This window comes from Mercenaria mercenaria, chromosome 19 (genome assembly GCF_021730395.1).
Source record: "Mercenaria mercenaria strain notata chromosome 19, MADL_Memer_1, whole genome shotgun sequence".
NCBI lineage: Eukaryota > Metazoa > Mollusca > Bivalvia > Venerida > Veneridae > Mercenaria > Mercenaria mercenaria.
The window spans coordinates 27494183-27566271 of record NC_069379.1 but is presented as its reverse complement, the minus strand read 5'-3'; the positions used below and the strand labels follow the sequence as shown (position 1 = coordinate 27566271).

General features: G+C 34.3%; 3 protein-coding genes across 3 annotated transcripts in view; all 3 read right to left on the bottom strand.

Moving 5' to 3' along the window:
• LOC123541932 (sushi, von Willebrand factor type A, EGF and pentraxin domain-containing protein 1-like) overlaps positions 1–10648 on the bottom strand; it is a 13717-nt gene extending 3069 nt beyond the window's left edge. Inside the window, exons 1-3 of the mRNA XM_053531252.1 lie at positions 10219–10648; positions 972–1059; positions 102–269 (exon numbers count right to left, since the gene is read on the bottom strand). Coding sequence (XP_053387227.1) covers positions 102–269; positions 972–1059; positions 10219–10551 — 589 coding nt within the window. The 5' untranslated portion in view covers positions 10552–10648. The remainder of the gene's footprint in view (positions 1–101; positions 270–971; positions 1060–10218) is intronic.
• A 30142-nt stretch (positions 10649–40790) lies between these two features.
• Positions 40791–60367, bottom strand: LOC123542431 (thrombospondin-2-like). Its single transcript, XM_053531070.1, has 11 exons — positions 60343–60367; positions 59773–59820; positions 59361–59440; positions 57955–58020; positions 57219–57348; positions 56740–56862; positions 56392–56562; positions 54880–55050; positions 53039–54502; positions 44365–44461; positions 40791–40906 (listed from the first exon to the last, which is right to left on the bottom strand). The coding sequence occupies exons 1-9, from the start codon at positions 60353–60355 to the stop codon at positions 54333–54335; spliced, it is 972 nt and encodes a 323-aa protein (XP_053387045.1). The 5' UTR covers positions 60356–60367; the 3' UTR covers positions 40791–40906; positions 44365–44461; positions 53039–54332.
• A 7344-nt stretch (positions 60368–67711) lies between these two features.
• The window catches only part of LOC123542432 (techylectin-5B-like), a 16113-nt gene continuing 11735 nt past the window's right edge, over positions 67712–72089 (bottom strand). Inside the window, exons 12-13 of the mRNA XM_053531069.1 lie at positions 71241–71402; positions 67712–70047 (exon numbers count right to left, since the gene is read on the bottom strand). Coding sequence (XP_053387044.1) covers positions 69785–70047; positions 71241–71402 — 425 coding nt within the window. The 3' untranslated portion in view covers positions 67712–69784. The remainder of the gene's footprint in view (positions 70048–71240; positions 71403–72089) is intronic.

Below are 72089 nucleotides of genomic sequence, written 5' to 3'. Positions count from 1 at the left end.
TGATGTTTTCTGCACAATTGTTATACTAACAGTATGACTTTGTTTCACTTCCCTTATATCAAATATATGATAAAAACAGTATGACATTCGTAAGTTTTTACCTTTCTTTTCGCAAATGGTATTCTCCCACTTTCCGTTTAGCTGGCATTTGACAGATTTCTGATCTGTATGGAAGCCTTTATGACAGTATACGGATGCACTGTCGTTGTATTTGTCAGAAGGGTTAAGCTTTGTCCACCCATTTTGCACAATAGGGTGTCCTCCGCAAGCTGTAAAAAGACATACATTTTAACATAGATAGTCTCTACACATCATAAGGAGGACGTGTGTTTTTCATTTAAAACTTTGAAAATAACTATCTTCAAATGCAGTTTTAATCGGAACATGTTAAACAGTTTAAGGAGATCTTTAAGGTGAATGGAACCCCAACGCAACCATGCAAATTAGCATATTCGGTTTGATGAAGAAGTAATCACTCACGACTTTTGTGTATTTCTTTCTATGGGTCATATTGTGACATTTTGAGTGCGAAATATGTGGGTTTGTTTGTTTCCTTTGGTATATCAATCTCAGAAATTGAATATAAATGAAGCAATCACTGTTTTTTTAAATATGAAATTCCTCCACATGTCTAAAAATGAAATTGCTTACATTTAAAAATGGTACATACTCGATACTCACATACTCCATAAAATGACGTTTTTAGTACTTTGCTTACGGCCAGGCCAAACCAGATGCCATCAGGTACCGTAAGTACAAAAATGTGTTGGTGACTATGTGTTGATTACTTGTAAAGTAAATACTGTATTATCACTGGACAACAAGATAAGAGTATATTTTCTGTAACAGTCAAAACATATACTTACAACATTTAAAAGTTCAGCTTCTGTAAAGTATGTCTAATGTCCCTTTTCGAAATTAAGATCAATATAATGCTTCTTTAACGCTACGTTTCTAAGATAATGACTTACTGATGTCTATGCATAGATGATTGTTCTTATCATGAACGCATCTTTGGTTTTCAAAGCATGGTCGATTTCCACACTTGCCTGCCATATTCTGAAATTTGACATTTAAAATTAGTGTAATCCGAATTTATTTATTAAGCGATTTATTTAATTAGTATATTAACATATATTGTTAGATTTATAATGTTCAAACTTAATGATTTAATGAAGTATAATGTTTTGCTGGGGTAGACTGAAATGGATTGAACCGTAGCAATTTATTGCATGATCCATGTAATTAAATGTCATATGTTTGTTTGTCTCTACCCCTTTAAGTTATATGAAATACATGACCATATTAAATGGCAAGAGAAGCCTAACAATAAGTTGATTTTATATGAAAGCCATCCATAAACATTTCATAACGCTGAAAAAAGAAATAAAATCGGACCACTATTGAAAAAGATATGGCAGTTTGAAAGTTTAAAAAATGGCTGATCATGGAGGTAGAACATTTTAGTGTGTTAAGGTATAAGTCATCATTACAACAGGGATATTCATGGTGTGGTGACTTCATCCAAGAAAGTCCACTACGTCAAATGGTAACCCATACCCAATTTTTAACAAGGCGTGTAAATACCAAAAACTGGCGAGCTATAATCAAAAATGGAGTCCATGATAGCCGCCATAAAATGAAAAGGCTGTTTTCATAGAAATTAAGGTTTTCTTCATTCTCTTTTCATGAAAGAAACTGCTGACATGCATTGTTTCGTAGAATTATTGCGAAACGTCTTTCATGAATTAAGGATTAACTTGCTACATTTAAAGGTAAAGAAATATGTCACTATGTCCAATTCCTGCTAAAAATACAAATTTTATCCATTAATTATCACCAGACCTAATTTGTAGTTTTGAAAATTAGAAGTTAAAAATCCTTTTGAAAGAACTAAAAATATGACAAAAAAACATTTTCTTATACAAAGAATGACAAGCATTGATGTTTTACAGTAAACCTATTGTTAAAGTTACTCATATAAAAGTTACATTCTGCGCATTACAAGCAAATAAACAGAAAAGTATTCGAAGAAACAGATACATGTTAATACATTTGTGTCACATTCTTCTTAAAGTTATGCAGGTATAAAAAACAACATTTATGTCAGTTTGTAGTTCTGGTCTATGTTTTGTATTCCCCCAAGGAATATAAACCAAATATGTAGCTATTCTGATGTTCTGACCTCATAATGGATAAAAATTTTACCAAAGCAAGACGTTGCGCCGTTTTTGTCAAGCCTCCAATATTACCAAAGCAAGATGTGACACTGTTTTTGTCAAGCCTCATATATAACGAAGAAAAGATGTGACACCGTTTTTGTGAAGACTGTAATATTACCAAAGCAAGACTTGATATTGTTTTCGTCAAGACTCAAATATTACAAAGGCAAAAAGTGAATCTATTTTCTTAAGCATCCAATATCACTAAGGCAAGACGTTGCACCGTTTTTGTCATGCCTTCAATATTACCTAGGCAACATGTGACACCGTGTTTTCAAGCCTCCTATATTACCGAGGCAAGGCGTGGCACTGTTTTAATTAAGGTTCCAATATTAACAAATTAAGACGGGGCACCGTTTTTCTCAAGCCTAGGAAAATGTGATACTGGTTTGTCAAACCTCAGATAGTACCAAGGCAAGATTTGACACCATTTTTGTCAAATCTCCAATATTACAAGTACGAAAATCAATTAAGAAACATCCGCAGACGTATTCATATGGCGGTGCACATGAAACCTTCAATGATATACTGGCGTGTAATTCCATGAAAAGCGGCGTATGGTCCCCAGTTAAAATACTAGTAATGGGTTTGCTCTAAACGAGAAAACAATGGGCAGAACTAAACAAACTGGAATTTAGAAAGGGGATCTGAGGTTATTGAGCCTGCATATCACAGGAACTGCCAAAAGAAAAAATTAAAAAGCAGGCACCATATCCAAAGGGTGATGATACAATACCCAAAGCTATGAAAGCGGGAGTATTGTAACCACCCAGGCCAAAATGTTCAAGCTGATAAACTAAACAGTACCAATGACATGACATCAAAATCGTGCTTAACGATCTGAGAAGATCGAAATATAACAGCCCTGTATGTACGGGGGAGACTTTTTACGGCCGCCACCCGACACAAACAACGCTGCTGTGAAAATAAAAAAGAAAAAGTAGAAACTCAACAGGTCGGTCAACACGACAAAAACGAAAATGTTGCAGGCTCGGTTGATTGAGCCTGTTCATGGACGGTAGTGGAAATGCATGCTACCGTCCATGCCCACTAGCCCCGGGTTGAGCAAAACTAAACATTTACACATGGTACAAGTACGAAAATCAATTAACAAACATTCGCAGATGTATTCATACGGCGGTGCACTTGGAACCTTCAATGATACACTGACGTGTAATTCCATAAAAAGCGGCTTATGGTCCTCAGTTAAAATAATGGGTTTGCCCTAAACGAGAAAGCAAGGCATGACGTGATATGGTTCTTCTCAAGCCTCTAATATTACCAAGGAAAGATATGACACTGTTTAAGTCAAGCCTCCAATATTACCAAGGCAAGACGTGGTACTATTTTTGTAAAGCCTCCAATATCACAAAGGCAAGAGATGGCACGATTTTTGTCAAGCCTCCAATATGACTAAGGCAAGAAGTGATTCTGTGAATGTCAAATCTCCAATATTACCAAGGCAAGATGTGACACATTTTTCTTCAAGCCTGAAATATTAACAAGACAAGACGTAACACTGTTTTTTTTTTTGTTTTTTTTTCAAACCTCCAATATAAACAAGGGAAGATTTGGAACAATTTTTGTCAAGCCTCCAGTATATCAAAGGTTGAACGTGACACTGTTTTTGTCTGGCCTCATATCATCAAGGCTAGACGTTACACTGTTTTCGTCAAGCTTCCAAAATCACCAAGGCAGGACATGCCACCGTTTTCGTCAAGCATCCAATATTACCAAGGCAATACGTGACATCGCTTTTGTCAAGCCTCCAATATTACCATGGCAAGGCGTTTTTTCAATCATCCAATATTACCAAGGCAAGACTTGGCACCGTCTTTGTCAAGACTCCAATATTACCAAGGCAAGACGTGACATCGTTTTTGTCAAGCCTCCAATATTATCAAGGCAAGATGTGACATGGTTTTTCTCAGGCCTCTAACATTACAAAGACAATAAGTGACATCGTTTTTGTCAAGCGTTCAATATTACAAAGGCAAAATGCGTTACTGCTTTTGTTTAGCCTACACTGTTACCAGGACAATGTTTGGCACCGTTTATGTCTAGCCTCCAATATTACCAAGACAAGACTAGACTCTTTTGTCAAGCCTCCTTATCACCAAGTGACACTGTTCCAATATTACCAAAGCAAGTTGTAGCACTGTTTCTGTCAAGCCTTAAATATTAGAAAGGCAAGACGTGGCACCGTTTTTGTCAAACCTCCAATATTAACAAGACAAGATGTTAAATGGTTCTTCTCCTGACTGTAATATTACCATGGCAAGCTGTGAAAATGTTTTTGTCCAGCCTCCAATATTAACAATGCAAGACGTGACACTGTTTTTGTCAAGCCTCCAATATTTCCAAGGCGAGACGTTGCACCGTTTTTGTCAAGTCTCCGACATTACCAAGGCAACACGTTACACTGTTTTTATCAAGCCTGCAATATTAACAAGGCAAGACGTAAAACCGTTCTTGTCAAGCCTCCGTTATAACCAAGGCAAGACGTGGCACTGTTTTTGTCAATAGTCCGAAATTACCAAGGCAGGCATTGGTACTGTTTATGCCTAGCCTCCATATCAATGCAAGGCGTGAAACCGTTTTGAATGTTTTAAAGGCTAATTAAAGTCAGCTAAAATGCTCAAAAGACGAAAGCTCTTCATTTAGCGCAGTTACTGACACATATTCTTGCAATGTTTTTCTGTATACTTGATGTGTACAAACAAGGAGATTTTCGTAAACTCAAACTTTTCTGATATGCTCTTCCGGTTCCAGCGTAAACAAAAATGAACTCTTTCCGTAACAACTTTTATTTTTTCTAAATATGCTTCTTTATTGATATTTACATATTTCAATCAACATTAACTTCTGCACGTTTGATAAACCGGAAGTGATAGCGTAACGTCAGTTATCCAGAAAACGTAGAATAAGGCCTGGATCCGGTGTGCGGAAATTGAAGTCATGTTATTTATTTTATTACAATGACAGCATTACTCTCATTCTAAAATTAAGATATGGTATAAAAACATGTGATAACAAATTCAAAATAATGAATTAAAACCAGCTTGAAATGTGTGGATCACTTTAATCATGGACAGATATCTCAAAAACAAGCACACAGACCTATACATTTTATCACATCATGTTATAGGCCATATGTTTATTTACGACTGAGAGAAGCTTCATTAAAACCTACATCGTAGAAAAAATTCTATTCGCGAAAATGTTATGAAAATTGTGATCTTCCCATAGACTCCCATTATGAAAACTTGCGTAAGTCTTGCCAAAAATCAAGCACACGCCCTATCTTTTTTAAGCTGAACTTTCTACGTACATTATGAAATTTTGAATATTCAGAGTTTAATCAAAATCTACATTGTAGAAAAAATTGATCCGATGAGAACTACCTTAATGCCTGAAAATAAGAGACAGACATCATTTAATTTAGGAATGATACGTGGAAAGCCCAGCGCTTTTAGATAGCACGTATGACGTAAGTTCAATGTATGAAACAGTATTGAAAACAAATGGGAAAAATACCATGCAAATTGAATTTCGTCTACAGCTGACCTGCGGCCGCCATTTTGAAGGTCTTGATTAATAAGGCGCTTGGCCAAAGTGATTATTGTAAAGCGCTTATTGAGTAAGACTGGAAATGTTGACTTTTTGGAAAATTTACAACAGTATTTACGACAAACTAAACGTATGTATATGTATATTTTTGGGCAATTTTATCAAACCCGTCTCCGTTCTAATGTCATATGGTAAAATTTACTTGAAAAAAAGGACGAGCTACAAAACAAACTTGCTACATGACGTCATCGGCGTGAATGAAAACATTTCTGCGGTCCACTATTTATATGACATCTTGTTTCATATGCCATGTTGTTGTATTATATGTTGCATTGTTTGTTTTGTTTATATCAGATGCCCATAAGGGCATTGACTTCAAAATAAACCTGAAAACTTGAAAAAAATATACCTAACGGATATTGAATTATTTTGATTTATTCAAATTGAAATGTCCTTTCTTATTTACCTACCTACTTAACTTCATGCTTTTCACTGACAAACAGTATGGAAAATGCAGATCATACCAATGTCTAAGCAGTATCAAAATGCAAAAAGATTTATTCTTGAATTGCTATTCTAAGTATAAGACAATGGCAGTTGTATGGGGCACTGTTTACTATTTTTAGACCTTTTATATCAACAATAAAGATTTAAATGTCTACAGATTTTGTTGATAGCAAGAAAGGAGTCTTACACTTTATTCTACTGATTTTCCGATAGCAAGAAATTACTTAATCTGTTCTGGAGTCGCTCATAGGAATATGAAATTAGGTGCTACCTATGACACGGAAAGCTAATTAAGTTAAGCTTAATAAAGATGCAATTAATGAAAAACCCTGTTGTGGATTTAGTGGATAAAACAGTAAAATTTAATATGTCTGGATTATGTGCAGCAACAATGATAGCAGACTCGGTTTGATTTACTCGTTCATGGAAATGCTTCCAGTGTTTTCCGAGAATAATTTACTTCAAGCTTTCATCGAAATTGAGTTTAAATTCAAAAATACTTGAGTCGAAAACGGATGCTCTTTTCAGTAAAACAATAATAAACAAACACTTATATACTTTACTTTTATATAACATTATGCCTGTGGGACATACCAGATTGAATTATTCTTACTGTTTGCACTTTAGTTCTAATTTTACTTTAAGTAGTCCAGTTAATGCATTTTCACCAACTGCCGCTTTATGCAAAATAGAATATTTCGAATATGCTATTGTATTTGTATCATTTTCATCAATTGAAAAAATACCCCTAGTATTCGGCATCTGAATTTTGTACAGAAAAACCCAACATTCTATCATACAACTGCTGTTCTTGTCACTTTTCGCGGGTGTTTTAACAGACGAGAAAACGCAAATTAACATGGAGATTCTCGCGCTCAAGCTGCTGTTAAAACACCCTTATTATATATACACATTCTGTGGCAAAGCGTTAATGTATAACGGCCCAAAACCAGATAATGCAAAAGGAATTATATGACATCAACCTGAAACAAACAGCTCGGACATACCCGTGCATTTCATAGAAATTTATTGACGCTGAGGGACATACTGATTTAATACGTTTTATGCTAGAAAATCATTAACGCAGATTTATTTCATGATATAACATCTTTAGAATTCCTCGGGATACGTTGGTACCCTCGTCCTACCGGGTTTGGGTACCAACCAGTCCCTCGTGGATTCTGCAGATATCATAACACGAAAAAAACATGCGTTATCCTTACATCTGTTCTTGCAATTTTTTCTCATAGACCATTTGAGATATAGCTAAGTTTTAACTAAATAAGATACATTTTTTATTCATTTCTACGGGAAGATTATTCTTATTCACTTAATATGGACCTTTTATCAATATAATAATAATTATCAATTGTTCAAGCAGTAACTGCATTCTTTTCACTGATAAAGAGTTGGAAAAATGCAGATCATACAAATGTCCAAATAGTATCAGAATGCCAAAAGTTTTATTCTTGAATTGCTATTCTAAGTATAAGAAAATGGCAGTTTTATGGGGCGTTGTTAACTACTTTAGACCTTTTTTTATCAACAATAAAGTTTTCAATGTCTACAGATCTTCTTGATACCAAAAAGGAGTCTTCTACTTTATTCTACTGATTTTCCCATAGCAAGAAATTACTTAATCTGTTCTGGAGTCGCTCAATGACTTCATGTAACTAGTTGGTGATAAAACGATGTGCAGAGCACAAGAATCAGGTCTATATGTCAAAGGTCAAGGTTACAAACTGAGCTTTAAATATTCAAATCTGTCCGTTATTTTTCGTGTACTGAGCATAATTCAATAACCATTCAAAGTATTGTTTTTGAACTCAGCATATATGTAAGTAGCAATGTGACGAAGTGCAGAGCGCATTGACAGGGTCATCAAAGGCCAAGATCACAAATTTCGGTGAGTTCTATTACTTAGTTTTGAGAGCAATACTAACAAAGATATAGTATCATTGTCCCGCGTCGGGTGCAAAACTTCAAATGGAGAAAGAATTGATCTGTCATACTAAGAGTCTATTTCAGATATCTTTTTTTCCTACTTGCATCAACGATATCCTTTCCAGTGGTCATGACTTAAAATTAATTAGTTGAAATATGTTCTACTTACCCAACTCCTATTCAAAGCCCATGTATTACTTACAATCTAAACAATCTTTTTATACATAGTATATATTTCTTGGTATCAAAAATCATGTCTATATACGTGAAAGGCTTTCAGATTAAAAAAGATGATATAAAAGAAATTTCAAGATATTTTTTTTTAAATTAGGAAGCGTTTGTATTTCTTGATATCAAAAAATAAATAAATAAATAAAATGAATCAATTTCTACTATCAAGAAATTGATATTTTTTCATATGAGGGTGTAATTTTTGATGGTAATTATTATTATATTGTTAGAAGGTCCATATTTAGTGAATAACAGATGCAAGGATAACGAATGTTTTTTTTTCTCTTGTTATATTAACCCCCGAGGGATTGGTTGGAACCCATGCCCGGTAGGGCGAGGGTACCAAAGTATCCCGAGGAATTCTGAAGATGTTATATCATGAAATGAATATGCGTTAATGCATTTCTATGAAATGCACGGGAATGTCCTAGTTGTTAACTTACGTTTTCTCTTCTGTTAAAACACCCGCGAAAAGTGACCAGAACAGCAGTTTTATGATAGAATGTTTTGCCTGTATAAAATTCAGATGCCGAATTCTAAAGGATTTTTTTAATTAATGAAAGTGATACAAATATAATTGCATATTCGAAATATTCTATTTTGCATGAAGTAGCAGTTGGTGAAAATGCATTTATATGATAAGCGGACTTCTCAAAGTTAAATTAGAAAATAAAAATAAAGTGCAATCAGTCAGAAAAATTTAATCCGGTATGTCCTACAGACATAATGTTATATTAAAGTAAATTATTTAAGTGTTTGTTTATTGTTTTACCGAAAAGACCATCCATTTTCGGCTTAAGTATTTTTAAGTTTAAACTCAATTTCGATGAAAGCTTGAAGTGAATTTCTCTCGTGGTAGCCTCCTGAAAACACTGGTAGCATGTGGGTTTTTGCACATTTGATTACCTTCCATGAACGAGTAAATCAAGCCGAGTCTGCTTAATATTCAATCTTACTGTTTTATCCGCTAAAACCATAAAAGGGCTTAACTTAACTTACTGTCCGCGTCATAGGTAGCACCTTATTTCATATAATTTAAAAATAAATTGCCCCAGGAATGCTACAGAATATTAGTCTAACGTATATATATGAAGCATTCACAGGTTATCGAAGTAAAAATATTTTTAACAATACCTTGTCGGTATAGGACTAGGGTTTGATCTGTTCTAAATAATCCCGTCTTAAAACTGATGACTTTTTCTTAAAATGAATTTCTGTCGAACAATAACTGTTAAATCGTGGAACTACTTTCTTACATACGCAGTGAAATATTACAGATATGTATAGCCACAGCAATTGCATTATCGTATTAAGATAATTTCACAAGTGCCAAGCAAATAAATCATTCTCACTAGATTTCCATTGTCACATTTTAGGTTTAAAATAAGTAAATATCTAAATAAAAAACATAGAAAACCTTCCTTCGGAAGAGCAGAACGAAATCGATGCGAAGTAAAAGATAAAAAGTTCCATATAATTTCTATAGTTACGACCTTATTCTTCTGAGCAGTCGAAATGTGTACTGGACACTGATTTGTATCCTAGTAAAGGTTTTTTACCTCAGTATGGCTATCCTACAAAAAATCATTGAGCTTGTCTAGTTTTAACCGCTTAATATTTCAGCTAATCAAAGAAAAGAGAAGATAATAGCGTTTTAAATTCATCATCAAGTAAGAAAGCAAGTTGGGACTAAAAAGATACATTTTTCGAAAGTAGTGTATAAAAAATAAAATATTATCCATACCTTTGGCCACTCTCCTATATCTGAGAATATGGCACCTGCTTTGTCTTTAAAGACCGCTCCTGGAGAATCCCCGGTCACGTTATTCAGTTTGCAAGAACGCTCCTTTCTATGAAAGTCGAATGATTTACAAAGTTTGTAATAGAAGCAATGTCTCGCGCAGTCGTGAAGGTCATTCACCTCCGGTTCTAGAATTGCATGTCCAATTAATCTTTTATTCAGATTTTTCTTACTTATCTGAAAAGTCTTACATGAGTTTTTGGTGCAAGTATCGCCACAATCACTAAGTACTACACACAACATTATAACAAACAGTTTTGGAAATATTCCTGACATAATTTACAATCTGACGTCTATTTAATTATTATTAATTTACAGTCAGTATTTAGTCGGCGTCTCTACTATTCCTATATGACACAAACCCCTTTCTGCTATGCACTCTTATGCTGACTGGAAGAGATTTTGATTTATAAAACACTCTTTACCTGTTCAATATTTTGAATGCATCGCTGCACATTCAACAGTTAGTTATCCACATAAAATTTACATATTAAATAATACTGTCTGATATGAAATCAATATTTAAAATGCATTTTTGTAATATTTAGACGTTTCCTCTCAGATACAATATTGTTTGTCCTAGTATTTAGTGTTATGTTGAATTTCAGAAAAAAGCCATATGCGTTGCACATGACCAAAATAAAATAAGCTAAGATACTTGATCATAGAAACCCTTTTGAGCTCTTCTATACATATCAGCTGAGCTAAGATCAGATTTAGAGGATATCACTTTGCTTCATTGCAAGATCGAAATATATTTCACCTGGTGAACACCATATACAATATTTTCAAGAGCAGTACAGCACATGAATACAGCAACTTGTAAGCTGTATTCAAAGTCTACCATATACAAGAGTATGTTTCTAAGGTCTATACTAATGGAAAAATCAAATCAAAGCACTGAGAGGACTGGTGTGGGCAGCGGTTGGCAGGTTCTGGTAATGGGAATAAACAGTTAGCTGTAAGGGATATTATTTCATGTGCTAATTAATATCTATGTGAAGTTTGGTGATTCTAGTTAAATTACTGTTGATTAATGAGCATTTTCAACTTTCTTTTTTACTAAAAAAAGCTGTCAGGCTAATTGGTAATTTCGTGAGGATTGGTTATTCTTGCTCAAACTCTTTTTGAACTATAAGCATTTTGATTTTTTTACCAAGTTAATTGGGAAACGCTCTGCTTTTACTGAGATATGGGGGTAACAGTAAATTTGATCAAAGGTCATGCACTAATTGATAAGTATGTGATGTTTGGAGGTTCTATTATACCAAGAGCTCGTAGAACACGAAATGCCCCACTTGATGCATTCAGTAATCATCTGCTTGTCACAATCAACCACTTTTTTAATTTTCATGTGTTGAGGCACAAGCGTTCGCGAATTATTTTAGGCAACCTTATAGATATTTAGGATCACTGTGACATTAATCGTTGACATACTAATCTCAAAATCAATAAGAATCATTTGCTGGTCATAACCAACCTGCCGATCAACTTTCTTGATCCTAGGCCCAAGGGTTCTAGAGTTATCATCCGGAAACCGATTGGTCTACAGACCGACTTCATCAAACAATATACTCACCCTTCTTCGAAGGGGTGGGACATAATTATTTTCAAATTATATGCAAAGGCCAGGATTGTGCTAATTAAGCAAATTGATTTAGTAATAAAAGATCAGGATCGGCAAATCCATGAATCACACTTGCGATTCATGTTTAAATTGCCAATCCTATTCTGTCATTCATTTCGCTAGTCCGGCTACCGACTAGATAATCTTTTTTTTTAATATGTTATATAGTCTGACTTCATCAGTTTTGGCTCTTATTTCCTGTGTTTTGAGAAGACAAGGCACATAATTATACAAAATTTGAATAGCCTCAGGAGTTATCTCCTGTGAGCAAAACACAAGGTCTGAACACACTCTATCATTCAGCATGAACTCCAAAAATAGCAGATTCAAACGATTTCTTAAAATAACATTATACTTCCTTTGCTTTTGTTAACAAAATTATATATTATGGGCTGCACACATTTTTAGATCAGCTTCTTGGTCATTCTGTTCACTAGACAGAACAACTGAGACATCATCTAAGGATCGTTCTCCCTGACTATATGCGGACAATATTTTTCAATGCAAAAGTATAGGGTGTTCTGACAAATTATTATGAAGATCAAGTAGAAAATGTGGTCTCTAGAGCGTTAACAAGGTTCTTCTATGACCTACATATAGTGCCTCAAATAATCCAGCTTCAAACTTGATCTAGATTTCATAAAAAAAAATTCCGACAAAGTTGAATCAAGATGAGGCCTAAAATGTAGTTGATAGTGTCAAGAAGGTTTTGCCATTATCTGACAAAGTGATATTTTTTTTACCTCAAATGATCCAGTTAAGTTACAATAGCTAATATTAAGCATTTTGTGTTTAGGTGAGTTAAAACAAAATTCCATTTGACATTTTCGGGTGCCAAATCATAAAAAGTGCAGCATCAAGTTATACATGTACTTCAATTTATTATACATGTACTTGAACATACTGACAAAAATAAATCTCTGTATCTCTATTTTCATAGAAAATCTCACTGAAATTGAGAGAGCTAATTAGTCGCTAAGATTATATGGGCTGGTCCATGATCAAACCTGTATTAGTGATAAAAATCAGAATTGAGATAACACAATAGTCATGAAGAAAATTCTTTTATGTTTAATAAGTTTAAAATCCGAAAATTATTTCACTATTTCAAAGGCTATAATGCTTTTAATTAAGTCACCGAAGGCACTTTGAGACATGACATTAAGAACGTCTTGAAAGCAGTATGACGTCGTCGTGCAGGACGTCAAGACATTAATGCAACAAATTATGCGTATCACTTACTAAATATTATTTGTTTGAATATTTAGGATCAGTTTGAAATGATTTTACTGGAAAATAAATTTACCGTACATTTTTGGTTTTGGAATTCCCGTTTCCACGACAACATAAAAAACATTTGTGTGTAAACTACGATGGAATTTGATTTGTCTTAGTTAACTGTGTTACAATATACTTGTTTTTAGTCTCTGCATGAACATAAGAAAAACAGTAATCTTCCAGTATTTTAGACTATTTATTATGCAATAATTATAATATGTCACTAATACAGGTTTTCTCATTTTGATGCTGGATGATGAAATTTTGCACATCTAAGGAAGCTGGGGCTGTCGATGGAGTGTTTGATCACTCCAATGTTGACGAATCATTTACTAACAACAGCAATATGGTGAAAAGTATCAAAATTAAACAGAAATTATAAAGGAGACATAATTTATGAAGTATTGGTGCAAGATTTATGGCCCTTGTGTCATATGATGTGCATGGTGATGTGGAACAACAATCTTAAGATAGAATCAAATCCATTTGGTAATAATAGAGATAGAGTGAAAGTGCATCAAAACTTTAACATAAATTTTCACTATAAAGGGACATAATTCATAAATCATTGTTACCAGAATTATGGTCCTTGTGCCAAATGATGCGAGTGATGATGTGGAAATATTATTTTAAGTTTGTCACTGATAAAAGGTGTTGATGGAAGTATATCTGGCTCCAGGGTGACTGTTAATGCGTTACCAGGCTCTGTAACGAGGAATTGCACAACTGTTACCTGACAGATATTTCCATCTGTACCTTTAACTAAAGATACAACGATACTCTTTTTCTTATAAACTGTATTGTTAATAAATAAATACAAAATGAAATAGAATACTTTTCTTTCAAGCACTTTTTCGTTTTAGTAGCATATAAGTTCAGACTTCCATTCATTTACAGCACAAGAGTTATTTTACACTCTAGGGTGTTAGTTAATTTTTTTTCCAGCACCAACAACATTTTGGGAAAATCTTGTCTCGCGTGCAAGAAAGACATTTATTCATATTCCTTTTGTAGGGTGTTTTCATACTTGCATATCATTTCAAAATTTCATTATGCTCAACTGCTATTCGAAGCCATATCAAAGGCTAGGTTAAATTTGAATTTGTTTACCCGTATTTAAAGACCAAATGTCTCGTTTTCGTGCCATAGCTTCCGGAAGGCATGCTGTTAAATTTTTATTGTTTTTAATCTGCACATTTGTGTACGCAGCACAACACATTTGTATATACGCATTGTACAATGCACTAGAGAAGGATTTTGTACAGAATTGGAAGAACGGGAAAGATGAGAAAGCACTACTTTCATTTTTACTTTTAAATTGTATTTCAAATGGCAAATTAAAAAGATGTCTTCATTTCCTTTTTATCATCTTAGCAGAGCTGACATCTTCCTACCTGATAAATGACTACAGTGACATATAGTTGCAACTATGTAACCAACTTGGTCAATGTCTGTGAAAATTATAATTTTGGTATTCTATGTTACCAGTTGTCAAAATATAACTTCATTTTCAGATGAGTAAAAAAATGTAATAATTATAGAAAATATAGGCCAATTCAGACTACCGGTTCTTTTACTGTAGTGACAGTCTAGAAAACTGGCATAGTTTGTTTTGGAATTTTTGTCTTTACCATTAGGCATTAAAAATGTCTCAATCAGTGTTTTTATTTACGGGAATATGGACCAATTATCGCTTCTTAATACAACAAAGGTGGTAAAAAGTCACATTATGATTCTTTTTCAAAGGGACCAGTTGACTTTATACCAGTGCTAGGGCTGGTCAGCCTGATGTCAATTTAATATGACTGGGTGGGATATCATATCACGTGTCTATGGACTTAAAATGGACGTGGTTGTAAAAATCTAACAAGGTCATTATCAGGATTTTAACCTGGGGTCTGAAACATTTGATAACATATACTACATGTCACAAAGAAAAGAAAGAGCAGTATTAATCATTATTAATCGACATGAGTTTACAATGTCAATTATAAAATTTATTTGTTTTATTTATCAATATTTTGTGACTTGAAAGACAAAAATACAAAATAACATTTAAGAAACTACATATTTAGTATTGTTTTGGTTAAAATGACTTTTTTAATTTCTTATGCAGTGTCCCTACTTTTACAGTTTTTTAGTTTGTAACTAATGTGGCCTGTCAATTATGTTTTTTAATTTCTTATGGAAAACCTCTTGAAATTGAAATAAACATACAGGTGATAATACCCGGAGGCAATAGATATCGACACCGCAATGCCGGTCACCCGTTACCAATATCATATAGCTGTTGTCTCCCCTGATATCGATTTTCTGCCATATCGGTCATGAGGTCAATTCTTCCTCATGTTTCTTCATGCAAAGCATGTATAAATACCATCATGGAAATACAGATGAATACAGTTATTTTGTGGCGTGTCTTTAAAGACCTAGATAAAACTGTATCATGACAGACACACTATTGACAATGTATCTGAACTTGAAAAAAACGACCTTTCGTTTCTATTTTTTTATGACATTTAGTTTTACTGTGAATCATATTAATAACATAAACAAATGCAGACTATATTGAGTTTCCATTTATGTATCCAAATAGACAGATTTAATGCACATGTATTTATGAAGCCAATTTGTGTTTCTGTTTGCCAGTCTTTTATTAAATTAAGTTATTGTTTAAGGAATCTGTAGCTTTAGTGTTGGTGTCTTACAAAACTATTTACATGATATTTTATCGAAAACCGTTTCGCTAAGTATAGAAAAAAACTACAGAAAAAAACCGATGAAATCCTGAGTTTCACGAGTTTTCTCGAGGTTCTCGAGATTTTCAATGTTATCAGTTATAATTATGTTCCTGTTATATATCCTAATATATTTTGAAACTACCTACTTCTTTATTCAATTTCAGTACAAGTCTGCATTTCTATTTTGTATTTATTTTGTTTCATGTTGTCGAGCATATTCACATTGCTTCAAACCATGGTACTTAATAACGGTGTTTGATTTAAGCCTGAATTTATGGATTGCATTAAAATTTCAAAGGTTTGTGCTGGTTAGTGTTAAATTATTCATTAGATAAACATGCTCTTGATGATTTTAATTGATTTACTGAATACAATGCGACGATTCCGATTGAAAATTTAAAACAATATTAACTAAATATTGACAGATTAAGTAAGATAACTTCTGTAGTTCATAGTTATCACCTTCTGCTAAAGTAAGACATCGTTTTGTTTGTTTCAATTTAGATTAACATGATGCGCAGTAAATTGTATATTATTCTCAACAGAGTCAACATGTTTGATTAATTTTTCTGTCTGTCTTGTATTTTGTGTGGCGTATGTTGTCTTATTTGTTGTTAGCATTTCTTTCCTTTCTCCTCACTCCCCTATCGCCCCCATCCTTTCTCCTCACTCCCCTATAGCCCACATCCTTTCTCCTTGCAATTGCGCTCCTTTGCTTTGGCATCCGTTCCCTTTTATTATGAGTAAGTTCTTGTGCCCACCTTAATTTTGGCTGCCGGAATCATAAGGCGGAGCCCGATTGTTGTTGTTGCTTTTATTTTTTGCTTATACATGTATGTATGTATGCACAAGATGTGTGTTGTCTTTTGTACATAAGTGTCTGTGCTACTGTGGTTTACGTTGTAGTGTATCTTTGGTTAAGGAACTTAGCATTCCTTTTGAATATTTATCCTTGTTCTACTTTCCCCTTCAGCCCCTCCCCTATTCCATTTCTACCCCGTTCCCCTTCCTCTCTCTCCATCTATATTCTGCATAATATTAAAGTGTACTGGTTGGATTTTTAAAGCAACCCGTCTGTAATATATAGTTCTGTTACAGTTATTTTTACTACTTGGCAAATGCGTGACTCTCACGCTGTCTTTATGGTGCTCTGTGCTTCCGAGAAACCTACTCTTACCTATTATTTCGAGAATATATGAACATTTTGTGTCGATTTGCAGTCAAACCCAACTCAATCACTTACCTATTATCTTTCGTTGTCCTTCAAATTTATTGCAAGATAATGATAAAAACTGAGTTGTATATCGTCATGTTGTTAAACGAGAATACATGTAATATTGTTGTACAACTGTTGCTGAAATTCGGTAACATGCTCAATATTGAGTGCATCGCATGTTTGGACGAAAACTATTTAATATTTTATAAATTTCCAAGTAAAATAATAGTAGTCTCGGTTTGATTGACCTTTTCATTGCAAATAATAGAAAATACAACACCCATAACTTCCCTAGCAATAAATCAAGAAGAACTATTTTATGTAAAACCATACAACAGGTAAACAAAATTTTAAACTGCCCGACATAATGTTTGGCGGCTGAAGATGATACTACTTTGTTAGGTGTCAATGCTTTAAATGTTTTCAATAATTTGACATACATGTATGATTACATTTGTTTCCGTATATCATATTATGATAATGGAACGGCTTCGACATAGAATGTTTTATGAAACTTATGAAATTATTTTCTTTTTGACTATGATATTCATAGTTTCTATTATATATTATAGTTCTGAAATATATTCCTTCTTGCGTTATTCGTATTCCTTATTCTTATTTTATTATAAGATCTAGAATACAAATTTTGTTACCATGCCAGGTCTTGTCATTATTCAGTGATCGCGGTCACTGGCACCAGAACAAAAAGAAAATGCCTCTGTACATGTTATACCCTACCTCTGGGTATTCTATTACAACCATGGTCATGAACGGGAAAGTGTACTAACCTATTTCAATCGTACATTTCTCACCTAAAACGCGTGGTTCGGTGAAATGGTACCGAGCATATTGAACAAGTAGTAATTTATCTTACATCGTGCACCAGTCACTTTTTCTCAATATATCATATTGCAGAGATACTCCACATATTTTAGGCTTTCGTACACGTTACAGAAACAAACTTGCGTGAACTTCCCGAATAAACATCCGGTTTAAAGGTCACAGCAGTGTGCACATGTTAGGCGACATGTAAACAAACAAAACCAGAATGCAAAATATTCACAATTTTACAATAAAACTCGAGGTGATAATGAAATTCATTTGATTTATGATTTTGAATTTAAAGTCATACATTTGCATACATCTGTACTGTTTACTTAATTCATATTACACGTTTATGCTGCATATACACATATTAGCGTTTACGTGTAGTTAAACAACGACTGAAATACATTTTTCTCATCAGCCAATCAGAATGGTTTAGTAATCTAGACCGGAACTTCACTAGGGAAGTTCAACGAAGTATTTAGGGTAACGTTGATTCAACAAAACTATAAACTACGCGTTGTTTGTCTCAAATAAGAAATATTAGAAAAATATGACCGGTACACAATTAAAGATAAATTACCTCTTGTTCAGTATCAATAGTACACATTTACCGAACTCCGCGTTTTGGGTATGAAATGCGCAATTGAAATGGGTTAGTATATTTTCCCGTTCAAGACCATGTTTTTATAGAATACCTAGGGGTAGGGTATGACATATACATAGGCATTTTCTTTCTGTTCTTTTTTTTTTTTGGTTTGGTTTAACGTCGCACCGACACATTTTAGGTCATATTGCGACTTTCCAGCTTGGATGCCGGAGGAAGACCCCAGGTGCCCCTCCGTGCATTATTTCATCACGAGCGGTCACCTGGTTAGAACCATCGACCTTCCGTAAGCCAGCTGGATGGCTTCCTCACATGAAGAATTCAGCGCCCCGAGTGAGGCTCGAACCCACATCGATGAGGGGCAAGTGATTTGAAGTCAGCGACCTTAACCACTCGGCTACGGAGTGGTTTGTGCCAGTGGCCACCGTAAGATGGTTTGTTTAGAATAGAAACTCGACCTATACGCTATAGAACGATAAATATATATTCTCAGTACATCTAGAAACGCAAACGTTTTTACCCTCAATTTTTTACATGTTCCTTGAACATGTACATTATGTAAGTTTGAATTTTGTGTAGTAGTATTGTAAAATCGTGTCGAAACCTGGACATCATCGAAAACCAAAACCAAACAAAAAAAGAATCGTGCAAGTGCAGTGTTCTTGTCAATTATCGATTAAAAAGAATATTGACTGCAGACCAAGTGTTGCGTTTCTAGATGTACTCAGTATATATACACGGCATATAATTCTACTGGCAAGTAATTTTAATCGTAATCTAATATATACGTTTTTCCTATCTGTTTATGCACAGAATGTTTCAGATGTTGATAGAATAGAAATACTGCTAATGCGTCAAATCAAATGAAAAGTAAAGGAGCGTGTGTGCGTGTGTGCAAGCGTGCAAGAGTGTGTGTGCGTGCGCGCGTGCGCGCGCGTGCGTGTGTGCGCGTGCGTGCATGCGTGCGTGCGAGGGTGCGTGCGTGCGTGTGCGTGAGAGAGAAATAGAGAGCGAGAAATAGGGAGAGAGAGAGGAAGCGGTCGCACAATGAATGTTGCAAGCCAAACATTTACTCAGATGCTTAAATAAATCGAATTTTATGTATATAACGATATTTTGACTGTAAATATTTACAATATAATCTGTTCACAATAAATTATGATACAAATAAACATTATTTTCTTTACAGGTTGCCCTAGTCTTTGGTAGAAATGTGTCAACCACTAGCCTTCATCAAAAGTTTCAGCGCAGGGCCGAGTTGATTATAAGCCCGAACAGGAGGGTGACAACGCCTTTACAGGGTGCACGGATCGTTACATATCATCTTCGTGATAGTTTCAAGAGCGCGACATACACTTAAAGGGCGACCATGGGAACGCATGTTATACGCTAAGTCGCCAAGCAGCCGCCGGCACCAGCGTATGACACAGGCTGTATGGTGAAATGTCCTGTTCACGGGCGAGAGTCGGTTAAATCCGTTCCACAACGTCGAGGTGAAAGATTGAACGAGGCATGTGTGTTTATACGAGATCGGTAGGACGGTGGTTCCGTGATGGTATGGGTTGGAAAGTCGTTACACACCAAGACAACTTGAGAGATATTCGCAGCTAAGTCCCAGCAGGACATCTTGGTCCCTGTCGCAATTCCGCACCTACGAGCATGTGGACGTGGAATGCAATTATTGCAAGACGGAAAACAGGTCAATAACACCATAGTATGACACAGATATTGCTGCAACAACAGCATATGCAGCAGCTGCCCTTCTCGCATAAGTCACCAGATCTCAATGTTGTGAGCACCAGTGGTACGAACGGAACAGTCGAGTACAGAGTTAACCCGCAGCCCCTTGCAATCGCCGTTAACTCGAACAGGTCCTTGTGCATGAACGGAGAAATATTCCCCATTGTTGTTTAAGAAGAACATGTTGTCGTTGAGGCAAGAGGTGTGTGCGTGTTGCGAGAGCCATGGGAGGACACACGATTCATGTATTACGCGGACGAACAAACTGTGTAATTCAATTACTTTTCACATTGTAAACATTTTGCTTTATGCCATTTTGTAAATTCGGATTTTTCAGTGATATTTTTATTTGTAAAGTTTATATCTAAATGTTTATCAGTAGGGATTGAATAACGTGGAAGTAAGTCTAATGTTACAAATTATTCATATTCAAAATGTAAACGAAATCCATTCACTAATAATCGAAGTACATAGCACTATATAGGTGTCTGGACAGAAATGGTCCTAAGTATACTTTTTAGTCAACGAAGAATCAACTATATAGTATTTAAGCATTTGTATTTTACAGTATGTTAAACAATAGGGACGTTTTTGTCACCATTACATGAACACTGTATGTAACTTTTGTAGACATGAAAGCATTAACATTATAATCATTCATAATGATATATCTAACAATGAGCAATCTTGTCACATAAACATGTAATATATAGGAAAAACATGTTAACATATGAGTTATCTTGTAACAAAAAGGTTACACTACGTGAAGGCTTTGTAAACAGAAAATTTTCAAGAAAAGTTAAGATGACATTTGAAGAGCTTTTCACAGAAAAGTATATATAACGCTTTGCGAACAGGAAATTTCCAACAAAACTTAAAATAAAATTTGAAGAGCTTTCAAATTCCACAGAAAGGTATACATAAGGCTTTGTAAACAGGAAAGCTTCAACAAAACCGTATTTAAACATTGATCGATCTTGTCACTATACCATTTACAGAATAAAGTCTTTGAAGGCGAAAAAGACATAACATTAACTATATTAAAAGCTAAAATCGGCATTTGAAGGATTCTGACACTATTTTCAAACAATTCATATTTAGTCTAAATAAAGGCTTTATGAACGAAGAAGCATAACATAAACAAGCAATGTCAGTATTCGAATGATTATGTCACTTTACCATGCACTCCGTACATAAATAATTAATGTTATCTTGTCACTTTACTACAGATATATACTCTGTATGACAAGAAATCCTCACACACAAAAAAACACTAAAGGTTAGTATTTGAATAATCGTATCACTATACAATGCACTACTCACATAATTAATGTAAGTACTGGAACGATAATGAGACTATACAATACATGCTGTATTACAAAGAAATAGAAAAAGTGGAAACTCCACTGGTCGCTTAACAAGCCACACACGAACAATTATGTTAGTGTTTGAATAATCGTATCACTATACCATGCACTCCTAACATAATTATTGTAAGTACTAGAACAATAATGCGACTATGCTATACACTCTGTACTGCGAAGAAACCATACATGGACAATTAATGTTAGTATTTAAGTGATCATGTTAATATATTATGCAATATGTTAGCATGTGAAATGTCATGTGACTTTGCTATTTGCCTCACAGATAAGTTTCTCTTCCTCTGTTTATACAATAGATAATAAAATACTATCTGCAGTTTTCTGGACAGGCGAATATCACATATACAATATGTCAGCATTTAGACTATGCCGTATAAGTCATGTAAAGGTTTTGTAGAAACCAAAGCTTTAGCTATACAGTATGACGTTTCGGTCGTTTTTTAATTATCATACAAAAGGGAAATTACGGCTCTTACAAATGTTTTGCTTTAGTTGTGCAATATGTTAAACAAACCATAAACAAGCGTCATCTATCAACCTCGTCTGCACATGAATTATGCAATGTTTAACGAAATACGACAATAGAATGAACGAAGGATAATGTATTGAATAACTGCATCATTTACATTTGAAAGGCTTTCTGATGAAATGGCTCTTGCAAAGTGATCAGGTTAAGTTTAATAAAGCATGTTTCACTGTTTTTTCATCGTATTGCGTCAATTGTATTAACACAAAGCTTTCTCCCATGCAGTCGTGCTCTGTATGGAACTATTGGAAATTGTAAACAAACTTAAAACGTATCAAAATGTCAAGGACTAGAGGTTGGCTACGTAGAAACAGAAGTTACAATAACAAATGTGTGGATGTTATCTGGAAAATACTCCAACCATCTATTTCTTCCGACCGACTAAGAATTTACTAAAAAACGATTTCAGGAAACCAGAAGAAAAATGTTATATGGGCTTAGTTTTGAAACTTTTTCAAGATTCAGTCTTCTAGTTACACCCATAAAATGTTAACACCGAGTTTTTTTTTCATACTTGGAAAAGCTCATTTCCTTGCCCTTACTCGTCAATTTCTGTTTTTATTTAACCCCTGTCTAAGGTCTGACTAGAAGTTAGGAATTTTGTTTTGAATTCCATCACGCTGAATCATTTGTGTTAAATAATGAATAATTGTGAATAATGTTTTTTATACATATGTTGGGTTGCACTACTCAAGGGGAGTAATTACAACCCCTGACGCTAGATGTCTATAGCTAAATAGTCACTTTTGTCTCAAAATCCATTATGACGTCCGATTTTGCTGCATGACATCCGGGTTATTTCTAATATGCAGATAAAGTCACAAGGCAATAATTAAAAAATATTTGTTTTCAGTGCTCTGACCGACCCACAAAATTTGCCGAGACTCGATTTTTTAAGCTTATCAATTCCTGCGCATCTGAACGCGAACCGTGGTATATAAATCAGACAATAAGACACGCAGTTTGCTGGTTAGGCATTGAAGGCTCAAAATGAATAAGTACTTGTACAAATTCACAGTCCGGCCATTTACCATGATATACATACACTTGATAAGAAATGTGGATTGTGCATTTGCTTTCAATTAGGCAAAGACGTTTTGGGACTTGAGTAGAAACCTACATTTTTTATTTCTTTCAAGAATAGTTATTATTATAAATGAAATATTTTCATGACTTTCTGCGTAATATATCCAACTCTTTTCTATTTATATTAGAACATACATATACATCTTTATAAAATCGTTTGACAATAAAACATATTAATACAAGAGCGCCACAATGCAGAGCAATATACGCCTGAAGGTATGACTTTGACCCCTAAAGTGTTATCTTGACATTGAAGCCAGCCATTCGAAACATGCCCTTGCCCTCTGCACGTCGGCTCGATGCGGTGAACATTTGTGTCAATAAAATTCATAAAAAGATCCTTTGGAAGAAAGAATGCAACCAAAAAGAATAATAGCAGACTCGGTTAGTTTGAGTCTGTTCATGAGAGGTATTGAAATGTACAACACCTCTCATGCCCCCTAGCACCGGCGTAAGCGGAACTCTGTTACACATATGTTGACCAGAAAATATAACAACACTGAATCCAAGTACGAAGAGACTTTTTAGAGCCGTCACACGGCACTTAAAGATTGCTGTTGTGATAGTTAATAAAATCTGTAAAAAGATCCTTTGGAAGAAAGAATGCAACCAAAAAGAATAATAGCAGACTCGGTTAGTTTGAGTCTGTTCATGAGATGTATTGAAATGTACAACACCTCTCATGCCCCCTAGCACCGGCGTAAGCGGAACTCTATTACACATATGTTGACCAGAAAATACGAAGTACGAAGAGACATTTTAGAGCCGCCACACGGCACTTAAAGATTGCTGTTGTGATAGTTAATAAAATCTGTAATAAGAACCTTTGGAAGCAAAGAATGCAACCAAATAGAATAATCTGTTCACGAGAGTAATGAAATGTACAACACCTCTTAAGCCCCCTAACACAGACTTAAGTGGAACTCTATCACACATATGTTGAATGGACTCCATGATCCCAAAGGACCAGAAAATATAACAACACTAAATCCAAGTGCGGAAGAGCCGCCACACGGCACTTTAAGCTTTCTGTTGTGATAGTTAATAAAATCCTTTAGAAGCAAGTTTCTTTAAAATCCTTCGAGCAGTTACAGAGCGGATATGAAACAAAGTCATATGACCTTTGACCAATAAGTGTGACATTGACCTTGAAACCAGGCATCCAAAACATGCCCCCTGCACGTTGCCTTGATGTGGTGAATATTTGTGTCAAGTTTCTTCGAAATCCTTAAAGGAGTTCAAGAGTTACAGAGCGGACACGAAACACGAAAGTCATATGACTTTAAACACCTAGGTGCTACCTTGACCTTGAAGCAAAGCAACCAAAACATGCAGTCTGCACGTCGTATGATGTGGTGAACATTGTTGTCAAGTCTCTTTGAAATCCTTCAAAGGGTTCAAGAGTTACAGAGCGGACACGAAATTGCTAATGGACGGACGGACGGACAGACGGACGGACAGAGGGACACCGGCGTCATAACATGATACCTCCCTTCGGGCGTATAATGAAATTACTCTTTCATGCTTATTGTCACTGCTGTTAAATGTGCAACCATTGAATAGTGACATTGGGTTTAAGTCATGGAGCCACCTTAGCTTTGCTTAATTGGCAGGTCAATAACCTTTTTGGCATTAATTTCCTTCACTTCTTCAAATGACTGAATAGTTTGAAGAGCATTTTCTAATTCTTGGTAACCTGCAATAAGTTATTCATCAAAATCATCATTCATTTCAGTGTCTAACATTTCAGTTGTGGCAGTTGCTGTTGCACTTCTGTGAATAATTGACGACATTTGCGTTCCGTCTTCTGGCCTGTTTCGTCGGGCCCTTAAGGGTGTTTCCCTTGTTGATCTGTCTTCTGCAAAGGCATTGAGTACATGCGTTTTAGGTTCTTAAGGATTGCACTTTTATATTATATCTACAAGGGCATCTTTGTGTTTTACATTACATACCTTCTGTTGCCTTTACGTATGTTAGGGTTTCACCTGGCGGGGATTACTTTTATTTACACTGTCTTGTGACTTTGGAACATGGCGGGGGTAAGAGTGAGGTTAGGTGCACCATAAACCGGTTTAAACTCCCCAGTGGTGGTTTTGCCACTGACCGTTCCAAGGCGGTGCCCCACTGTGTTCCTGTATTTGTTTGTTTTGTCCTTTTGTGTTCATTTGTGTGTGTGGTGTGCGAGAGTTGTTCGTGTGTGTCTTTGGGGAGGCTGCGTTTTTTGAACGTGGCTTTCCCTGTTGGATATTCTTCCTTATTATTTAGCCCTCAGTATTTCACTCGAATGCCGGAAAGTTTTGTCAGTTGCAAGACGCCTTTAACCGTTTATGGTTGTAGTTCTTGTATATACCTAAGAAAGTGGGTATATTAAAATCGCACTGTCCGTTTAGTTCTTGTTTCGTTTTCGTATTCCTGTCATACAAGAGATAGCTGGAAATGTACATGCCAAGATCAATGGGAGCGATGTTTTCGATTGCTCCTGTCTCATTTTCACTTATAGCAGCACCCATTTGCTAACGACTCAAAGTCCGCACGTCCGCCATGTTGAAAGCGCACTGCACGTGATTACGTTTTGTGTGGCCATTCGTTTCAAGCGCACGTGTTCACTGGGCGGATTATGAGTATGAGTTTTCGGCCTGCGCTGATAATTGATAATCAGCGCTTGAAAGGAATAACCTGCTGAAAACACATTCAATTTTGTTACTATATATAGTAACATATGTATAATTTTAAAAGAAGGCTTCTTAGTTCCCCTCACCCGCCCATCACGTCACTTCCATTCCCTTAGTTAAAAGATATTCACAGCTACTGCAGATTAATTAAAGTATTCTTTCTTCTTCCCTAGAACAGTATGTAACTGGAATCATCTCCCTCCTGCTGTTGTCCCCCTCCAAACCCCTGAGCAGTTCAATGCTAGATAGATAGATAGATAGACAGATAGACGGATGGTTGGATGGATGGATGGATGGATAGGCAGACAGACAGACAAACAGACAGATTTTATATGCATTATTTATATATTTATTTCATTTATTCATTCATTCATTCATTTATTTATTTCTTTTTATCACCATATCTATTCTACTTTCATTTACACTGCAGAATCATTTTCCGGAATGTGTGTAAAATTCACATTTACATAATAATCACTTTATTCAAAATACACAACTTTTACAAAATTAATTTACACAAGCTATATCCGACCACCATCCTTTCACTTTAATTAGTCTCGACTACCTTTTAATGGTGCGAAAGAAAAACTTATGTTTAAATTAATTCAGGTAGCAGCTGGTAGTTTCCAGTCTTAGATGCAAATTGGCCGGAGTCAAAATCTTAAAATAAAAGTAAGTGTTAAAACTGAAGGCCCTGTCTTCCTTCAAAATGATATTCAATGCGGATTTTGTGCTTTGGTGCTATGGAATGGACATTTTAAAAAACTTCTGACAAGCATTTAGCATATTGTCAGCATATGGTAAAGTCACTGATGTGAAGGTCAAATATCCTTTTTCTAGTTAAAATTAATTGTGTCCATTGCGGTACGGTATTAATGTCTCAATTAAATCATAATATGTAGGAAATACTTCACCTATAGCCTTAATGAAACATACTTGACTCTGTTAGTATCTTGTTAGCTGAAACCAACATACTAAACAAACAACTTCTTCTCTTCATATTATCCCTTTCAAAAACTCGGTGTCGGGGTACTTGAAATAAACAATTTTTAGCTGGCTTTGTTTTAAGTCGCTTCTTTCATTATTGTTTTAGTGGTCAAAATAGTTGGTGGAAAGTTGTCTGATAACAGAAAATTGTTCATTATATTGATACTTATATTAAACATTTATTTTGGCTATTGTTTGCAAGTTTCTTCCTTGGATTCAAAGTTATCGAGATTAATTTGACAATGTCATATCAGTAAATATATGATACGTATATCTAAATATTTTCTGATTTCAGATTTCACCAAGCAGCGAATTCGACATTTTGCAAATACAGTAGGACAAGTCAGAGCAAATTTGCGAAAATAAATATCGCAAGAATTTAATTTAAAGTGTTTTAAAGTTATTCTTGTTGCAGTTGTATTTGCAGTGGATTGAGACTTGCAGATCTGTGAAACTAAGCAACCTGTTTGTTTATTGTTTGTTGTTAACAATTCATTTCAGCTTGTGTCAGGTTTATTAATTCGTGATTTATTCCTTTTTTGTTCTGTAGCTTGAAATATTATGCAACGTTAACGTCAAACGTACTGAGTAGTGTCATTTAAATGTTTTTATAAAATATTCATGGAACTGTTTTTCCTGAAAACAATTTCTAATATTTATTACAAAATATCAATTCAATACCTTTATGAACACCATTAGGTATGACTGTATAATCTTGCTGAAAATTAGAATACGCATTAACAACATTGAACAAGACTATTGATTATCCTGTCCGAAACAAAATAATGAAAATAAAACATTTTGTTAACAAATGCAGATTAGTTCTTAGAAAATGAGTGTTTTCTTTTTCTTGCAAAATAACAAAAAAAGCTACAAAGTCCAACAATGCTTTTCATCAAACGCCGTCCCTGGATGGAAGCAGTTATAGGAATATGGGCAAAGAAATTTCGCATGGTGTGACGTTGTATGTTTATCGGAAACGTGAAATATGTAATATATTTTCAAGGAAAACACTGTTATAGAATATTGTATAAGAAAAGAGTTTTGGGAAATACAACAAATGAAAATGAGGAAAAGTAGCATTGATCAACACAGTGCTGCTAATATTTAATACTTTCTCTCCCAAAAATCACGAATTCAGTAGAACCTCCAGAAAGCGGATATGGTGCTAATGTGTGATACCTTATTCCCTAAAGTCACAAGTTAAGTGAAATCTCCAGAAAGCGGATATGGTGCTAATGTATAATTATACCTTATTCCCTAAAGCCACAAGTTAATTAAAATCTCCAGAAGCGGATATTGTGCTAATGTATAATACCTTATTCCCTAAAGTCCTAAGTTAAGTAAAATGTCCAGAAAGTGAATATGGTGCTATTATATAATACCTGATTCCTTAAAGTCATAAGTTAAGTAACATCTCCAGAAAGCGGATATCCTGCTAATGGATATTTAATAACTTCTTCCCTAAAGTCATAAGTTAAGTAAAATTTCCAGAAAGAGGATATGGTGCTAATGTATAATACCTTATTGTTGAATGTTCGTAGGATGATGTGTATTGTGTTCATTTTTGATTGTGTGCAACGTGTTGTGTATTGTGTTTATATTTGAATGTTCGCAACGTTTTGTCTAATGTGATTACTTCAATACATCAGATCGAAATGGCTTGCAATATTCATCTGTCAAAAGTATCATTATTCCTTATTAGTGAAATTCAGTGCGCCTACATTTGTCATAGTAACTAGTATCTATTCTTGAAATTAACTGTGCATTCATTTGCAATTCCATCTTTAATTCGCACGAAGAGCAATGCACTGCTCATTCATCCGCCACTCATACTATTAGTTTGTTTATTGATTTCAACTGAATGTAATTCATCTCTCATTAATCAGCCGAGTTATCTTTAATATAATAACACAATGCCCGTCCGTCACACAGTCTAACTGCAATTCTTATAAGTTAAAACACTACTCCTATTTCAAATATAATGCTCATACATTTGTCATTCATACTTGATCCTTCCGTTTAAGATTAACTGCTCATATATCAGTCATACCGTCTTCATTGATTAGTCAAAACATGTAAAAAGCACTGTCTATTCATCAGTCATTCTATTTTCAATTATGAAATGCACTCTTCATCTATATGCCTTTAACTTAAATTCACTGCTGAAACATCAGTCAAAGTATCTTTAATCATAGTATTGAAACAAATCTACTCTACAAATTACAGTTTAATTTGTAATTATTGTAAGTATTACAGTAAGACTGGAGTAGTTGTCTGTCTTACTATTACAGTGAATCAATATACTACATTCCTCCAAAACTCCACACATGTTCATTAATACCCTTTGTATATAAACTTTTTTTTTAAGATTTATTTTTCAAAATCAACCAAAAAGTACAATAATGATAATATATTGTTGGTTTTTTCCCTGCTTATATGTGTGCGTTTGTGTGCTTGTGCGTCTGTGTGTCTTGTGCAGTGCAGTGTTGTTGTGTCTTACTTGTACGTTTGTCTGTGTTGGTTGGTTGTGTGTGGGTGTGTTGTTTGTCTTTGGCGCATGAGTGTCTGCGCTACTGTTGTTTGCGTTGTCTCCTCCACCCCTTTTCTAAACCTTACCCCTTTCTCCCCCTCTATCTATATTTTGCATCAAATTAAAATGTACTTGTTGAATTTTTGAAGCAAACCGTCTGTATTATTTTTCCGTTACAGTTTCTTTTTGTTGTGGGCCTACCTTTTATATGCGTGGCTCTGAGGCTGTGTTTGTGGTGCTCTGTGCTTCCGAGAAATCTACCCTTACCTATTGTTTTTTTTTAATGTAATAAGTTATATCTATATATCAACTCTTTTGAATGGAATTATGTATTTTGTTTTATCCTTTTTACTTTATTTTAAATATATTTATCAGCGTTATTGTAACAAATCTAATAGATTTCCTGTATTACTCATCAACCACCTTACATTTATTACTATATTAACGATGCGTGTCTCGCTGTTTAACAACAAGTTTAATCAATGACGGGGTTCACGTAACTTACGTTTAATATTGTTTATATACAAATAAAAATTCAGTTACGGTCAAATTAATATCGGGCCGCCTAAGGCAGAATCCGCAATGTCTTTGAATTATTCTGGTTCTTAAACGCAGCCAGAGAAAACAATTGGATGCCCATTACCGCCGCTTAACGTCTCCATCTCACAAATGTGGCTGGAACCCTGCCAAAAAGCACACCGAGTCGCAATAACAAAGGATGGATCAGATCTCTGACCCGGATAAACTGCATGTGCGCTAACTGCCGTGGTTACTCACATGGAGAAGGAACAAAATATGTTTTATTACTGATATGTACATACCATTTCCCATCATAATTAACTTTATTCCATTTAAATATTTGATGACTCATTGTTTACTTTAAAGCCAGTCCTTGTTTGGAGACAACATGTATGTCAATAAGTAATATACTCTACGGTTTTCCAATAGGTTCCATATATAGGGTGTAAACATTATTTTAAAATCTTATTTTTTCTGGGTTTACCAGACTCCACTTTTTTGCTTGGTGATACAGGAAAGTTTTACGTCAAATAAGTCAGATCTTATTTAAAATCTTTTCTGCCTTTCTTTATAACAAAATATTACCATTTTGAACTTTTAACATTTGATAGATTTAAAAACTGGTTTAAAAGAGAAGACTTATATTCTTTGGATATACTAAATTCAGTGAAGTTTTTTTAATTAATATTGATTTGATTTATATCAAGGGCAAGATTTTGGACAATATTACTATTGGACTTTATGGCTAGTAAACACTTTCAAGCTATTTGAATTGTTACTTTTCATAATAAACCTTGTTATTGTTAAAACTTGCTGTTTTTTTTTCTGTTACCTTTAGTACTTTAAGTAGCATGCAATTGTTAACTTGATACATAACATTACACTGTACTTGTGAAGAGGGTCGCAGTACACTAAACATATATATTTTAATGATCGTAGCGACGAATTACTAGCAAACAAATGTGATTTATTTTTCCCGAACTTTCCGTAGATGGACATGAAAGAGAACAACATTAAAATTATAAAATTGTGCATGCATATTCCACTAACATAAGAAGATGATGTGTAAACCTATTAAATAACGAACGACAACCCAGACAATGCGTATTCCAAAATTCGTGTACGAGTTGCCTCCATTTAATAACAAATTTGGCCAAATTATCCCTGTAATTTGAAAATGTTCCATTTTTAAGGTTTAGAGAATAATTGTCCAGTATATGTCAAAATGACACGTGTATATTAGAAACCTTATTATCGACAACAACATCTTGATAAGTTCTTTAATAAAAGACGCGGTTTTGAGAAAAAAGTCACACAATGTGAATTAAGTTGAATAATTGTTGAAGGATTTGTGTGTTCACCGCATAATATTATCGATTATCTCTTTTTACACTAATAGATTATGGCTGATAGGACCTGATAGGACCAGAGTAAGTCTGTTTAGACTGGCAATCACTCATAACCCCTCCCCACTTCTGTGTAATTTCTTTAGTGTATTATATGGGGGGATTTAACTTTCTCACTTCTGAAAATAAAACATACGCACGTTCGTCAGTGCATATTTCCAGTTACGAGCTTTATGCATTAATTTATAATAAATGTATCTTACACCCCTTGGTGTATGACGAGTTTTTTCCAGCATTTTAGAAGTAAAACGGATATTCAAACATTGCAAAGTAAAAGTTAAGGAAATAAACAAGACTTAGTACTAGTATATCTTTAAAATATATTTAATTATTCATATTTTGTCCGTGAAATAAAGTGTTTATTTTTAACTTTGGACCTCCCTTGAAAAACAAAAGTATCACAATTACATTAACCTGCCCCTGGGTTGATGCTTGATTGTTAAATACAAAATGACGTCACGGCATTACGTGTCAGTGATCAGGCAAAATCAAAAGGCTAAGCTTTTATCTTGAAATAACTTAAACTGAAGAATTTTACTGCCATCTTTTTCACGAGTCTTGAGTACTAGTATATGACCAGTAGTTTGCAGTAATAGTGTGCAATGCAGAGTATGAGAAAATGGTTTTATTTCATTTGAATTGCCCGTGGGTTTTATTGCAAATCAACACAGAATATGGTTGTTGATATCTGATTTGATTAAGAAAATAGGCGTGTATAAGGTTAATATTCACGACCAATTTCAAATACATTGGACAGGTTTAGGATCTAAATGAATGTATCAATACATCTGCAAGAAGGAAAATGAGAACCTTTTACATGCATGCTGTTTATACGTTGGGTTATGGATCACGGCAGTTGTAACCATTGATTTTTGATTATGAAAAATTCTACTGAACAGTTTTACCTGACTGTATTGAGACACGCCGTAAATTTGGTGTTTTAGCCTGTTACAGCTAAACACATCGCTTTCCTTTTACCATCGCGAAACACATCGCTTTCCTTTTACCATCGCGTTACAGCGTATGCGTTTTATGATAAATATTCGGTACGCAATTCATACGCCTTTAAGGTAAGTGACTTCAAATAAATTTTTTTGAAACAGATATACAATGTACATGTGTACAGTCGAGGTTTTCCAAGTAATAGAAAGAGCATTGAAACTCGAGGGTAAACGATTTATACGAGGGGGCGTAGCCCCCGAGTATAAATCGTTTACCCGAGAGTTTTAATGTTCTTTCTGTTTTGTATCATAGTCATCCATATATGGTAGTTGTAGGCGTTCCACATTGCCATATACAGCAGTTCATTGAGTACTTAAAATCCTTGCTATACAAATGTGTAAAGCCCAGGTAAAATAAACCAATCCTTGAGCAGAAAATCAATAAAATACACTTCGCTGTCTAATGTTCCAGACACGCTGGCATACTTTCCTAGCCGACAGTGCGGTAAATATCGTGCGGGTATTTAATACCTGCACACTTTTAGTTACCGCACCCAGCTCTCAGTGTATACGATTTACCTGCACCAAATTTGATAAGAAAAAGCACCGAGCTATGATACAATTAATCACAGTGTCGAAGAACCATGGTTAAATGTCTCATAATAATTATGATCATTTACGTGACTCTGAGTCCGTTGAAGTAAATTCCGACGGTCCTTAATCCTTAAAGCAGTTTAGACATACGTAACTGCTAATGAACAAAACTATTATTTTGATTACAAGAAATACACTTTCTAATTAACTTTAACTTCTTGAAAATATTTAAAATTGGCCTATGACATTAAAAATGACAAGGTGGCTCGCATGCCATCTTTTCAACCACCGGAAGTGGATGGGGCCCGGCTTGCGCATGCATTTTCGCAGCCAAGCTATAAAGTTATTGTGAACAGATGCATATTTGATTGTAAATAGATACATAATTATTGGAACGAATACTAGTATATGATTATTCAGAAATGGTCCATAATTTTATTTTTAGATATTTTTGCAAAGCATGATATTAATAATTTGAACGGATACATAATCATTCTGAGAGGAAAAAATTCACCAGCTGACAACTCTTTATCATGATAAATAACGGTTTTGAGAGACACTGCAATATGCTTTCGGGCGTTATCAGGCTGAAAATGAAACATGTACTGTGACTTGTAAGAATACTTTTCTTTGCTTATCTTACAATGTTGTTTGCCTGTTCAGTTTCACCAAGAAACCACATAAATGGATTGTACATAAAAATACGTGATACTATTACAAACTCGTTTCTATCCCCCGTTAAGTTACATTGGAATAGGAAACGTCAATATTTTTTCATATACTGACGCCTGAATTTCATATCGGGTGCGTGACGTAATTTAATGTGGGTCGTTGCATAAATTCTTCTATTTAGCTCAGTATTGTCAGTCTTATTCAGGCTATTTAACATATTCATGTATTTACATTAAATTTATATGTGTAGATACGTATGTAATAAACAGGTTATTTTCTTTGCATCGGGAAATATGCACTCATTCTTAAGCGGAAGAATACTGCGCTCCTGAAGTCGCGCAATATTTCCGTTGCAGAATTCGTGCATATATATTTCCCGATACAAAGCTAATAACCTATAATGATCAGAAGTAATAAACATAGGACAACGGTCACAGGGTCATTTGTCTGTATATATCATATATAAATTAATATATAGCATGTTTCTTTCATACTTATTATTCATCCTAATAAATGTAATTTCTGATGATATAAACTAACATGTAATTTAACAACGGCGACGGCCTCCATTTGAATATGTTTTGTCACCGCCAATAAACGTCACGCATGCGCACAGCCAGAATAAATTTGAAGATAAAACTGGTGTTTAAATACTATTTATTTCTCCAGTTTATGTTGACTTGATTAGGTAGCAGTCGGTAGTGTTTCGTCCTAGATGCGAATTGGCCGGGGGTCAAATCTTAAAATAAAGGTAAGGCAAAAAAAACAATTAGATGTGTTTCCAGTCTCCCGACCGACCTGATCTATTTCCCCCCCGACTTCAAACTTTTTTTTATTGGTTTTGAGAAAAAAAATCAAAATTTGTTTCTATGGTCGCACACACCGAGAGGCGCTACATCAGTCGTGGAGAAAGGTACGGTACGGTTATTATACACGTATCATGTATGTTGCGTTACTGTAACAGTAATTATACAGAGATCAAAATGGCAGCGCCTCTTTACGGTCATGTTTTGGCAGAAGAATTTCGTTGTGAATCTTGATGTAAAATATTTTTGTCTTCAATAATACACCAGAGGATTTGTATATCACTGCACCACATCTGAAAAGTTGCAAAAAAAATGTTCCCCAAACCGCCCCATTCACCCCCACCCCCGCCCCGCCTCCGTCATTTGGACCGACAAAGCCAAAAATATTGTCGGCCCAAGCGAAAATGTTTGGTCTGAAAATCGCCTCTATTTTGGTTTCCTTCTTCTACTCTACTTCTAATAAATCTCAACACTAATAATATGTCAGTAGTGTGGCATTTGTCAGATACAATTGGAATTGTATCCTGAATGATTTACATGTTATAAATGGATTCGAAGTCCGTCTTTAAAGTAAACATTTCTTTCACAAAGCTTCAGACATATGGTCCGGCAGTTATTCAGAATTTTCGGACCTAGTGCAAAATCTCCGGTCAGGACCAAAGACTTTCCAGAAGTCTGTCCCCTCACATAATGTATTGCATTGTTTTCTAACACTATAATGTACCGGTCAGGACCAATGACTTTCCAGAAGTCTGTCCCCTAACATAATGTATTGCATTGTTTTCTAACACTATAATGTACCAAAATTAAAATTTTGTTGTGCCATCAAATAATTGTTGTGTGAACATTTTTCGCACATGACTTGTATGTCACCCACATGTTAGACTCCCTGGTCTCAGGTAATACGGTTAGAGTAACGGATTCTAAGATATGGGGGTCACTGGATCAACTCCCACCAGTGAGAGATTTGGTTTTGCCTTTGACTCACCTCAATTGATATTTGTGTAAGGACTGGTTAGACGTCAGCACTTTCCAAGGACAGAATAAAATACAGCATCTTTATTGTAATTATGGGTTCTCTGCTTTAATTGAATTGCTGTCTGTAGGGGGATGAATGACTTGTCAGTTCTGCTTTTTGATTGTTACAATCTATATTTCAAAAAAATCTTGGATTACTAAGTTACTTAAACAGTCACCAAAACACTAAGATGCGCATTATTCCACGTTTAATAAAACACCATGATTTATCTGCTCTGTAATAATATCATACAAGAGTATGTCTCTGTATAATATGTGCATTTTTACTTCATTTTATTAGTGGCTAAGCCTATATCTCTTCTAGATGGGTAAAAACATTAAACGGTTTAGAACGTTTAAAAAAAAACACACACAAGTTTTATGTTAAGGAGGTAGGTTACCTTGTTACCAGGCTAAATTCAAATAAGTTGAACCGCAGTGATTTTTTTGTATTTCGTGTAATTTAATGTTTTAACTGCTACAGTCTCAGTTCCGTTTATCTCTGTCCCTTCAAGTAAATTTTTATCCAGGTTTGAAGTACATGACCCTCTTAAGGTATTTTATATAGAAAGAAGAAGGAAAATACGGATATTTAACACTTTTCAGTGTATTTTGGTTTCATTGTTATCCGTAGAAGTCTGCATAATTAATAGTTTTACTAGTATGCGCATTAGCTTTCTAATAAAAGCAATTTAATTCAAGACACCACAATTTTATACTGAAATTTGAACAATTTTAGAGTTTAGTTTTAGTATTTAAGTAACAAATTATCAACGGAAACTGGGAAATAGATATAACAAATCAAACTGCCCATTTTTTATTTGTAAATGACCGTAATAAGTTACCTTTCAGCCAACTATATTCCCAATCACATCAGTTACCATCATCCATTTTCTAACATTCCGCATAACATTTCAATAAAACTACATAAAAGAAGCAAAATATTGATCAATTTTCAGAGCAAAAGACTAATAAAAAGTATTTCAGCAAATAATGACTGTTTAAAAATAAATCAAATAAAGATAAAGCACAGAATAACGTACTTTCAAAATAAAAGCTATTAATTTTGCGCGGTAACTGACACGTAACGTCATGACGTTAATGACGTCATTTTAAGGCAACAATGTTTTGAAGCGTTTCTGCGGCAGTTCATTCATTATTTCTGCATTATTAAACCATTAAACATAAGATCGGAGGCAGGTTCAAGATTTATTTCCAGAAGATTGGATATACAAACACATTTAGTTTGTCGCAAACGTCGTCGTAAATCGTCTAGTTAGCTTCCGGTTGGACATGCGCACTTACAAATATCAAGGTAACCTACCTCCTTAAAGGCCAATTGTCACTTAATTCCATATGTATAACAAAATTCCGGGTTTTCAAAATGGATATTATACAAACACTTATAGATGCGTGTGTTAAAATGTTTCAATTGAAAATGTTAGATAATATGCAACAGCTGTTCTTTTATGAAGCATTGCCTTTATAGTGTATGAATTCTTAAAACACATGTTGACATTTGAAATTATAGTTTTCTGGCATTATATTTTGAAATCATTTTTGGTATCTGGCTTATTTTATAGTATTTTGGTTCTTAGGTATTGATAATTGTTTAAATATAGTCATGCAGGATACAAAGGCAATCGTGTAGAACAAAAAAAAATGTAATCATATAAAAATGTTGCGGATCAGGTTTTATTTAGTTTTGTTCATCTGACACCATGGTACATGCAAATGTCAAACGCCACCTAGTGATCAATATTTTCTGGCTGTCAAGTTCAGTTTAAATAATGCCACAGCAACTAGAGGAGGCCATTTTCTCTATAAAACACCTCTTGATTTCAGGATATTGTATTTTTAAGGAAATTCAGCAAAGGTCCCAGAGGACCCGAAAATATATTACAACAATCATGTTCCAAGTTTCAAATTGTCTTTATTGCCAGATTTTTCTATAGGATTATGCAAGCAGAAACAGACAGCATGTCTACTTTTTCTTTAAGGAAGTCTTCCTTGGTGTCTACATCATATTGCGTTAGTTAATAACAGAGAATTTTGTTCGGTGTGCTGCTGTCCTTTGATCCCCAAAAAATTCCCTATCTACCTACCTCAGTTTTCAAGGAAAAAACTGAAGGCCTTGTGTTCATTCAAAATGCAAAAAAAGTGCCCTGTAATGGATATTTTTATAACTTCTGACAAGCATTTAGCTGACCGTAACGAAATTAGTGTTCTGAAGTTGGACAGATGCGAAACTACGAATGTCGATTGCTGACTGTGTGTGCAAATGTCAAAACAAGAGAGATCTAATTCTGTAAGGAGTACTGAAAAAAGTAATCTGTTGACAGACAGCTTTGTTATGCAGAATAGGTACGGGAGAGGTTTTATGTGCAAGGCACTGTGCATTGTTGTACTCCTGCTTTTTCCCCTAACTTTTTGCAATTGGTCAATGTTTTCGCGAACCTATGTTTCACTATTAGCTGCGTATTCCAGAAGCAACCATACCTAATATCTATATCTTAACTAATCCATCAAAATCTGTACCTACAAACCTCAGCACAGTTGGACATCTATCTGTTTTGATAACTCCATTTTGATGGTAAAATAATTATGGTTTTTGACTTACTACAATTTGTTCTTTGTTTTTGTTTTGTAGCAAAGAAGGTCTTCGTTGAATGCAAAGGATCCGAAAATAAAAAATAAAAGCTCAAACAAATAAACGTAAGAGACAACAATAATTACATACCTTTACCAGTTTATTAAATATCAATTGGTATTTTGGACAAACAGTGTTATAATGTTTACTTCCTTATTTTTTTTAAACTATACAGAAAGTTAACACAGCATTTCACGATATATTATGTTTATGTTTAACTGAAAGCTGAAATTAGCTCGATTACACATGGGTTTTATAACAAAAATACATATGTATGGTCCTACATTGTATAAAAATTTGGAATGAAATATCTTACAATCTGACAAACAGAACTATATAAAACAAAACAAATTGTGGATACAGAAATCATAATTTGAAACTACTATTTGTACTCTTTATTTTAAGATTGTTAATGCTAGAGAAATAAAATATAAGATACAATTGTATGGAATTACGCCCTTGTTATAGATATCAAAATTGTTGACATATACCAATAACAACGTAAAGTTTTTACAATACTGGGCCCAGTTGTTAGAAACTTTAACGATCTGTTTAACCACTTGTTAAATACTGATTCAAAATACCAGTCTTATTGGGAAACACTAGTATGATGCAGAGGTTTTGGTGTTCATAATAAGTAATTAGTACATTTATTTTTCTAAATCTTCATAAATGTGGGAATATAAAACAAAAAAATAATCGACCGTTAGCTTAATCGCCTATTAAAGGTTTGAACAATTGGGCCCTGAAATCCTAAAATTATCTCGTCTAAACCTCTTCTGTGAAATATACTTACACAACAAAAACAACATTAAAAATGGTCTATGCGCATTAACGTGTGCAGAATTTCCAGATATCTTTGCTTGACCGAGTCCGACATAGTGAGATAACTTAAATATTCCGAGGTTTTATCGAGACACTAAATGCACTTAAACTATGTGTTATGTCTATAAAGATGTTTTATTTTGAACTTGTCGTTTAGTTTAAAAAGCGTTCCATATACATAAGATTTTGACATCTATTTTGTTTTTAGGTAAAAATGAAGTCTCGAATCAAATGCCTGCAATTATTTTGCAGTCATTAAACAATACCTTCAAAAGTAATATTAATTTTCTAATTGAAAATAAAAACAAATCTGGAAAGCGATATGTGCATGTAAAATATTAAAAGTCCATATCTTATATACACAGTGCTATACCAACACAAGGTTTGTACATGATTTAAATTCTGAATGACAGAAGAACAATTATGAACAGATTTTATTTAGAGGTTTCATGCACACACTTGGAATCAAACATTCTCTTCTACTAACTTAAAACATACTTCGAAGGTGTGCTTTTATTTGCGTTAAATATACGTCATGAATAATCACATGTTAACTTCCTAAAAGATTTTGAAATGAAAACTGCTTCCTTAACGAAATTTCAGTCGCCTGGATTTCAAATTCGTCGGAACATCATCTTAACGGTTTTCAGCGATTTCAGTCTCTGAAATGGGTAGTATATAAGTCCACCGTATGCCCTGCCTGGTCGTTCTGTTCCTGGTGCTACATATTCTCCGTTCAAATTGGCGTAGACACAGCTGGTGTGCCACCACCCACTATGGTCAAGGACAGCGCAATTTCCAAAATATAAATCGCGGTCAACGTCGTAAGTTGTAAAATGGAGACCATTATTATACGACAACCCGTCTTTATCACCTAGATTTACCAAAAGAAGAAACAACGGATATATCAATACTGGCTGGACACTTTTGAAATACTTTTAAATCGATTTAATGATATTTTGAGAAGCTCATGAAGTGAATGATACTAATGAAACGATACAGCAAAAATTGTATATAAATAAAACACGTACCGATATGTTTGATTGTGTACAAATGCTTAAACCGCTAACAAATATAATTTTACATAGTGATGTCACAAAAAAGAAGACCAAAGTCTATTAGAATTCGACGAATTTTGTTGTTAAAGATGCGTGAGCCTCGAAAGCTTGGTCATAAGATGATTAAGACAAATTTAAATCAATAAGTCACGAAAATTATCACTCGGATTTGTGTTTGGAACTCCTTAGAGTGTTTCGGATCTGCTGCGTTTTTCACTGCTAAAAATGATATTTAGGTAAAGAAGCACACTTTAAAAATGATGTATTGATAAAATACATATCCACATTTGTAACATGTTTAGTTTGATGGCTTGTATTTGCTATAGCATAATGTTAAGAGGATATTTTTGTTTCGGCGTAAGATCGAAGTATCCGTCACTGGCTGAAACGGGGGCAATAACTTTTCATAATTAGTATAACCATAAAAGAAGCTTTTAAATGATTGTAATACATTTACGTTACGTCTGCTACGTCTCAATGTAGATACGTTTTACGTTCGTGCAGTTTTTAAGTACGTTGCCTTTATATATGACTACTTTATTTGTAATTACTTTTATTTCGCATTCAAGAATAGTTCTGTACCCATGAAGAAAATGTTTGATATTTTTGCTATGAATATACCAGATATATTTCCTTTATTTATTTTAATCGTCCATTGTAAAAAAATGCTATACCCATTAAAAGTGTTGGATTTCATCAAAAATGCATGTCATCTGTCACCAAGACTATGTAAATTTAAAAGAAGGGAAATTAAATACCTGCTGTACCCGTGCCGGGATCAATGTGGAGAGTATAGTTTGGACTCTTATCAAGGTAGAAGTTCTGGAATGTTTCGTAAGCAGTAGTGCCATCAGCTGCCGTTAGATCCAGTCTTAATTCTGTTTTACCTTGAGATGCCATTTCCTGGACACTTTTAAGACCTACATGAATTACACTCATATTGTAAAATGGGTTCCGTAAATAACTGTCGTTACATGCATTGTTTAATGTTAGGCACTAGGGTCTTTCATCGTTTATAGATCATCAGAGGCATTTTCACACTAATTGTCTGCAAAACCTGTCACCACAATAGTTAACAATTGTCAAAAGATATTATTGCGTGGATTATCCTCTAATAATGAGATCGGTAAATAGATATCAATTTAAAAAGTTCCTATGTAGCCTAATTGCTATGTCAAGATAATGTATTGAACAAATTCAACAAAAGTAAACGTTGCTCTCTGTAGACTAGCAAAATACAAATATGTTAAAATTGTTCAATGAATACAGTATAATTTCATATCATGTATATGCTGCTCACTTAAAAAATGTGTTACAACATGTACAAGCATTTTGATCAGAAAACAACAAAACAAGAGGAATTCTACAATAACGTCATTAAAGTATTGGATCCGTAATTACAAGCGCCAAATGTATTCTCCGTAAATGTATGTGATTTCATCATTATCCGTTTTTAGCTCAACTGAGCCAAAGGCTCATGGTGAGCTATTGTGACCGTTCAATATCCGGCGTGAATCGTGCGTCGTCCGTCCGTCAACATTTCCTAAAAAAATCTTCTTCTTGAAAACCACTGAGCAGAATTACACCAAACTTCACAGGAATGATCCTTGGGTGCCCCCCCCCCCCCCCGCCCCCCTTTCAAAATTGTTCAAAGAATTGAATTCCATGCAGAACTCTAGTTGCCATGGCAACCGAAAGGAAAAACTTTAAAAATCTTCTTGTCCAAATCCACAGGGTCTAGGGCTTTGATATCTGGTCTTGTTCAAATTATCCCCCGATGGTTAAATACGGCCCCGCCTCGGGGTCACATGGTTTATATAGACTTATAGGGAAAACTTTGAAAATCTTCTTGTACAAAACCACAAGACCTAGGGCTTTGATAACTGGTATGTAGCATCATCTTGTGGTCCTCTACCAAGATTATTCAAATTATCCCCCTAGGGTCAAATATGGCCCCGCCCCGGGGGTCACATAATTCATATAGAGTTATATAGGGAAATCTTTGAAAATCTTCTTGTACAAAACCACAAGGCCTAGGGCTTTGATATTTGGTATGTAGCATCATCTAGTAGTCCTCTACCAAGATTGTTCAAATTATCCCCCTAGAGTCAAATATGGCCCTGCCCCGGGGGTCGCAAGTTTTACATAGACTTATACAGAAAAAAAAGTTTAAAAATCTTCTTGTCTGAAACCACAACTTTTAGACCTTTGATATTTGGTTTGTAGCTTGTCTTATGGTCCTCAACCAAAACTGTTCAAATTGTACCCCTGGGTGAAAAGAGGCCCTGCCCTGGGGGTCCCAAGTTTAACCATACGACCTAGGCTTTTGAAATTTGGTATGATGCATTGTCAAGTAGTCCTCTACCAAAATTGTTCAAATTATGCCCCTGGGGTTTAAAGAGGTCCCGTCCTGGGGTCCTTTAGTTATTATGTGAGTTATATAAGAAAAATACTTTAAAATCTTCTGATCCTATTTCCAAGACTATTTAATTATAATTACCTGATGACCCCAAGTAATATGATGTCACTTGATTGTGACCTTGACCTACCGACCTACTTTCTTGTTTTTTAAGATACAGCGTTGAAATATTGATGACATACACAGTTTTGCACACAAATCGTAAAACTGAATTTCATTGACCATGAATGTGACCTGCTGACTTTCTTAATATTTTATCATCAGTTTTACATTTGAAACATGTAGCTCATATTACTCAGGTGAGCGATTCAGGGTCATCATGACCCTCTTGTTTACGGAAAGCTATGTTTTGTTAACGTCCGGAGAATTCCGAATTGTCTAACGAGAGTATGCACTCACACAGAAATACGGGTCTACACCCTCCTACTACTGCCATATACAGTAGTTCAGTGAGTACTTAAAAGTCTTGCTTTACAAATGTGTAAAGCCCAGGTAAAATAAACCAATGCGAGAGCAGAAAATCAATAAAATACATTTTGCTGTCTACTGTTCCAGACATGCTGGCATACTTCCTATCCAACAGTGCGGTAACTAGCGTGCGGTTATTAAATACCTGCACACATTTAGTTACCACACCCTGTACTCAGTGTATACGATCTACCTGCACCAAATATGCTAAGAAAAAACACCAAGCTATGATAAAAAATACATTTAACCAAGCTTGTGACGTATCGGTACAATATGTCGCAGGGGCCTCTGTGGCCGAGTGGTTAAGGTCTCTGACTTCAAATCACTTGCACCTCATCGATGTGTGTTCGAGCCTCACTCGGGGGGTTGAATTCTTCATGTGAGGAAGCCATCCAGCTGGCTTACGGAAGGTCGGTGGTTCTACCCAGGTGCCCGCTCGTGATGAAATAATGCACGGAGGGGCACCTGGGGTCTTCCTCCACCATTAAAGCTGGAAAGTCGCCATATGACCTATCATGTGTCGATGCGACGTTAAATCCAACCCAAAAAAAAGAAAACAAAAAAACACAATATGTCGCATACAAGACACAGACCCTTGCTTGAACGGTCAAAGTTACATTGTTGCATTTTGAGACTATTTAGACTCTAAATGATGTATACATAAATGAATATATTCAAATAGATTAGCAAAATCTTTAACAGCATTGTAATGTTGTGCGTTTGCTCGTTCACTCCGTGAGGTCAAAGACTTTCATTCTTGCCAGGACTTTTAACATTTGTACGCATGGATAGGTTGATTATTTAAATTACTGGGCGTAAACATTCAGTTCAGCAGGGCGGCATATTCCTTTCAAGACATATAGGTCTTGCAAAAAGGTAAATGTCACACAAATCGGGCTTAGTCTTTATGTCAATTACTGCTATTGTGTGTCTTCAGGTTTGTTTTATAATCTAGATCACACTGATTGTGCAATGCAATATTATGTTCTGTCTTTGTGCTAGATATATTTATAGGTCAATCTATATCAAATAATATTTGTAATGTTCATGGTTCTCTTAATCATGTCCTTCTATTCAGAGCTTGGTTTACTTTTGTTCTTTATAAATTTGTTAATACGTAGTCGGTTCAAAAGCACCTGGAGTGCTTATATTGTATTGTTATTTGTCTTGCCGACTCAAAATAAAATTTATCTTATCTTAGGAAGCAAACAAATGTGTCTTTTTGTACTTTTAGCATGTGTAAATGTTGAGTTCTGCTCAACCCGGGGCTAGAGGGCGTGGACGGTAGCATGCATTTCCACTACCGTCCATGAACAGGCTCAATCAAACCGAGCCTACAACATTTTCGTATTTGTCGTGTTGAGCGACCTGTGAAGTTTCCACTTGTTCTATTTTACCAAATGTATAAGGGGCATCCGACATTTCAGTTTATTATCTAACCTATTGCACTACGATCTTACAAACGGTGTTTATAATTTTCAAAAAGCCTACCTAGCCAAAACTCTGTTTCCAAATTTCCGAACCCTTTCTCATATTCCGTAAAATTTCTGTAGAAATCAACACACCCATTAAAGCGATATTGGAAAACCTGAAAATTAGAAGACAAAACATAGTTGTAGGTTTCCGATTTTTCTCAGTCACGCATTTAACACCACTTAAGCAAATTTCTTAAATTATTGCTTGCATGTACACCTTTATAAAAGATAATAGGTAAAGGTAGATTTCTCGGAAGCACAGAGCACCAAAAACACAGCGCCAGAGCCACGCATTTACGTAGTAGGTCCACAACAAAAAGAAGCTGTAATGGAAAAATATTTCAGACGGATTGCTTCAAACAGCCAACAAGTACATATTAATTTATGCTAAATATTGATGGAGGGAAAGGAAATGGTAAGGGTGAAATGGGGTCGGGGATTGGGGATAGGAATCAAAAGGGGAAAGTTGAACAAGGACGAATATACAAGGGTATGCCACGTTCTTTAAAAAACAGTCACACTACAACGTACACCACAATAGCGCAGACACTCATGTACCAAAGATAAACACACAACTACGATCAACTGAATGACATAGAAAAACGAACAAGCAACACATAAGAAAACAGTAGGGTACCGTTATAGTCTCACAAGCATACAGACGCACTCAAAAGTTAAACGATCATCAGCGGGTTAAGAATTAAGTTGTAATTTAATCCCTCATCAGATAAAATCTCTTTCTTTTAGGTTGTTTTAAACAAATTTCTTTCCAGCATTTAAGCAGTATTATTTGATTGTCAGCGCTTTTTTTTTCTTTTCGTCCGCCTTTCATTCACAATTCGTACGGTCCATAACTATGACATCTATGGACTGTGGCACAAGTGACACCCGTAATGAAATAAAGTGTCACGTGCAAGACCCAGGCCCCTAGCTCCAAGGACAATGTCATACTTTGAGAGGTTATCAGGGTCTGTGTCCGAAACATAACTGCCATTCATTGAGAGATTTTGAAATTGTCTGACAAAAAATATGTTTCCCATAATGAGACGATTTTCCATTCAAAAGGCAAAAACCCTAAGCTACAAGATCAAGGTCACATGGCACCCTGTCCATGACTGCTACTCACTGAGGGATTTTGAAATTATATGACACAAATGTTTCCAAATATTAGGCATAAGCTAAGAAGTGACTGCCACGCTTGGAGGTCACAGGTTACGAGCATCAAATTTATGCTAGGTCCGCAACTTTACCATTCATCAAAGGATTTCAAAATCACCCGGACCAAATGGTCCCAGTAATGAGACGACGTGTCGCGTTCAAGACCTTGCCCCATGTCTTAAAGGTTAAGGTGACTCTAGAGGCCAAAGAAAATATGTCTTCTTTTTTGTTCCGGTCAATAGCTTTACTTTGCAGTTATTGACATTTAAGTGGCATGGCTTAAGCAATTACTAAAACAAATTTATTTAACACGTGTAAGACCAAGAGCAAGGGTATTGGAAGATGAAAAGTTTTTTGGAATCTTTCGGTCTGCTCTGTAACTTTTAATGCTTGAAATTACTTCCGTTTTTATGATATGAATATTTTTCATCTGTTATCAAAATAATTTAAAAATGGAATTAATTTAAAAAAATAAGAAGATTGGTATCGACAGATATAAAAAAGTTATAAACAATTATTGTAGATTTAAACTAGAGCTATCACTAAAGGTGATGAATGTACCCCCCGCATGCACTGACACAGTACATTGCAATTTGACGCACACAAGATTGCATAATTATGTGGACTGTATGTATATAGACTGTATGTATACAGTATAGTAACAAAAAACAAAGTCCCATAACTATGCAGAATATTTATCTAAAAGAATGTAACATGCACCATGCACAACTAGGTTTGGTACTGATCACTTGTGTGAAGTTTCATTAAATTGTGTGTAAGGGTTTGGTAGATTAGGCACGCACAAGATTGCATATGCAGACTGTATATACATAGTATGTTAACAAGAAACAAAGTCCCATAACTCTGCAATTTTTGTCGCTGAAAGAACCTAACATGCCAAATTGTGTCAAGGAGATGAGGAGAGATGGTGCGCACAAGATTGTGTCTATGTATATAGTATAGTAACAAAAAAACAAAGTCCCATAACTCTGCAAATTTTTTTTCTGAAAGAACCTAACATGCCCAATGCACAACTACTGTTGTTACTGATCACTTGTGTGAAGTTTCATTAAATTGTGTCAAGGGGATGAGGAGAGATGGTGCGCACAAGATTGTGTCTATGTATATAGTATAGTAACAAAAAAACAAAGTCCCATAACTCTGCAAATTTTTTTTCTAAAAGAACCTAAGATGCCCCATGCACAACTACTGTTGGTACTGATCACTTGTGTGAAGTTTCATTAAATTGTGTCAAGGGGATGAGGAGAGATGGTGCGCACAAGATTGTGTCTATGTATATAGTATAGTTACAAAAAAACAAAGTCCCATAACTCTGCAAAAATTTTTCTGAAAGAACCTAACAAGCCCCATGCACAACTACTGTTGGTACTGATCACTTGTGTGAAGTTTCATTAAATTCTGTCAAGGGGATAAGGAGAGATGGTGCGCACAAGATTGCGTCTACGGACAGACGGCCAGACGGACAGACAGACAGACAACCTGAAACCAGTATACCCCCCCCCCCCCTTACAACTTTGTTGTCGGGGGTACAAAAATGCAAACCTAGGCACAAGTTATAAGTTTATTGCATTTATAGATAAATATAGCATTATTATGACATCAATACATGAGGTCGATATATACAGTGCATCTCAACCTTGACGAACACTGGTATTCACTTTCGCGGGTGTGTAATTTAAAAACAAATTTCATTACTACCATATAAATGTCATACATTTTGTGTGTTTATTAATATCAAACTAAGCCCGCTTAGCTCAGTAGGGACAGCGCTGCTGTACGGATCGCGGGGTCGCGAGTTCGATCACCGGGCAGGGCGTATGTTCTCCGTTACAATTTTTGATAAAAGACATTGTGTCTGACATCATTCGTCATCCACCTCTGGTAATTCATGAGGGGAAGTTGGCAGTTACTTGAAGGGTTACTTACAGAGTAACATGTTCGTACTGGTACAGAATACAGGAACACCGGTTAGGTTAATGCCCGCCGTTACATGACTGAAATACTGTTGAAAAACGGCGTTAAACCCCCCCCCCCCCCACCCCGCCCAAAAAAATCATTATGAATTAAATGATATATAGTTTTCTGGCTACACAGCGCAACCACTAAATGGTGACAACAGAAAAGGAGAAATACACACATTTATGTGTGGTTATTGCAAGATGTTAATTGTAAAAAAGTGTATAATATACATTTATGATATTGTTTCTTTAGATTTGTTAGTTTCTCCAAAATCTTACATGCCGTTACATATCCAATACAGTGCAACCTCTGTAGAGCAACACCCTTTGGGAGAGATGCAAATATTGACTATTATGTAGAGGTTGTTATTCCGGAGAGGTAAATTTGATAGTGTATTTCAGCTTTAGGACATTTTGCGGTTGTTAAAGAGAGGTTTTTGCTTAAGAGAGGGCCGCTCTGGAGAGGGAATTCTGTATATACTCTCATATTATGAACTGATATATCATCCTTTGTTGATATTTAAATTTTCCAATAACGAACAGTTGTAAGTGTCATTTAAGCAACACTTTATGACACTGAGGGGATGATCGACAAGCGAATAAATACTAAGTTGAAGATCTATGAATATAGCAAACAATTGATTAAGGCCTATGCTATTTTGACCATGCAAAAATCCTATGTAAAACTGAAATTGTCGTAACAACGCGAGAAATGCATGGGGGTCAAAGAGAAACTAATAATAATAACAAATATATCTCCCAGTAAATTATAAAGTATCAATGACACTCAAAAGCATGTTCCAACAGTGCACAAGAGGAAAATGCACAGGAATTTTCGGGGTAAGTATTTGTAACGTAAGTCTCTTATATCTATATAATATATACATGTATATATATATATTCATCAATCAAGGATATGTCAGTGTAAATGAGCTGAGCGTTAGTTTTCTAAGAAAACGTCGTTAAACTGGGTTACACAAATCACACGTGCGCCAATATTTTACAAAAATATGTCCGCCATGTTTTCTTTTGTGAACGAAGTAAAATGAATATTTTACCTTAGAATTCCTTATTGTATAGTGCGATTCACTTTCTAATCTAAATGAAGTATCACTTTTTTATAACATCCCACTGTCCGATTTTTCTGATCACGTAATGATCACTCACAATTACAAAATAAAACCAATGTGTCATCAAAATTATCACTTTACACAGCTTCTTGGACATGACGGCCTACTAACATGAAATTTGTAAACATACGCCAACCAAACAAATGATGAAAGATCGGGACTTTTTCAAAGATATGTATTATTTCCAGTAATTTTCTGATATTCTAACGAAATAGCAACCGAATTCTATGCACAGAAATGACGAAAAAGTTATGCAATGTAGCTTTCAGTTTAAATTTTGGATCTATCTTTTTACAGTCCAACAATAGACATGTATGTGTCACAAATATGGCTTGTCTTCGAAATCAGTGTCAAAGGTTACTAGAACATAAACAAAATAAATAAACAATCGCTTACTATGTTCCTGTAAGTCCCATAAGATGAAACGGCTCGTATATATACGTTCATATATATTATGTATCAGAAACATCAACAATCACAGTTCGATCTTTTACACGAACTTGTAAAAAATACTTTTATTCCTTTATTTACATTTCAAGCATGGCGTTTCATTTATACGTTCAAGAACGTAAATTTCGTGCTTTCCGATCCTCGTGGTGTGTAAACTTTTGTAATTATAAGTATGGTGTATTCGACAAACCATTTGTAATTTCTGGCGGTAAATATCATTCACAGTATCATTTATGTTATCGAAATTTAATTGAATATATAAGTTTAATAGTTGCAAAAGAAAAACGTAGACATAATTGTTCACTTCACAGGAATGAAATTCAGCGTGAGAATTTCATAATGGTAAATATTTCAAACATTACTTCTATAGATGCCTCCGTCACCGGATGCCAAGGTCGCTGACTTCGAATTCTTTGCCACCGACGTTGGATCGAAACCTCACTTTAGGTGTAAGATTCTTCATGTAAGGAAGCCACAAGCTGACTTTTCGAAGGCCTCTGCCTCTATCTAGGTACTCAACTGAGCCCCAAAAAATGTTTGGAACCTGGAGGTTTTCCCCACACAAAAAAAGAACTGGAAAAAGTTAATCGTATCGTTTTGATGTTACTCTAAGCCCAACAAAATTAAATAGATAAACATTTTTCCCGTTGTTGTTTGTTTATTTGTTTGCTTGTTTTTTATTTTTATATAAATGAATATGCAAAAGGGTATTTGTTTGTATCAGTGTAACGTCAAAATATAATATTACAATTATACATAAACAGTGAACGCCACATGCATAGTACTTTTACGAAGGGTTAATGCTTTGGTGTTACATGTAAAACAAACATATCCCTACTGTATAAAGGTAAAGGTCTCTTTTATTATACTGTCACCCTTATTGAAAGGGCCAGCCAATTTGGCTTATGAGACACCTTTATTGTGCTAGCCAACTACCTCCCAATTCCTACCACTATGCCAGGCGCCATGCGGACAGAGGTCTGTAACCATTCATTTAACTAGCTCGCGGCTGACGAGCCGGCCTTTTCGGAACGAGTCCCATGACCCCATTGCAAAATCATCCATGCTAAATACTACGTAGGATATGTTCGCTTTCTCACTCTCTAACACTTCCGAAACGATCTATTTGATTTTTATCATAGTTCTAGTTTATTTTTCACTTTTTATAAAAGCAAAAACTTAAACTTTGAAGTTTAGTAGGTTGTAGCATTCTGTAGGTCCAGCGTATTTTTATTTCTGTGATATTCCTTCTGTAGTCAGTCATTATCTACAAACATGTATTGTAAAAGTTCTTTTTAACCAAAGTGGAAAATATCAGGTACTTGAAAATGCAGCTTTCTAAAAGGCTAGTTAGAATTCTCGATGTCATTTGTCAGAGATAGGCTACGCTTGTAAATTAATAATATTATTACAAAATTAATACTGCTATTTTTGGTGCACTTTGCGGACTTACGATAAAGTCAAATATATATTTAATATATTAATCTGAGCAATACACTCCCTGTAAACGCGCACTACGTAAGCGCTCTGACCCTTCTCGCACACCATACTTATAGTTGGGACTTCTTTAATGTGTAAAGGTATGTGCACAAAAATGACAAATTTTTACAGACACCTGGTTAATTGTAATGTGTTTTTTAGGAAAGTAATAAATGAAAATAGAAAAATAGCTCTCAGCTTATTTACACGGATAGTTCAGCTTTACTATGTATGTTATACTTTTTCGCATTTATGCTTGATGATTTAGAATACTTACCCCGAAAATTGTGACCCGAACATACTGATAACTTTTCCCACTTTAGTATTTTAACTAAAGTAAGAGTTCAGCTCTGCATGGTTTTAATGTATTGTTACATTGGAATAAAATTTGTTTTACAATAACTTCGAAATTCCTCAGAAATAATATCATGTACCCCACCCACCTAATTCATAATTTCAATATAACATAGGCCTTAACTTGCTACTTATTGTCCTATTTTAGACATATATTTTCTTTTAATACCACTTGGAATATTTAGCGCTAAATAGTTCCTCAATTTTCTTATGAATAAACATGTAAATGTAAAACAAAAACTCTAATTCTTTTAATAAATGCTATTTCAACTTAAATGGTTTAAGTAAAGGTTATCCCAACTGACATTAGAAATAAATTTCATTACTTTGATTCATATTCTTCCGGGCTTTGAATATAATAACCTTTTTGTTACTTTCTGTTTTTAATTGTTCGTGTCTTGCCTAATCATTTTGAACAAAGTATTCCGAACGAATGTTCTACTACGTGTATATGTTTATTGAAACATAGTTAACTTCGTTTTCATTACGCGTTATGTTCGAACAAATTTGCTCCTCTTTGTTAAAAACGTAAATATTTCGTTTCTCTTGTTCTCTGCAACTTTGTATTTAATATGATTAGGGACATTTTATCTGTTGTCGATGAATTTGTTATTTATGCTGTTGATAATATTACAATGCTCTGATAAATTGTTATATGGCTATCCTTGGGACCAGTTCAATCGTTATAGAAAGTTTAGATAAATACTTGTAAACTTAGTTAGATTTGGTCATGAATATTGGCTATTGTCGGTCGCAACTCGAGTTGTCATAAACGTAGGGAAGATTCCTGAGCGAAAACCACCACTACACAACATTTTTTTTTCTCTAGAGGGTACATACATGCGTATTCTGTCACGATCCTTCAATGAGGTTTTATACAAAATGGATTACGGGAAGTTTTCTTTCCGTTCCCAAATGAAAGATCATCTCTGGATTCGTTTGACATCCAACGGTGCTACTTAATTTCACTTGTTGTCATATATTGCTTCGATTATCTATTCGTATAGCAATTCATTTGAGGGCTTTATAAATATATTTTAAAAAACGTGACTCGGCCTGGATATACCAAGTGTACGAACTCAAGTGGTAGTAACCGCCTTATTTAAGTATAGCGTCACTTGGAATGTCCATGCTGCGCAAATCTTAGATGAATTTTAGGGTTGCACTTTAACTGAATCAGCGTAAGTTGACACCTTTTTAGATTCTAGACAGTTAGAACTATTACATATCTAAACTCCATACACTCAGTTCAATCAACATTTTTTCCTTGAGAACATAACTGTCTCTCATTTTCTAAGGGTAATATATATCTTTAGAACAAATATTTTTTACATTTTGAATATGTTCACAATTTGTAAAAACATTTAAGATTATTAGATACAGCTAACACAAGTTAAAGCATTGGGACAATCCGTTTAAAGTGGTTTAAAATTTTCACATTGATGGCATCCACTAAAGTAACACTGTAACTGTTATATACTAAGAATGGCAATGTACAGAAGATTTTTATTTTATTTTGTTTGTAGAATACAATATGTACACGTGCATAACTAACCAAACCAAATTATTCTTCTGTTATTCTTAAAAGTTTCCAGATCCTTGAAGCATGTGACAGAATTATAGACTTTTTCAACTTGGTTAGATTTTACACTGTTTTGTCAAATAAACGTACTTAAATGATAACTATCAACATATTAAGTATTCCTTTCAATACTTCGACCTTTCATTGGATAATTTATAAAGACAGTATGGACACTGCTTGGTAAACCAGTTTGTTGTTACCTAAGGACACTAAATTAAATTCACCATTTTTAATTTTGATAACTATCAACCTATTAAGTATTCCTTTCAATACTTCGACCTTTCATTGGATAATTTATTAAGACAGTATGGACACTGCTTGGTAAACCAGTTTGTTGTTACCTAAAGATACTAAATTAAATTCACCATTTTTAATTTCATAAAAATGTACAATGTATTTTGTTACATGAAAAGGTAGCTCATTGGTTGACCCCCTTGTTATGTGCGTGCCATAAATAACTAAAGCATAATGAATATATTTAATTTCAGAATAAAGAGCTCCAAAAACAACAAACAATATTTTAGTTAAATATACTTTTCTAATATATTGAATACTTACCGTCCAACCGCCGTTGTCAGTTTTCATGTCGCAATATACTTGTATCCTTTGCTTGGACTTCCATAATGTTACCCAATACACCCCACTACCAGCATTGTTTTCGTTGTTGAGTACATCATAGCAGTCCGTTACTGTAATAGGGCTTCGTTTAATAATATATAATATGGCATTGTTATATGATCGGTAATGGGGCGTGCTTATATGATCCTAAATATGACGTGTTTTATACCCTATTAAAGGTTGTGGTAATATAGTATGGTACAGGGCGTTGATCTGCAATCTTTAGTAGGGTAGGGTGTTGTTGTATAATCTGCAAAGGCGCTTTGTTAAGTATCTGCAATAGGGTGTTGTTCCACAATCTGTAATGGGCGTTGTTCACTATTCTATAATAGGGTGTTATGTAATTTTTGATGAGGCGTTGCTATATCTTCTGTAATGGGACTTATGTAATCTGTAACAGGGAGTTGTTACATGATCTGTAATGAGGTTTGTTATATTATTTGTAATAGGCGTTTTTAAACAATCTGTAACAGGACTTTGTTACTTAATTCGTAAAAAGGAGTTGTCATGTTAATAGTGATGTGACGTTGTCATATTACTGTTATGTGACGTTATACAATCAGTAATATGGTGTTGCAATATAAAGTTTATTATCAAATTATTATTTAGATAAAGCTTTTGAGACACCTTTTAAGACAATCACTCTAGAACATATTATTTTTATTCTCCAGTTTACTATGAAATAAAACAGTACCAATAGAATTGTCGCTTTCGGACTATATCTCGTGTGTACAAATAGATATTAAATGATGAACCATTATGGTTCTTTGGACTACAAGGTATGTTAAAATAGTTTATTGATACATCAATTTGTTCATAGCTGAAAGTAAGTAAGATAAACGCTATTTCTACTCAAGATGGATTGACCTTGCTCACAACGGGATCAAAGAAAAACACTCTTGTCCACATCAATCCAGTGAGCTTCTAGATTAAACGAATTTTATATTTTTACTTCCGAAAGTAAGTCATTTTTATAGTTACACATATCAAAAGATCTTTCGTTAATCATGTTTTGAGCTTGGGCATCAGTTATATTAAAATCACGCGTATTAATCATAAAGTATGCACTGAAGTGGTATAAGTTGTTAAGTGTATATAACATTGATTTTCATCCCTTCCAGCAAATTTTCGATCTTGGCAATCTATTAAATAGAACACTTATATAGTAAAATTATGATGAATTTATGAAACAAATCAAATATATAAATTAAGATGTTCAATATGTCACACATAATTACGTACTGCATTTAGCATGGCCACAAGAACCAATTTCTGTGGAATTTCCAGGGCAAGTTCCTTTTGAAACGAAGAGTGATGGATTCGAGCATGTCCTAGATCGTGTCCGAACACCACCACGGCAGTCTTGGCTACAAGAACTCCAAGGTTGCCAGTCTGACCATACATCTGTAGATGTAAAACATTTATGTCATCTTTGAAACATCTTCAATCATTATTCAGATATGTATGCGTTTGTAAAGGTATATATCTACAGAATTTCTCACAATATCTTGTTAAGTTACATAATATTTACAAGCAACTACAGAGTACGCGTTAACTCTAACAAGGATTTTATATTTGATAGGCTAACTTACATTTTCCTTGTTAAAATTAGTGGCTAGACATTGAATTGGATTACTGTTCAACTTGCTATAAGCCTGTCATTTTACATGTAAAACTTAAAATTTGGACTTCCTGTTTGAAATAATTTATTCATTAACATTCATTCTATAATGCTAAAACAATAATACAGTGTTCTATTGTATAGCTTGAAAAGACATTACTTGTACACTTTCCAGCATAACACAATCTGACTTCAAAACTCTGTCCGAAACAATGGTCCCCGAAACGAATTGGAATAGGGTTAGTGCAAGTCCTGGTACGAGATTGTATCCCTACTCCACAGGTTGCGGGACATGAACTCCAGTCTAACCATTCACTCCAGCCTCCATGAACTGCGAAATGTTTGGATAATTTATTCATTAATAGTTTAATATTGTTAGTACTTTCGCAATAATATTGTAATTTTTTGTTTGTTTTTTTAAGGATAGAAATTACAAAATTTCTGATTATTGATTTACGAGTACATGTTACAAGCCTGTCATTTTACTCGCAACACATAAAGTTTGGACCTATTTTTCGAAATAATTTACACATAAATGTTCATGATATAAAAACAATAGTATAATTCTCTATTGTTTCGCTTGAACTGATAATACTTGCACACTGTCCTGGATAACACAATCTGACTTCAAAACTCTGTCCGAAACAATGGTCTGTTAACAGCGTGTTTTATGTTATATCTACATTGCTTCGCAATCTTTTTATTAGTAGAATTCTAAACAAGAGTACAGACGTCAGGTAATGCCGACATAACTTTACGTTTAAAGAAGTACAATTTCGTACAAAATAGTTCAATGTAGTTACATAAAAAAGAAAAAAATCAAATAAAAATACACACACATTCGTCACATTATTATATTCTTTTATATAACACAAATAATAACGACTTGACTACTTTATGATCATCGAGCATTTCATACATTTTGATTTCATACACAATTCAGCAATTATTATTGCAGTTTCAATATCAAAATCATGAATATTACAATTTAGAGAAAGTACAAATAGACATTCCCGTAAATGCTTCTGATTAATTAAAGCAAGGAAACATTTCATATCAAATACACGCATCACTTTATTACAAGTAAGAAACCTTTCATAACAGTTCCATATATTATCTGAAATAATAGTAAAATTAGGTATTAGTATTTACCATTTATAACAGTAAAGTAAATGTCCAGTGGTGAAGTGGTAAAACAGTCAGTTTTCAATCTAAAGGTCCGGGTTCTAATCCCGTTCCAGGCAGTTTTTGAAATGCTCTTTTAAGATAACTGTAGGCGTACAGAATATATACATATTATACTTATATGTATATTACTTTATGTAAGATCCTATTTGAAAAAAAAAAGATATCTAGAAGTCTAAACCATACTCTTTCAATGTATCCTGAGGCTTAGAAATGTTCTCCTATGCCACTTCCTTGTCGATGAAAGCACTGTTTTATTTAAAGAATTTCTTTCAATTAGAATTGCAGTAAGATAATCAACTTAAAGTCCAGCACTATTATGTCTGAGAGAATTTACATGCATTATTTTTTTCTTCCAGGGCAGCTCATGACTCATTGAAGGTTTTATGAGGTTTTGTGATAATGTTAAACGTATTAGTTACTATTTAAAATATTGTAAATATAACGTTCTTCAAAGCAGCTGAAATGTATATTTCCTTTCTCTTACCAGGACAGAGTTGCCTTTGACACGTTTTCAATGCAATACTATCTCCAGAACAATTAAGACCGCCATATTGTGGCGCTGGATTTGTGCATGTACGGACACGTGAACGGGTTCCATTTTCACAAGTTACGTCACACCCTGACCATGACGTCCATGGAGACCAATTCCCATCAACTATAAAGAATGTCATTGTTTCATATATTTTAGTTTTCAAGTGCTCCATTTAAACTGATGAAACGTAAAATATTTACAATTGTTTTAATTGTCTTATTAGCTCATAAAGTATTGAAAATGAATGTACATTGTATAAGTAAGCCAAAATTATTTATATCAAATATCATACGCACTTACCCACATGACATAATTTGCAATATTTTGGGCAGATTTGCTTTGCTTTCTCAATATTCTTACAGATACTGAACATAGAGTTTAATCGAGCACAATCAAATAATTCATCATCGACACAAGACGAATCTGCAAATAAAAATGTCGTGTCGTTGCATTATTTCTTTCATTTTGTTCATTATCTTTAAATCGGGAAACCTGCACTCGTCCTTTAGCGGAAAAATATAACCCTTCTACAGTAGCGCAGTATTTCCGCTACAGAACTAATGCATATTTCCCCATACAAAGGTAATAACCTATAAATATTCCCCTATGAAATGTAACACAGGAGCGGTGTTATATATATTTCAGATATATATTACTATTAGAATAAAAAACACTTACTGAAGTTTTATAATTCTACGTTTTAGCACATGTTTTACTAAGTTAAAATTTATAACGGTAAGATTTAGTTTTATCGTATGTGAACGTGTGTCAGTACTTACGATGTGTAATATCACAAAGATTTCTGTTACAGTTTTCAGTCGAACAGCACTCATAACAGTAATGTGTCTGACCACCTTCCATGCTTATACCCATCGTTCCATTTGGTATTTTGGCATACTCACCACAATGCTAAAACAAATACTTAATTACCGGTCTTTGTTACACATATATAAAGCTTTTTGAGAAATTCAAAAAGGCGTGGATACTGAAACAAAAAAAGATTGGACAAACTAGTGCATAGATACTTAGAAAGAATATCTCAGTCACTTTAGTTATCAGCTCAAATTGTTTCGCTCATGAAAATAGAATTAATTAATAAATTTTATTCAGTTCCATCGAAGAAGAAATGTGACCGTTCTAAATAAGGCTTTATAAAATGATATCTTTGTTGTCCGGTGACAGCAGATGAAAGTTGTTAGTGCAATTTTGTGAATGTTTTGCTTATACAGTATATTTGGTAAAACTTCTTAATGAAACATCGTGTTCATCATCAATGATTATTAATCCCATGATTTTTGTACTATTCATTGTGTTTTTCTAAAAATTGGATTTTTAAAAGCTGGTTAAAGGTTGGCAAACATTTGTATTAATTGCACAATTATTAAAATGCACCTGTACTAACATTTTTTAATATTGTACAAATCAAACAAAAGGTCAAAACAATTCCCCCTATTATTGAGCATGTTTTGATAAATGGGCATATACTGTTATGCTAACTGAAATGGTAAGACTTACTTGTTTATCAACACATCCAAGTTCAAATTGGACTTTTCCAGTATATTCCCGTTTTTTGTAACAAACCTGAATATAATGAACAAACATGCCAATACTATTCAAAAAATGTTTGGTTCTGACAATTTCATTTTAAAAACAATTACAATCTTCGTTAGTAATTTAGTATTAAGATTGTATAGCAAGTGGTAATTACTGTAAGTCTGACCAAACAACCGTTTTATTTTACCTTTGTTTTCCATTTTCTTTTCCTTTTTTCAGTTTTTTTTTTTGTTCTGTTCTTTTTTAATATATAGCAGTAGTATTTTATAGGATTTTCTTTCTTCTAACTTCAAACAGTCTTTGTATCTCTAGGATCATCTCAACAGAAAAGGATAATGTACAATTTCAAAGAAACAGCTATTATGGATGATGGTATAGCAGGGACAATTTTAACGACTGAGGATATTCAACAACCAAAATAACCACTTCTTTAAAACCCAATCTTTTTAAATAATTTATCCTCTAAAAGACGCTTTGTTTTAGTGGAAGTATACTCAGCTGTCTGATGGTGGTCTCCAAACCAAACTTGTCAGCAGAAATCATACCTAATATCTATTCATTAAAGATCCCACTTAATTTGCTCTTATTAGACTAAGTGTTAATTGGCATTTATCGAGTTTCTGATATTATCAACGCCTGGGTGAAATCTGAAGGAGTTTTCATGTCACTACCGATTATCGATTTTCTTTTAATAGCCTAAAACATGTGATCATATTTGCACTTGTTTTAAACGAAAACGAGGCAATGCTGTCGAAAATTCGGCACTTTTCGTAGATCACTAGGTCTGCATTAATATAACATCTTGATAGCTATAATGCACATTTAAGTTTATTCTGACATACCTAAAAGTTGTTACAACTTGCTGGAAAAGCTATGGGAGGTACAAACTGGTATTTGTCTATGGCCCGGGAACGTTTTAAAACCTTCGTAAGTAAACGATTCCGATCTGTCTTTTGCGTGAGAATTCCGTTTCTAATTTTAGCCACGGATTATTGCTTTCAGAAGTTATCGTTCTTTATCAAAATCCCATATATTTCGGGTGTAAAACAGGTGGCGCTGCGGTCGGAAAACAGGTTTCAGGCTGTCAGTTTGTAGAAAAAATGTTAGAAATTGCCCGATTGAATTCCAAGGTCACCATACTCGATACATAGTAATAATACACGCTAAGACCTTGAAAATACCAGTACTTGCCTCTTAGTTGAGTGGGAGTCAAAAGCATTCCAGTTTCTACACCAGAGCCCGATTCCCCAGACCTCTAGATTGACAGTAAAGCGTGTTTCAAGACCACCGGACACCCTTACTATAATAACAGCGTTCAAAGCAGGTTTTCAAAGCATGAGGCTTAAATATAATTCTAGAAATTTTACCTGTCCATCTGAGCAAGATCTTGTTGTGTTGCATTCTTGCATGTCCTGGACACCAGAGCAACTGGAACATTCTAGTGATACTATAAAATGCGAAAAGGAAACAATTATCAGTACAGACTAAATCTTATGATCACATATTTTAAAAGATAAATAGTTAAAGCATAAGAAATATAACGACGATCAAAAGGCAGTGTGCGATAGCAGTTACTGTAATAGAATATTTTAATAGTCTCATGTTGAGGACTTTTCAGTCCGTGAATAGAATACCGGTATCCATAGTTCAACTCGATTTTCCCTTCTGTTGGTGCATTGAATCATTTAACCTATTTCTAGGTTTTCATATATACTAGAAACATTTAAAATAATACATCTATATTGTTTTGCTTTCAGAAAGATAATCTTTTCTACGTACATGCTCTCCCATACAGGGTCAACCCAAATGCAAAAAGAACGGTATAATCTGCAAGAAATGAATAATGAAACTTGATATTTAATTGCCTTCTAAATAACTATAATTATGCAATTATAAGTGTTTTGCCGATTAAAATGCGTTAACAGTCCCTTCCTTACTAAAAGAAGTCAATATGTCATCTCATAATTTGAACAGATGATACATGAAAATAAGTTATGTTCTCTATGGACTTTGTCATACAAGACATTGAGCTTTTGTAAATCAATCAATGTTTAAAACAATACAAGGCCCTCGTTCAACAGTTGCGGTTGAAACACAATATTTTAAATTATTTGTCTTTGTGACAATACACTGAATGTGAAGTACATTGTTGTTTGTGTATCTTGTATTTTGTATTCATTAAATGATCTATTTTTTTTCTTTTTGATGTTTAGTTTTAGGACAAATGGAAACAATTTAGGTTATATGGCGACTTTCTAGCTAACGATTGTTGAAGAAGAGCCAAGATCATTAAGCACGAATCTACCTTCCATACATTGATTAATACTTTTTAATAGTTGTGTTACTTACATGATGACAACATCTCTTCACTACTTAAAGTTACGATTTTCTAATGATTTATTCTTCCTCTGCGAATAAGGCAGCCTGAAAACAAATTTGTTAAATTCTTATATTGTAATGACGAATTCTAGCTTTTGATTGAAGCTGTTGGTCTTGTTCTTGAATTAGATTCTACTCAAACATGGGTTTCATATGTAGAAATTGTCAATTAGTGTATATAAACAAGATAACGACTGCGTTTTACTACGTTTTAGGGTACATTGTACTAGGCTTATTTTGTTAAAGTTATTGTTATTCCATGAACAGACTCAAATGACTGTAGCATGCTTATACTATTATTTTGTATGGCTTTCAAATATTACGAATTATTGAATCAACAGACTCAGTTCTTCATGAAGTTTCTAGGTAGCCACAGAGTCCGCTTGAGCTGAACAATTCAAGAAGGATCTTTTTATATTTTCTTTATAATAGAATTTGAACTACAATTGAATCATGCTGCAGAAAATAGCAATTTTTAAGAAACGTAGGACTCGTTGTTGTTTTATTTTCTGGTATTTTTTATCATGAAGTTTTAAAATTTTGGTGCTTTCGTTTTCCGGAATCTGACTTCTTCAAAAATTGCTTCAAGTTTGCCTAACAACCTCTTGTTTCTCAGTTGTTAAGCACTAGTACCGGACGAAAGTCAAACTCTTTTAACAAATTTCATACTGAAGGTTTGGAAAGTCATTCTCATATCTTCTGTTAGCGTAAAAAACAGCGGTAGTCGTCGAGATTTAATTAGTTTTTATTAGGTTAACAGATATTTTCATAGATTAAGCTACATTTTACTTCAGATATCTCTTTTGCAGTTTGTAAAAGGACGTCTCTGGTGTACTGAATAAGCTGCACAAACTTTTTATTATAAGCTTATTACAGGCACAATCTTAACAGTATTTTATGGTCTCTATTTTGCGTTTAAATTGTTGTGACTTCTTACAATACTTTACTCTAGTTAAAAGCCGGAAGAGAGAAAGATCAATTACACCATTGTCAAAAAAGGATAATTACGTACGTTATATTCTCCCTGCAACCGTTAACATGTATACTGTTAATTTAATACAATTTTTAAAGTACGAACCATCATTAACATGAGGAAATACAGTTTTTAGTGACTCAAAATAAAATGTTAGGAAACGCTCATGCAATATCTTTTATGAAATACTCTTCATAAATTTAACCTTTCCACGTTTATTGAAATATTTGTTTGAATGTATTTGCACAAAATATGAAAAGTTTTATCAAGAAATGTTATCTAAACTTGATTACGGCATGTCCCTCTAAACTCAGTAATGTTTGCAATGTTTGCAATATTACGATTTCATCCGATCTTCATGTTTGAAACAACACTCGATGGAACAGATTAAATGCTAGTCTACATCAATTATATAAATTATATCAAACTCCATGAACTTTAATCTCGAAAAAAGATTTATTCGAAAAAAAAATGTCTCGTCAAAATGCCATTTAAATTGAAACTAACATTGTATATATTTTAAAGCAAGAACGGAAAAAAAACATTTATATTTTTATATTTAAATTTTCCCGTTGTTTAGAAGAGCATATTATTTTGTATAGATTTATGATTAATAAATGTAAAGAAGCGCATACATACCTAAAATATATAAGTTATATGCACAGAACAATATTCCTAGTTATCTGTTCGCAAGCTAAGTTACTTCCTAATTTGAATCATTTGACGTATATTGTAAATTTTAAAGCGTAGTTTTACTGTTTAAGGCAGTAAAACTAATTATTTGTTCCACTGTCATTGTAATTCATTAAAAACAGGAGATGATTGAAGTTTTAGCATTTAGTAAAAGTAAGCTACATTTATTTCAGTCTAGGTCTCGAAATACGAGTGTTATAAATTATTGGTCTTTCAGTACAAAAATGTACCTCAATCAAGACAAATATTTACATAAATAAGATCAACAACATGAAATTAATCGCCAATCTTATGATAATGTATAGGATTTCTGTAAATCCTATCGAATATTTAAGTTCGCAAGGTAGTCGTGTGTGACATTGTGCTTCCATGCGATGTTGCACGGGTAAAATGGGTTGGGGCATAAAAAATGGTATCTCCCGATGCAATATATTTCGATCTTAACACAGAAACAATATCATTTGTAAATTTAATACGTACAATTGTTACTTAGCTAAGTAATATTTCAATTCCTGTCGAGTTAATACAAATTCTGTTTGGTGCAACGAACTCGGTAAATGTCAAAAATCACCCTTGTCAGAAAAATAGATGTCAACCTAGTGGCAATAAACTGATATAATTTGATTACGAATACAGATGATACATGTATATAATTTATACCCTGCAATAACTTGCAATCATCTAAAGATGTTAATATAAACAAAAGTGTACATTGCGCTAGTCGATAAGTAGGCATCCAATCATTTCATTGGAATAATTGAATTAATAAAGGCCTGTCGATGAATTCAAATTGTTCTGACTGGCGGATTTCGTAAATAGGCATGCAGTGACTCTCTGTCCTGTAAAATTGAATCAGACATTGAGTTTAGCTGAACAATAGTTTCCGATGCTTCTTTATGCCTCATATCACAATTTAATAATAAAAAACGACAAAGTTTCTAAATAAATATTACGAAGCTTATTTTTATTAAAATAGTTCTATATTAGACGAATCAATCAATCACTTATTTAATGACATTATATTATAATCTCGGTTGCCTATAATTTTTAATGAATAAGATTTCGTACTTCCGCTTTCTTCCTATTTTCAATCCACTTATCTTCTATAATTAAACTAAACTAACCTCTACGACAGATGGACAGATGGACATACACACATTCTGACCGGATGAGAAATGGACTGACAGGCATAACCATGACATTGTCAGAACCAAACATTTTTTAAATCGTTTTGAATGTTATGAAACTCTGCAAAATTCCCCTTGTTGTTGATGGTAAACAACCACATGCCATATATTGCCCTCCACATATTTTCTTATTCAACAGGTTTATCTACATTATCAATTCTAATTGTTATACGTTATAGATCTATTGCCAGATACTGTATTTACCAGAGATGCTTCTTTGCAAAACTTGCGATAAAATAGTTTTTATCCCTTAAACGAAACGACGCAAAAACATTATCTTCCTTGAAATAAGACGTTTCAGACATTTCGGTTTGAAGTCCAAATAACTGCGTAGTAAGGTTTTCATAAAACAATAGAATATAAAATAATACTTCAGAGGACCAAACCTACATTCTACGTCTTGACAGAATTGCACAAAGAAATTAGTATCAGTTAGTGAAGTCGGACGGCTTAAATTGCGTACAGTAATTTTAATAAAAGATTTTCACTTTTGTGCAACTAATTACTAATGTTCCAATTCTGAAAACGGCAACTTAGCTTCTATTGCAGTCAGAAACCCAGATAACAAAAGATAAAATGAACTCATCTGCTTGATAATTTTATTTTAATTAAGGTAAAAATTTAAGTACGGTTATAAATAAATGTAACTTATACGTAAACTGATAAGGTAAGTAAACACTGTATCTAGATAAAGTATTCTAAATACTTTCTAATTTTTACCCAATTCATTGTCAAGTTTGTCATATAAGGTCTTTATCCTGTCAGCGTGCCAGGAACTGATGGTAGTAGAACAAAAATGTCGGTGTGTTATCCATGCCTGTAGCAAAAGAGATCCTAGATTCTAGCAATGTTTCACAGATGTAAATAGGTAATATAATTTAACATAGGCGGTTATCATAAAAAGAATATTTTTGTATTAAAGTCATAAAACAATTATTTGAATTATCCTGCATATTATTTTTATCACCTTTAATACATTTGTGTTATAATAACACAATGGTTAAACCTTATATATATATCAAACAGTTTTAATCAGGAAGTTTTGTTTCACAAACAGACATAAATAACACTATCAGTTAAAATCTATATTCAAAATATAAGGTTAAGGAAATCTTTGTTTTTCATTTGTCTTCAAACAAAACAAAACACCGGATGTATCCCTTGATGGTTAAATCACGTGGATCAAATTATTTGATAGCACCTAAAGCTTACATCCAGTTGCAGATCATATAAGTTATACACTAAACTTTGTATATAATGCAGATTAAAAATGAAACTTTAATAAAGGTGTATGTTCTTCCTTCTGAAAAATGAGCATACTTGATCACTACCATTTATTTCCTAGTGACAATCATAATTTGAAGCAATCACGTTGCCTCACATTGCTGTAATTACGTTCTGTCTGAAATGATTTGCTGAGGCTATTTAGTCTCCGGTAAAAGCCATTTTACGTTGTTACACATTTTTGTAAAACTGGTGTTAATTCAGATTGCATAATATGTAACAGATGTGAAAAAAGAAAACATTCTTAATAAAATAAATATCTTATTTCACATCGATTGCATCATGTCTGTCACGGACTTATTTTTATTGTTTGACTGAATACTTCTGCTGACTGAATATTTATAAGTTTGGACTATATATTGTTGCGGCAACTGAAAGTAGTTATCTGAAATTTGTTAATTGTATACGTAAGAAACATCTCTCATCTACCTCAGATGTCTAGTTGTTATATACTGGAATCGTCAAAATGCCGTTACTCCATATGTATGCCCCACCATTGATAATAGGGGAAGGAAGGTGTAATATAGTATTACCACTATTCACGTGTCCTACCCTCCATGCTTGCGTATGCATATACCTCTATTGTTTTCAAAACCTACACAAGCTTTTACCGTAATTAGACGACCGGCCGCGTGCAAGACAAAAACACTAAATGAAAGGTTCAGGCAACACTTATAGGTCGAAGGATTATATTGTCGTTTTTCATGCCTATACATTTTTATGCATATTCAACAACTTCGCATAAAATCCTCACCGTAAGCAGTCGAAGTGCTGCATCTAAAACCTCTAGCTTGAAGGTCTAGGTCACAGTAAGCTATCACAGATTGCATGTGCTTTCTTGTCCGATATATATATTTGTCTTTGTATGGACGGATATTCACACAACTGTGTCAAGAAAGAATTAGATCAGGGGTTTCCGTGCCCAGGTCGCTGGCTTTGACGCACTTGCCCCACATCGATGTGGGTTCGAACCTTGCTTTTAGTTTTTCTTAAGGACGTTCGATGATCCTACCCAAGGACCCGCCTATGCCTGAAACAATGGCTGAAGGGGCAGCTTGGTTCTTAATCTATTACTGAAAGCTATTAAAGACTCCATATGACCCAAATTGTGTCAGTGTGTCCCTAAACCTTTTGTTTTCGTTTGTTTGTTTTGGGTTTAACGCCGTATTTCAACAGTATTTCAGTCATGTAACGCTTGAAATTGCCATCAGACTTGCAATAGCCGTCAGACTTGCAATGGCCATCAGACATGAAATGGCTATCAGATTTTTTATCTGACATCAGACTTGTAATGGCCATCAGACTTATAATGGCCATCAGACTGGCCATCAGACTTGCCATGAATATCAGACTTGCATCCGACATATTATTACCAACAACATTTCAGTTATGTAACGGCGGACAGTTAACCTAACCAGTGTTCCTGGATTCTGAACCAGTACTAACCTGTTCTCCAAAAGTAACTGCAAACTTCTCAACATGAACCAGAGATAAAGGACAAATGGTTTCATAAACAATGTCTTTTATCGAATCGTCACGGAGAACATATGCCTAACCCTGGAATTGAATTCTCGACCTCGCAGTTTGTAGATCTGCGCGCTTCCTATTGAGCTAACATAGCGAGCAAATATTTTTGCGAACCATTACATTAATGTTTTAAACGAATACATAATTATTGTGAGAAGATACAGATTACCAGCTATACACTCTTTATCATGCTAAATCGTGTTTTCTTCGCTATACACACTTTATCATGATGCTAAATCGTGTTTTCTTTGCAATTTGCAGTCGAAATTCAAATAGGCTGAAAAAGGAAACATACAGCTCATTGTCATTGTCACCACGTCAGTTTTGAATAAAGTAGTGAAGGTGTTTGTATGATATGATGCATACATAAATATTCCTTCACGTCTTTTGTTTTACTATTCACTCTAATAAATGTCATTTCTGAGATTATAAACTAAAATATAATTTAACTAAGCAGACGGCCGCCATTTGAATGTATTTACTTCAACCGCAAATACCCGTCACGTATAGATCACTCACTGTCAGAATAGATTTTGAAGTGAAAACTCTAGGTTCTTGTATCTAGACAGGACCAGTTTCCGGACACATGTAACAATCGCTTCTTAATGTGTTATTCTCGCAGTCATTTCAGTACGGATCATTCGAAATCGGATGTTTATTCTTGGTGTCTGTGAAAAACACCGTTTATACTATGATAGGTTTTATAACTTAACCTCGCCTGTGTTTATAAAACAACTTTCTGTCTAAGAGGCACGGAGATAGCATTGTCAATGTTAAATACTTTTAATTTGTTGCGACAACCAGCGGGGACAGGAAAGAATTTAGCTGTATGTTTGTGTTGATGACATGAGTTATTTTCAATTTCACGGTATTAATTACATATATTATAAAACCTGAATTACGAAATATAAGTAATTGAAAGTAGGTTTCTCGGCGGTGCTTTAAAAAGTCAGTTTATTTCTAATGTGCGTTGTTGGAAATATTAATGATAAAGAGTTTTGTAAATTAGTTTAATCACTTATTCCGATCTTAAAATAAAAGCAATTTAATTGTCATTTTTTGTCTGGATACTAGTTTAGCGCGTGTGGAAGATTACTACTTTTCATGATCCCATTTAATTTAAACACCTGGGAATCACTATCTGGTACTGGTTATATTTAAGGATGTAGTAGGAAATGAAGTCTTGCGGTGTGAGTTTCATTTGTATCAAATATTGTTCTGAAAAAGAAAATGAAAGAAAAATTTAAAAATGTATCCGTTTCCTGGATCCAAGGCAGTATTTTAACTAATCCACCAGAAGCTGTGCCTACAGGTCTCCATGCTCAAATGGAAGTCTCTTTGAAGTTCAAAATCTCTCTCTAGATTTAAAATAACTATGGTTGTTTGTTTCCTTACTATGATTTATTATTGTTTTTTTTTTGTTTTGTGGTAGAGGAGGTTGTGTGTTAGAGATTCACCTGGAGGGGATTACTTTTATTTACACTTTCCTGTGTCTTTGGGGGTAAGAGTGAGGTTGGGTGCGCACCATAAACTGGTTTAAGCTCCCCAGTGGTGTTTTTACCACTGACCGTTCCAAGGCGGTGCCCCACTGTGTTCCTTTGTTTGTTCGATTTGTCCTCATGTGTTGGCTTTGTGTGTGTGTGTGTGTGTGTGTGTGTACGTCTGCATGTTGTGGGTTTCGTTTTGGGGAGGCTGCGTTTTTGGTACGTGGCATTCCCTGTTTGATATTTGTCTTTGTTTTTCATAGACTGTCAAAGGCTCGGGAATGAATTATAAAAGCTCAAACAAATAAACTTAAGAAATAACAATATTTACATTCCTCTACCAGTTTATTTAATATCAATTCTTATTTTAGATAACAGTTTTATACTTCTAACTTGTTCATTTTTCTTAACTACAGACAAGCGCCGTTTACACGGCATGTAAGTAATAAATATATTTACTAGGAGCCGAAATTAGTTCCACTGCACGTGCGTGTTATAACAAAAATACATATGTTTGATCCTACATTGTATTAGAATTTAGAAAGAAATATGCTAGAATCTGAATCTGACAAACATAACAGCAGCGAGGATGTTTTGAGAAAGAAAGTATAATGATCTTTGTTTTAAATATTAAATATAACTGTTTGTTATAGACATTAGAAAAACGTTGACATACAAATATGAACGTAAAGATTTTTAAGTACTAGAATCCTAGAACAATTTAAAAAACGACGCATTTAGGCTCTGTGTGGTGTATTCTTCAACGATAGCCAACGTCTGCAGAATCTCGAAACGTTTTTGCGTGACCCCGACCGATACAGGTAGGTCACCAACATATTCCGAGGGCTTATGAAATATACACCAAAAACTGTATAATTCCTATACAATAGTCAAACTTGTTTTTCAGTTTACCAACTAAGCCATATATATATTGATCTTATCATTAGGTAAATCACAAGTTTAGAATCTAATGCTGGCAATAATTATGTAATCATTAAACTGTATCTATGAAAGTAACATAAATTCTTCAGTATTTTCCCAAAATATAAAATGTGATCATGAAAACGCTGAAGCTAATGCATGGTATTTTTGGATTTTTTTAATATAGTAAGAAGTAATTAATATGTATATACTGCCATCACTGAATAATCGCCTCGGTAGCCTAGTGGTACAGCGTCAGCATCGAGTACGGAAGGTCGTTGGTTCGATCGCTGACCAAAGAAGTAACAAATGGTGCTATTAGCTTTTTCTCGCTTGGCGCTCAGCCTGTGGAGGATTGTGCATGGACTGGCCAGCCTGGTGTCAGGATATTGTGACTGGGTGACAATCATGTCACGTGTTTACGGTGTGATCTTCCGGAGAGGCAGCACTTTAAAATAGGGTATTGTGCTCACTGCTACAAGTAGACCTCATTTTTAAACACCGCAATGCAGAGCAATAAACGCCCGAAGGAATGACATTTGACCCCTAAGTGTGCCCTTGACCTTGAAGCGAGCCATCCAGAGCATGCGCTCTGCACGTCGTCTGGATGTGGTGAACATTTGTGTCAAGCGTTTTTAAAATCCTTCAAGCAATCCAAAAGTTATAGAGTGGACACGAAGCATAGTCATATGACCTTTGACCCTAAGTGTGACCTTGACTAGAAGCGAGCCATCCCGAACATGCGCTCTGCACGTTGTCTCGGTGTGATAAACATTTGTGTCAAGTTTTTTCGAAATCCTTAAAGGGGTTCGAGAGTTATATAGCGGACACGAAATTGCTAACGGACGGACGGTCAAACAGAAAGACAGACGGGCGGACGGGTGGATTGACGGACGGACACCGGTGGTATAACATAATATGTCCCTTCGGGCGTATAAAAATTGCAGAATAAAACGTTGATCAGAACACACACACGCGCACACGTACACACAAGCGTGATATATATCTTTAAAATTGAAAATGAAAACAAATCTGGAAAGGAATATGTACATGTAAAAATTGAACGTAGATATCTTATATGCTTAAAACCATACCAAAACAAGTTCTTTACATTATTCAAATATTGAATGACAGAAGAATGATTATGAGCAGATGTTATTTAGAGGTTTCATGCTCGTGGAATCAAGGGTATCAACACCAGATCATTCCCTTTGAAACTAAAACTAGCAAAAACGGTGCGTCGTCATTTGCGTTGAGTATACGTCATGAATATCACGTGTTAACTCCCTAAATGATTTTGAAATGAAAATTGCTTCCTGAATAAAATGTCAGCCACCTTGATTTCAAACTCGCCGGAACATCATTTTTACGACTTTAAGCGATCTCGTATGTTGAAATGAGGAGTAGACCGTTCCGCCCCATGCCTCGCCGGGTCGCACTGTTCCTGGTGTTACATACTCTCCATTCAGGTTGACGTAGGAGCAGCTTTTGTACCACCACCCTCCATGGCGATTGACAGCGCAATTTTTAGAAGATGTACTATCACGGTCAACGTCGTAAGTTGAAAAATGGTGACCATTATTATACGACAACCCCTCGCTATCACCTATTGTTACAAAAGGAAGAAAGAACGGGTGATAGAAATGAATTATTTCTAAACACTTTTGAAATGTGTAAATAAACGATGCAAAGATGTAAATAGTTTGAGAAGCCTATGATGCTAATTATATCATAGTCGCTACAAATAAAACTATAACAGAAAATGTATACTAATAAAACACGTACCGATATACCAGTTTTTTTACAAATACACGTAAATCAACACATGCGTATGAATGCTCAAACTGCTAACAAATATAAGTTTACATAATCAAGTAAGAAGAAACGAAGACCAAATTTCATTAACATTCGATGGCAATTTTGCTGTTTAAGATGAACTTGAACATGGATAATATATCATTTCGAATGCCTCGAAAGCTTTGTCATAGGTAGATTTCAAATTAATAAGATGTCATAAACGTGGTCACTTGGACTTTTGATTGAAACTCCTGGGAGAGTTTCGAATTCGCTGTGTTTTTCACTGCTAATGATAATATTAAGGTAAAAGGTACATACGTAAGAAATGATATGTTGATAGACAACAAACATAAATAAGTACTATGATAAAATATTTAATTTGATGGTACGTGTTTGTTGCAGCATAGTGTATATAGCATATTTTTCTTTTAGTGTTAAATCGAATTATCCTAGTCAAGGAAACGAGGTGCAAAAAATTTCACGATTGGTGTAACCTAAAATGAAAATGTAAAACTGAAAGATAAGTTTGATCTTAGGTGCATAATAAACAAATTGTTTCTGTAGTGCATGCCTTTTTAATAGTTTTAAAAACAGTTTATCCATACATCTCGCTCGACATTTTTACAGTGTTCATCATGTTCATGAAAGAAGATATTAAATGATTGTAATACATTTATATATTTTTGATACGTTTTAATGTGAATACATTTTACGTTTTTGCAGTTTTAAGTATTTTGCGATTATAGAAGAATATTTTATAACAGGTCTCGATTATTTATAATCACTTTTCTTCCGCACTCAAGTGTAGTTCCGTACCCATGAAAAAAATGTTTGATATTTTTGCTCTGAACATACAAGATATATTTTTATTTTAATCACACATTGTAAAGAATGTTATACAGAGGAATAGTGTTTGAAATCATAAGATTTCAATGAAATGTTATACACAGGAATAGTGTTTGAAATGATAAGATTTCAATGTAAAATCAAGAAACTGATTACCTGCTGTGCCCGTTCCAGGATCTATATGAAGAGTATAGTTTGGGCCCTCGTCAAGATAGAAGTTCTGAAAAGTTTCATAAACAGTAGTACCATCAGCCGCCGTTAGATCCAGTCTTAACTCAGTTTTACCTTGAGATGCCATTTCCTGAACACTTTTAAGACCTACATGATGAAAAAATTACCGTCATTTTGTAAAATGAATTCTGTTAATAACTGTTGCATTTTCTGTTACAAGCACTGTTTAATGGTCCGTAATAGGTTCTTTCATAGTTTATAGATCATAAGAGACATTTTCACACTTCTTATCTGTTAAACCAGTCACCATAAGAAATAGTCAAAAGATATTATTTTATGGAATATCTTTTAATAATTAGATCGGTATACTGATATTTATTTATCAAGTTTCTATGTAACCTACCCGCAGTGTCAAAGTCAAGATAATGTTTTGAACAATAGTTCAACAAAAGAAAACTTTTCTCTCGGTAGGCGGAATTCTAAGGCATTGGGTCCGTAATGTCAATCGGCAAACTTTGTTGTAAATGTATGTGATTTCATCATTATCCGTTTTTACGGAAAGCCATGTACGCGATGAATACTGTAAATGTTTGAAGAATGCCGAATTTAACGAGAGTATGCAATCATACAGAAATACGAGTCTATTACCTTAAAACGATCACGTGTTCTTGTAAGGCTTTTCGGCATTTTCCGGACGTAAATGTTAATATAGCTCAACCGGCACATGGTTTTCTGTAAAGTTCGAAAAATGTCGAAAAAGCATACAGAGAAGACGTAATTTTCTGATTGACATTTTTTGTCTGAAGATTCAAAGAATTTAGTTAGTGGATAATT

Bases quoted from the DNA above. Each gene is read 5' to 3' on its own strand.
- LOC123542431 (XM_053531070.1), bottom strand. The intron at 58,021-59,360 runs GTAAAATTTCTA...CATTATATTCAG, and splicing joins GATCTTGCTCAGATGGACAG to GTTTGTTACAAAAAACGGGA. The intron at 54,503-54,879 runs GTAATGTCTTTT...TTACATCTACAG, and splicing joins TTATGCTGGAAAGTGTACAA to ATGTATGGTCAGACTGGCAA.